The sequence below is a fragment of the Notothenia rossii genome, assembly GCF_949606895.1.
Source record: "Notothenia rossii genome assembly, chromosome: 1".
Taxonomy (NCBI): domain Eukaryota; kingdom Metazoa; phylum Chordata; class Actinopteri; order Perciformes; family Nototheniidae; genus Notothenia; species Notothenia rossii.
In genome coordinates, this window is record NC_136912.1 from 31236886 (window position 1) to 31307899 (window position 71014).

Here is a 71014-nt window from a genome sequence, read left to right on the forward strand (position 1 = left end):
TCACCTCATCAACAGCATTTGACACAGCTAGTTCCAGCCTATGGTTCATACAGTGCAACACAAAGAGCCTTGGGAATCTCGAGGTCAACCTGGTTGCTACTCCTGACTTCTTTCCTAGCATGACACTGGCTCCATCAGACACAAATGTTACCCAGTTTTCAAGAAGCCACTCTTCTGTAAAGCCAGCCTTCATTAAACAGGTGAGTAAAGCCTGTTCTATGCCATCTGCTCTCTGATTGTCTAATTCAACTAGATCAAGGAATATGAACTCAGGGCTTGCTCCTTCAATTGACGCTTTTACAGAAACTGTCATGACAGGTTTGTGACTTAAAGAAGAGGCCTCGTCAATAAGGACAGCTAACTTTGTGGATGATGCTATTATGTTACTCACAATTTTGCTCTGCATCTCACTGGCAACATGTTGTATGATTTGTGTTGCACTGTAACGTGAATGAAGTATTGAGCCCATCTTAACACCATTCAGTTCCTGCAGCTCAATGAGGCTCTCATGGTCAGAAAAGGGTCTGTTCTTTTTGGCCAAATGGTAGGCTGTTCGGAACACAGCATCAGTTTCCTTCTTGTAGGACTCAGTCATAACCTCCACTGCATTCTCAATGGCCGATTATTTTTGTTGTTCTGCCACCTTCACAGCCTGAGAGTGTGCCTTGGACAAAGCATGTTTCCTGATCTTATTTCTCAAGACTGACAGACTTGTTTCTCTACTTCCCTGAGAAGACCCTTGAATTTCAAAGTTCATCCATTCTCTTGAGAGTGATACACCTTGCTCCTTGTTGATCCCAATGGAGTTCACACTGCTACAAACCAGACATCCTGTGAAGCATAAACATACAATGTAACTACTGTATCCACAGCTGTATGTGTGCATGGTCTATTTTTCCCATATACATAAAAGGACACACACACACACACGCACACAATATTAATGTGTGTCCACTGTTTCAGAAGCTACCTAAACTAACAAGATACCTAAACTTACCAAGTTTTTTGTTTTTGGATCCCAACCAGGGGTTCTTGGATTTAAAATCCTCTTTTTGATTGACAGTCCACAGGTCAGGCCAGTCATTATTGATGTCTAAGGGAAGAACAACAAAAGTGATTGAATTATAGGCTATAAAAGGGGAACAATGACCATAACCTATTCAAAAGTGTAAAGTCGTCACCTTCATAATCTGCATTATTAGATTTTTTCATTTTAGCCCCCAAATAGTCAAATAGTCAATTACACAGGGCCTAGCTGTAGCTTTATCCATGGCTGTGTCAATACAAAGTGTGAAAACTCTTCTAAGAAAAGGCGTTATGACGTGACTCAATGTTACACACAAATTAGACCTAAACACAGACAAACCTTGTGCCCTTTTCAACCAGGTCCTTGGTAAACAACAGCACGTTTCCTTTCGTGAGGAAGACGCACTTTTAAACTTTTACCGTCATATAAGTCTTTTACTTCCTACCGCATCCTGCCTTCAAAATAAAAGTACCCGTTTTCATAATGTATCCAAATTCGTGGATTCCACGTAGCGTCGCTATGCCCGAATCTGGCTGTGCGTCGCACAAGGTCAAAATGCCCTTGCTATTTTTAAGCTGTTGGCTGAAACAACAGTCGCCAAAGTAACACAGATATAAGACTTTATTCAATCCTAAAAGAGGTAGATTGGCGGGATAAATGGCTGTCTTTAATTAGAAGAGACCACTGGCAGCCAACATCTACCCTCAGATTGTGCAGTCTCCTATAAATTAGCACTAGCTACATTTGACCTCAAATTATGTAGCTGCTAGTGCTAGCTAGCTAATTTTTTATCTCCATTTGACAGGAAAACGCTGACAATCCAAAACACTAATCTTCAGTTGCCACAGCTAATGTTACAATTAAGCAGATAGCTGTGTCACGTCACCAAACACACGATGATCTTAGCATTATGTTAGCTAACGTTAGCTAAGCGCTAACGTTCTTCAGATTGCGTGGTACCTAGCTATGCTCTTGAAAAGCCTTCAGGCTATCTCTGGTGTATGGGGATGGATTTTGTGTACAAGATAAATGTAAATGTCGGGAAAATAAAGTTGGGGCAGACACTTAGCCTAAGGGACACAATAAAGTTCAGAGTAATAAATATGGATTGCAGCAAATAATGGATGTATTTTCCAAATGTCTTTCTGTCTCACTAAGGTGTGCTGTGCTCATTGCCATGAAGCTATAATAGCTAACTAGCGCCACTAGAATCAGAAATACTAAATTTAAAAGTTGAAACCAACTATTAACGAAAATAATGCTATTACTACTTTTATGTTAGTATATATGACTACCTAGCTACGATTTGTTACAAAAATCTTAAAATATAGAAGTGAGACCCACCGTTATTGTCGTCTTCATCTCCTTCCCTGTCAGCATCCTCTTCAACGGATGAGGGGGACGGAGGGAGCGCAGGTGTTGGGCTGATGTCAGGGCTGATGATAACAGGGCTATCAGCTAACAGCTCCGGTGTTCTAGCCTCACTATCTGTAGCTGAGCTGCTGGCCGATGTAGTTCCACAAGGACGTTTATTGTAAAAGGAAATTTTAGTCTGAATGGCTCGCTTCATTTTAACAGTTCATACAATTTTTGTAATGGCAAATAGTTGAAAGTAAATTAACATTTGTCTATATGCAGTTTTTTTCCCTTATTAAGACCCGCCCTACTCTGCCTCTGATTGGTTTTTCATCAGTTCTCGCGCTGAAAACCTGACCAATCTAACCAGCGAAGGCATAGAGTTAGCCAATATGAGGCAGAGTAGGTTTGTGTCATGAGTCTTCACAGTACTATGAAATGACATTGAGCCACTACTAAATAATGCGCACCAGCGGTGATTGAGAAGTGGGTATACGCCATGGTGTCTGAAAAATAAGTGGGTATACGCCGTATACCTGCGTATACCCTGGACTACACCACTGGTTACGGCCCGTCCACACGACGGCGTCCGTTAAAGCTTCAACACTTCTGCCCATTCTGTGGCCGTTTCTCAATCGCGAGGATACTGGCTTGGTAGTCGCATACTTCCAAGTCACTTCCTTCAGAAACGAAGCAAGTATACTTTCAAGCCACGGCTTCGGAAAACAAAGAAGAATGGAATAGGCTAACAAGTGTGCCACTCTCTCTAACGGTTTCAACATAAACTGTACGGAAAATAAATACCTCACGATGTCTATCTAATTATGAACTTGCTTAACTTTCACGGAACACATTTTTGGTGATAACAAATGTAACAAAGTCACATATTTACCAACCCATGTTCTACGCCACTACATACTTACATTTAAATGTGTGCTGCACTGCGTCGGTTCAGCCATTCTCCGCAAGGATTTTTGAAATTGGTCCGTGCGCAAAGCATTGTGGGGATTTGAAGGACGCGAAGTCTACCCATGTGCAGCCTTGAAATTACCCCCAAACCAAGGACGTGGCCTCGGTGGAATTCCAAGTATGCTGGAGATTGGAACAGTCCTTCGGCGGCACTCAATGACGTAGTATCCTTGAAATATTGGCTTGGAAGCCAGTTTCCTCGCGATTGAGAAACGGCCTGAGTGTGAATTCGTCACACTTTGCCGAACTGCATTGTGGGAGCTTCGCTTTGATTGCTTGGCTCGCTTCAAAAGTTGAGCAAGGTTCAACTTTTGTAGCTTCGACGGAAGCGTCAGCCAATCAAATCATATGCCAGTACAAGCTCTAGCCAATCAAACCACGTGCTTGTGTGTCCGGGGCGGGAGATTCATGTGATTGGCGTTATTGATGCTCAGTTCATACGTGAGAGAACGTCACGTGTCATGTTGCTGCCCCATTAGGAGACTCTTGTTCAGATTGGAAACGACTCTCCTTCAACAAATGTCTTTTTTTTCTCATTTGATCCAACTGTACATAAAGCTTGAGTGGCACGCGAATCAAATCATAAAAGCACTCCCCAGCAGCGACTGTCACTGTAAGCTGATCTCGGAGCACCCAGACAGTATGATTTCAAGGATCAGTGAACGGGAGATTATGAACACTAATCCCTGGGGGCTATCTGTTTAGCGGCAAACTCCACTCTTAGCAGCTTTAAACGGAAGTTGCCGCTCAAACACAAATGAAGTCTGTGTCTATCAAGAGCTTAGGCTGCACTATGTCGCACTCTAAAGCCACATATGCTCCAAAGGTATTCAAGTGGGGAAAAAAAGAAGCAATGGCTTTTGAGGCTTTTAATCTGTTTTGACAGGGATATTGTTGCACAAATCAAAAAGCTCCTTTTAGGTGCATGTTTTTTTTTTTTTTAGATTGGTGCGGCTGCGTGAGATCTGATGCCACACTGTGCTTTGATATAAAATGATCTCGTAAAGTGGAAAATAATCGTGCCATCATGCTAAGGCTGCAGCTGTGCATGTTCAGTGACGTCCAGAGGAACAAGAAAATGTGTCTCCGCACACGATTAGATGCTGTCTTTAGTGATCATTCACGATGCTCACATCCATCTGATTCCCAGGCTTAGGAAAAGCTGGAAGGAAATGTGTTGTCTTATTATCTCCTATCAAATCCTAACGGATGAGTTCTATTCCAGAAGCCACAGAAATCCATTCAGGCTGCTGTCCTTCATAACTTATGTAAGATTGGTGAATGGAATATGCCATAGCTTTTTTTATATAACTATCATTGACACAATATTGTAGTCATATGATGCACAATATAGTTCTCATGAAGCTCAGCGCAAATTCAGGCAGGAAGACCTATCACTTCGTATTGCACGTCATGGCAATACTCGCTCCCTTCACTAATTGATAGGGAGCGCCACTCCTCAAGCTAACCTATCACTTCCCTCCATCCACAAGCCTAATTATCGCACCTGTTAATCCCTCTATATATGCTCTCCCCTTTTCCATCAGCTGTCTTCCAGGTGTCAACGCGCTAAATTGCTAGTTTACACTCCTCTTACGCCTAAAAAACACTGGATACGAAAAAAAAAAAAACATGTCTAATTCAGACTCTTCCGAGATCTTACCTTTTTCGAAGGATCTTGATCCCGATTCCGATGCACTTCCAGAGGAAGCGTCAAACTCCTCAAGTCACCGTCGCCTCAGTTGTCGTCTGAGCGCCCGCAGCGGCTCTCGCACAGCAGAGGCAGAATTCCTCGTCGCCCATCTCCGCAAGCAGGGCATAACCCCAGCCCCAGATCTCCTGCTTTCCCAGCTCCGTGAGCTGTCGGACCAAGCCTCCGGCGCGGTCTCCCAGCCCAGGCCAGCAGCTCCAGCCAGCCCCCCAGGAAGAGGGCGTGGGCGCTCTCGCGGCCGCGGGGGTAAAAGGTCTAAAAAAGCTAGTCCTCCAGGAGCTAGCTCGGCCAAGAAATCCTCCACTCCTCAGGATCGCTCCAGCGGCGCTCAGCAGCCCTGCACCGCCCAGCCCAGCGCCGCTCAGCCCGGGAGCTCCGGCACTCAGCCCCTCTTCGATGGCAGCCTAGTCAACACACTGCAATCTCTGGCAAGTTCTATGCTCCTAATCGACGCTCGCCTCCAGTCCATGGAGAGAGGCCAGGCCAGAGCTTCAACCTCTGCGGCGGCTCCGCCGAGTCAGGATTTTGCATTATGCACGGTAGTTCCTTCTCACTCCCTGGCTTCCGCCCTCCCGGCTCCTCCCTCAGGTAGGCCCTACATTCCCCAAGCCGCTAACATCTCCTCACGGCTCAGAGCTAAGATCCTCAACGGGAAAGACATTAATTTAGTCAGCCTTATTCTGCCGTCCCCGGAGTGCGACAAAGCCATCGCCTCGGGAGGAAGCATTACTGCTACTTTAGATCTGTTATTTAGATCTGCAGACCCCCGGCTCCTCAAAGACCTTTCTATAGGGCAATTTATTGTAGCTTTTAGCATCTTCCGCGATGCCCTCTGCGCAGTTTACCCTGAAAGGAGAGTGGAGTTAGATGCTTATCTGGCCATGATCGGCGATCTTCACATCAAATACGGGAAATCCGTGTTTAACCAATACCATAAAAGCTTCTCTAGCAAAGCAGCGCTGCACTTAGCTCATTGTAACATCCGCCTGGACTGGTCCGTGCTGGATACCGAGCTGCTCGTTATGGCTACCGGCGGGCAACAAGTCGTCTCGTGCATCAGTTGGTAGCGCAGGGCCACACCTCTCCGCTCTGCCCTTCAGTGCCTCTCTCCGGGACTAGCGTTTTCCCCACGCAGTATTCTGGGAACAATAAACCAAACCGTCAGGTGATCAAACAAGGGGATAATAAGATTTGCGTTTCTTTTAATGAGAACGTGTGTTCCTACCCTCCTTGTACTTTTCTTCATATTTGCAGTACCTGCAGGGATGCTCACCCGAGGTCAGTTTGCCCAAGGCGCCGGCCCCCCTTCCCGCGCCAGAATCAACGTGGTGGAAAAACCTCTTAAAATATCAGCCCTCAACTTCCATTAACACCACACATTTAGCAGCTGCGCTTTCGACTCACCCAAATCCCGTGTTCGTTGATTATCTTTTGTCAGGGCTCTCTCAAGGGTTCAGGGTAGGGGTCCTTCCCCCCCCCCCTCAGTGACTTTAGTGGCAAAAAACCTGCAGTCAGCCACCAAAGAACCCACCATAGTCTCTCAGCTCATTCAAAAAGAGCTCAACAAATATTTAATCGGTCCTTTCCATTCCTCTCCGTTCCCAGTGTTCCGGACAAGCCCAATAGGGGTCGCTACACACAAATACTCTGAGAAGAAAAGGCTCATCTTCGATCTGTCCGCTCCTCGCGCTGGCCCGTTTTGCAGCATCAATAGCCTTATTCCCCCAGAGTATTTTTCTCTTCATTACGCTTCAGTTGATAATGCCATCAAGCTCATCAAATTCGCAGGGCAAGGAGCGTGGCTCTCCAAAGCAGACATTACTGACGCGTTCAAAATAATTCCCATTCACCCATCTCAGTGGCACACATACTTGCCAACCTTTAGAACTCAGAAATTGGGAGCATTTCAAAATCCCCCTCGGGACAACTCAGGCACCTCTCTAGCAAAACTCAAACTATGCTTTCAGGAGTTATGTGTTCCCCTCTCAGGAGAGAAAACGCTAGGTCCCACCACACGCCTGGAGTTTTTGGGCATTACACTCGACTCCGTAGACATGGAAGCGTCTCTCCCCACGGAAAAACTGCAGCGCATTCACGACATTACAAAGTCCTTCTGTGAGCAACAAGTTATCACCAAGCAGCAGCAGCAGCAGCTGCTCTCCCTGCTCGGGCACCTCAACTTCGCCACGCGTATTATCCCTCAGGGGCGCTCTTTTATTTCCCGGCTCCTGGATACAGCGTCGGCTGTAGAAAACCTCCATGACCACCTCTACTTAGATGAAGGCTGCCGCTCTGACCTGCGGTTCTGGTCCCTCCTGCTCGCACACTGGAATGGCGTCACCTTCTTCTACGACGACCTTGTGTACTCCTCCGACTCCATGAGATTCTTCACGGACGCTGCCCCATCCGTGGGTTTTGGGGGTTTCTTTCAGGGAGAGTGGTTCGCAGGCTCATGGTCTCCGGCATTCCCCCCGGCATTCCCCAGCCATGCCTCTTCCTCCGCTTTGCATGAGATCTTTCCGATCGCTGTTGCCTGCCACGTGTGGGGTCACCTCTGGCCCCGGCAGCGGATCTCAGTACTCTGTGACAACCAATCAGTGGTCGGAATTATTAATAAAGCGCGCTCCCTGTGCCGTGACATCATGCCGTTCATGAGAAGCATCACGTGGTCTTCCATCGACCACAACTTTCTCATCTCCGCTCGTCACGTTCCCGGCCACCTCAACTCAGTGGCTGATTCCCTCTCTCGTTTCCACTTCCAGAAATTCCGGAACCTCTGCCCAGAAGCCAGCGCTCAACCCGTCAGGATTCCTCCCCTCCATCTTCTCTCTCTCTTCTAAATAGAAGCCCCCTAGCAAGGCACCTCAAATCCGCCAGGTTTTTCATGAGGAAGGGCTTAGCCGCTTCCACCCTTAAAACATATGATTTCGCTTGGAGAACGTTCGCTTTATTTTGCTTTTCCGTAGACATTACACTTAAACCCGTTCTCATCTCCACCGTATGCGCCTTCATGTGCTACTGGGCCACTGATCGCCACCTCAAACCCCAATACATCCGGGGCCTCTTAGCAGGAGTTCAGTTTAACATTCGCTGTTTCGATCTCGGCTTTCCCAGCCTGTTCACAAACCAGTCAGTCAAACTCATTCTCAAAGGTCTTATTAAAACATTTCCCCCTGCCTTAGACCGGAGACGTCCTATTACACTCTCCACTTTACGCCTTATGCTCTCCAAACTTAGAAGTGGGTTATTCTCCCCTTAAATCGATGCACTACTTGATGCTTTATTTCTCCTAGCTTTTTATGCTTTCCTCAGACCAGGTGAATTTACCACAGCTTCTCTAACGTTCGATTCCAATCGAGACGTCTGCTTGTCTGACATATCCTTTCACGCCAGCCATTTTAGCTTACATCTTAAGCACTCCAAATGCGGCGGCGCCTGCTCCGTCATCGCTGCCCGCAACGCAGGGGCGGAGCTTCCTACAGGCAATATAGGCGGTTGCCTAGAGCGCCACCCAGAGGGGGGCGCCAAAAATTGCAACAAAAAAAAAAAATTTTTTTTTTTTTTTTTTTTTTTGCTTGGCGCAGTTTTGGCGCCCCCCCTCTATATCTGCAACCATTATTCTTACATAAAAAAAAAAATTCTAACATAAGGGAAAATGAGCCAAAAATCTAAAACGGTCGGTCGGTCTAAGAGCCTCGGCTTTAGGTGTTCACAGTCAGAACATGCTAGAGCGCTGTGCATTGATGGGTATCGGTCAAGTGTTTATAAAATTGAGCGTTGAGGAAAGAAAGACTAATGTTAGAGAACTATGAAGAGGCAAAAGCCATCTGGGGCGCAGTATAAAAACAGAAGAAAAGAAGAAGAAGAGAAACGTGCCAAGGTGAAAGGTATGCAATTTTGATTGTATTGTCAACATTAGCGAATGGATCATGTAATCTTGCTAGTTAGCCAAGCCAACGTTAGCTAGCCAGCGTTTGTTATTGCCATTCAGTCGAAACTGTCATAAGGCTATTTTCTTTGTGTCATGAAATAGAAATATTAGTAATAATAACAATGTTAGTTTTGGTGTAGCGAGCTAGCCAGTGTGGTGGAATGTTAGTTAGTTGGTAACGTTAGCTAACGTTAAGTTTACCTCAGAAAGCACATTGACTATCCGAGTCAAACATTTGCCAAATTCAACCCTGTCATAATGTGCGCTAACGTTAGCTAACTAGCTCAGTGGTTCTCAACTCCAGTCCTGTTGAATGTTTTCGTTCCAACCCAGAACTAACACACCTGATTCAACTGTTCTAATAAGATAGGCACAGCTCTTGATTAGTTTAATCAGACCTGTCAGGCTGTCCTAATGCTTAATAACTAAATAATAGCTACATTTAACAAATGGAAATTATTCAATGTTGATAATACACATTTTGTTATATCATTTTAGATTCACTTTTAAAATATCTGGGACCATCTGCTGCATCAGTTGACAAGGAACCGCCATGCACCTCAGCTGTGCCGGCTTCCTCAGGTGAGTGCAATGTGTCAATAGATGTTCCTGATGATAAATAATTGAATGTGAAATCCAGTCAATATATTTGCTCTTGTGTGTTCTTTCTATATTTATAGACCTAGAACCACATGAAGGAACGTCAGAACAGCAAGCTGCTCATCCTGATGAGATGACCACTGATTCCACCCTGCCACTGACCACTGTGTCTGTTTGTTCTGGTGAGTACAATATGTCAATAGATGTTCCTGATGTGATGATAAATAATTGAATGTAAAAATGACTGTCGTGCCATTTCTAATCCAGCCAATATATTTGCTCTTGTGTGTTCTCTATATATGTATAGGCCCAGAACCACTGCAAGGAACGTCAGAACAGCCTGCTGCATCTCATCCTGATTGCACCACAGATTCCACCCATACACTCTTCTCAGGTGTGTGCCTGATGAATGTAAAGATGTTTAGCTATAAACCTAATTGTCCTCATGCTTTCAAATAATTGCTTTCTGTTTTTATTTACATTTTACACACTGTCCCAACCTTTTTGGAATTGGGGTTGTGTGTGTGTGTGTGTGTGTGTGTGTGTGTGTGTGTGTGTGTGTGTGTGTGTGTGTGTGTGTGTGTGTGTGTGTGTGTGTGTGTGTGTGTGTGTGTGTGTGTGTGTGTGTGTGTGTGTGTGTGTGTGTGTGTGTGTGTGTGTGTGTGTGTGTGTGTGTGTGTGTGTGTGTGTGTGTGTGTGTGTGTGTGTGTGTGTGTGTGTGTGTGTGTGTGTGTGTGTGTGTGTGTGTGTGTGTGTGTGTGTGTGTGTGTGTGTGTGTGTGTGTGTGTGTGTGTGTGTGTGTGTGTGTGTGTGTGTGTGTGTGTGTGTGTGTGTGTGTGTGTGTGTGTGTGTGTGTGTGTGTGTGTGTGTGTGTGTGTGTGTGTGTGTGTGTGTGTGTGTGTGTGTGGTGAATATGAGGTGAGAAAATGTGCTTCACATGCCCTCCAGATGCAGCAAAGACAGACGATCCACTACCAACCGATCCTGCTGACTGCCCTTCACATCTCACAGACACAATGAGGACAGAGTTTGTTCGGAGAGGACCATATCAGATAACACCTGATTTCATTTTCCCAAGGAGAGATGATGGGAGAAGTTGCCACCACCAGTACTTCAGCAGGACCTTAGTAAATGGAGAAAGGATCAAAAGAAGTTGGGTGACATATTCAAAAAAGAAGAACAGTCTTTTTTGTTTTTGTTGTCAACTTTTATCTCCAAAACAAATTCATTTAACAAATGCAGGACTGTCGGATTGGAAAAATGCAAGTGCTGCTTTGACCAGCCATGAAAATAGTCCGGAACACCTGAACAATTTGGCGTCATGGAAAGAATTGGCAGTTCGATTAAAACAAGGTACAACAATAGACAAACAAGAGCAGGCCATCCTTGAGGCAGAGAAGAGTCGGTGGAGAGCAGTGCTGACACGACTGGTTGCTATTGTACAGTCTCTGGCAGGGCGAAATATGGCATTGAGAGGAAAGACAGAAATACTCCACTCTCCTTCAAATGGAAACTTTTTGAAAGAGGTTGAGCTTTTGGCGCAGTTTGACCCAGTGATGAAAGACCACATCCACAAGATTAAAAGTCAAACATCCCACCACAGCTACTTGGGCAAAACCATTCAGAATGAGTTGATTGAATGCATCAGTGGAAAGATTCTATCAACAATAGTGCAAGAAATAAAGAAATGCAAGTACTTTTCCCTCATTTTAGATTGCACCCCGGATGTTAGCCACACTGAACAGCTGTCAGTAGTCATCAGAATTGTGACACTGGAAGAAGACCCCCAGATTAAAGAGCACTTCATGGGATTCCTAGTAGCAGAGGAGTCCACTGGTGAAAGTTTGTCCGCCCTGATTTTGAAGAGGCTGGAGGAGTTGCAGATTGCCTTTGATGACTGCAGAGGACAGTCATATGACAACGGCGCAAATATGAGAGGGAAGAACAAGGGAGTACAGGCCAGGCTACTGCAGTTGAACCCAAGAGCTTTGTTTGTGCCTTGTGGGGCACATACACTCAATTTGGTCATTGCTGATGCTGCCAAAAGCTCCAAAGATGCCATATCATTTTTTGGCATTGTGCAGAAGCTATACTGCCTGTTTTCTGCCTCTACACAGAGATGGGCCATCCTCAAGAAACACGTCAACCTTTCACTCAAAATGTGGTCAGAAACCAGATGGGAGAGCAGAGTGAAAGCTGTGGAGCCTCTGCGATATGAAGCCGCAGCTGTGAGAGAGGCACTGCTTGAGGTGAGAAACCAGGCCAAAGACCCAATCATCAGGATTGAAGCCCAGTCTCTGGCAGAAGAAGTGGGGTCATTCCGCTTTTCACTGTGCACAGTGGTCTGGTATGACATGTTAAGTCAAATTCAGCAGGTGAGCAAAGTCCTGCAGTCCCAAACAATGCAAGTGGATGTAGCAGTAAGTCTACTGAAAAAGACTGAAAAAGCTCTCAAATCCTACAGAGCCACAGGCTTTGTGGCTGCACAAACATCAGCCAAGGACATGTGTGAAGACATGAATGTGGATGCAGTCCTTGTGCAAAAGCGGCTGAAGTCAACAAAGAGGCACTTCTCATATGAGTCTCCTGATGAGCCATTGAGGAATGCCTTGCAAAATCTGGAGGTAACGTTCTTTAACGTGGTGGTAGATGCTGCAGTGTCAGCACAAAAGGAGAGGTTTACCACTCTTGAACATGTGCAAGACAAGTTTGGCATTCTGTACAACTTCCCAGACCTGCCACACCAAGAGCTGATGAAGCAAGCAGAGGCACTTGCACACACCTTAAGCCATGGAGGGCAATCTGATTTGGATGGGAAGGAGCTGGCTCAGGAGTTGGAAAATGTACCTGACTTGCCATCAAAGAGCATGACAACTCTTGAGTTGTTGAAATTCATACACACAAAGCAGCTCACCGAAATATATCCCAACTTGTGTATTGCTCTGCGGATCAGTGCAACGCTACCAGTAACAGTAGCTTCAGCCGAGAGGAGTTTTTCCAAATTAAAACTCTTGAAAACATACCTGAGGTCCACCATGGCTCAAGAACGCCTCAGTGGTCTGGCTGTAATCAGTATTAACCATGAGGTTGGTGGTCAGATTTCATATGATGATGTGATTGATGACTTTGCAGCGAGGAAGGCCAGAAGGATTGCACTGTAAATGGAAACCAGTAGGAGCTAATATGTAGGCCAACCTTGTGTGATGATAGGGAGTGGAATGTAAATAGTTCTTGAGACAAAGTGAATTTGTAATTTTTATGTATTTGTTTGTTTATTTAGCATATTATATTTTGATTATTTGACATGTGTAACATATTTTACAATACATAATGTTCTTTTAAAGCAAATGTGCACGTTATTTTATTGTTTGTTATTGTTATTATTATTATTGTTTGTTAGCTAAGTTGTTTGTTTTAATTCTTTAGTGTGCACTTTACATTTCTTCTTAATTTTCTTTGAAAGCAAATTTGCACATTCTTTTATTGTTTGTTATTGATATTATTATTGTTTGTTAGCTAAGTTGTTTATTTGTTTTAATTCTTTAGTGTGCACTTTACATTTATTCTTAGCTCTTGTTCTTGCTTGTAATAAATAAAGCTGCAGTACTTTACTGTATAACTGTTAAGATGTTTTGATATTTTTTTTGGGGGGGGCGCAGTGGTGAAGCTCGCCTAGGGCACCAAATGTGCTAGGTCCGCCCCTGCCGCAACGACTCCCAGTTCTGCCCTTATAAATCCATGATCAAATTCCTACAGCTTAGACCTACCTCTAATCCCCTCTCCATTATTTCTTATCTCACGGAATTTTCCCTTAAATCAACGACAGTTCAACCACTATTTAAAGCAAGTTCTCATGAAATCCGGGTTATCCCCCCTCCTATACACTGGGGAAGTCATTTAGAATAGGTGCAGCTACTTCCGCTGCTAATCAAGGCGTCTCATCCTCATCCCTGCAACAACTCGGACGGTGGTCCTCCTCCGCTTTCTCATCCTACATTCGTCCGGACCTCAGTGCCGTGCTGGCTATCCAAAGGTCTCTCCAACCTTAAATTGGTACGTATGCATATAACTGGTGGTGGTTCTTTAGCATGTCAGCACGTATATTCGCCCCGCGGCTCATGCTTATCTTGACATGTCTAACCCTGTACGTCCAGGTTGTAACCTTCGGGTCCGTATTATGTGTCCCTGCTAAGTCAGGTTGCCCCGTATGTCCGGGAAGCCCCGTATGTCCGGGATGCCCCGTACGTCCGGGAAGCCCTGTATGTCCGGGAAGCCCTGTACGTCCAGGATGCCCTGTACGTCCAGGATGCCCTGTATGTCCAGGACGCCCTGTATGTCCGGGAAGCCCTGTACGTCCAGGAAGGATGCCTAGGAGGCATTAGTATGTCTAAAATCCCCACATGCACTAACCTCTCATTTCATCCATAGATCTCCACTGCATACCACAAGGTAAGATTTCATCACGTTCAGTACTCCATACTTTCACTTCTTTTGCGGGTTCATCGGAAACGGTTCTTTCCCTTCCCGAATGATATCCTACAAAACCTGGGCCTAATCGCCAAACACCATTTTATTCACTGTTATAATCTGTCATCATTATGTTTCATTTATATAATGTGACCCAATAATAAACATGTATTCCATACATCACGTCTCTCCTGATTGAAATGAAGCTCAGCGCAAGTTCAGGCAGGAAGACCTATCACTTCGTATTGCACGTCATGACAATACTCGCTCCCTTCACTAATTGATAGGGAGAGCCACTCCTCAAGCTAACCTACCACTTCCCTCCATCCACAAGCCAAATTATCGCACCTGTTAATCCCTCTATATATGCTCTCCCCTTTTCCATCAGCTGTCTTCCAGGTGTCAACGCGCAACCCTCCTCCACCCCTTCGCCTCCTGCTTCCAACTCAGGGCCAAGCTTAACCTTCTCCCTTCTAACCGGACCTTACCACTTATCACCACCACCAGTGTCTAGACCCAGGGGGGTTCATCGGAAACGGTTCTTTCCCTTCCCGAATGATATCCTACAAAACCTGGGCATAATCGCCAAACATCATTTTTATTCACTGTTATAATCTGTCATCATTATGTTTCATTTATATAATGTGACCCGATAATAAACATGTATTCCATACATCACGTCTCTCCTGATTGAATTTCTATCAGCGGTTTGGATTATAGGAGTTTAAACTTAAGTCTGGACGTATATATTATTATTCTGTTTCTGAGTACATCATGTACACTTTTTAATCCCGAGAAAGCTCAAAGCCACAGGCATACGAGTTAATCTTCACCCAAGTATGACATAAAACTCCAATTACAATAGTTTTTTAATATTAATCATTATAGTAACACAATACACGATTTCATAGATTTCAAAGCAGTAAAAAATATACCGTTCCAAACAAAGCCCAGTTATACAAAACCCAGTATAACAGATTTTCCTCAGAAATAGTAAAACACGATGAATAAAGAATTACTTTTTGAGGAAATAGTAGGACGATTACAAGTACAGTCAGCTTGGGGTAAGAGCAAGATAGAGTTTGAAAGTTCACAGAAAATACGCTTTCATTTCCAGGGATGCTTAAATGCAGCATCATAGGGGACTGTATACTAGAGTGAGAAACATGTACTGTAGAACACAGTGATAGAACACAGAAAGAACACTGCTCAAAAACAGTTATTTAAACAGTTATTTAGGCCCAAAGTACATTTCTGACCTCCTGCTAAATGATGAACCATCCAGATCTCTCAGGTATTCAGGGACTGGTCAGCTTTCTGTCCCCAGAGTCAGAACTAAACATGGTAAAGCAGCTATTTGGAGTTATTATGCTCCAAATATCTGGAACAAACTCCCAGAAACCTGCAGGTCCGCTGCAACTCTTACTACTTTTAAATCCAGGCTTAAGACTTTTCTTTTTGTCGCTGCTTTTAATTGAACTATTCATATCTTAGACTGCACTGTAACTTTTATCCATGTATTTTTTCTTTTAATGTTTATTTTATTAACTTTTCTTTTTAATGACTGATTTTAAATGCCATTTTCTTAATGTCTTTCATTTTTTGTAAAGCACTTTGAATTGCCTTGTGTTGAAAAGTGCTATATAAATAAACTTGCCTTGTGAAGGATTATTTGAAGTATTAAAGTAACGTGTTATGGCAGGAAAGTTAAATCTGGTATATTCATTTTATTGTCACCTTATATATATTCATGTGTGTTAAATTTGAAGGGACAAAGTATATTTTCCCTCCCCAATATATTGAGGTGAAGTCTTTGTGTTTAGAGAGGGATGCAAGCAGGGGACATCCTAATTTGGGGATAGCTCGAAAACTCTGGAATGTTTCCCTCATAAAAGAAGAGGGTGCGTTACACATGCTTAGGGCAAATGTGTGTGTTTTCATTGCAGTAAATATATGTGCTGCATGATTACTGTTCAACTATACCTCTGTTTTTATTCTTTCATGAGTGGGTACTAAATGGCTACAAACATTGTGGAGAAATTAGCTTAAACATGTTTTATTACTCTATATGAAATGGAAGCAGCTTTTATGATAGGGACGAGAGAGCATTTTCAGCAAGTCAATTATCAGGGAAATCTACTTGTTTTCAATAGATGTGTGTGGTTAATTACTTTGTATTAATAATAACAGTATGTGTAAAGGAAGCTGGAAATATGCAATGTGAAACCTTTTATTTGAAGTAAAGATGTGAACAATAGCTCAAACAAATGGAAGGGCTGTAGGACAAATGAGTGTGTTCTCTATATTGGGCCTGTGTGAAGTTTGACTATTTGAAAAGCATCTCTAATACTGCTTAAGAGCATAGGTAATGTGTTCCTCGTTATTATTGATATGAAAGTGATTTACATGTATTACGTATATTTAGCCAACTATAACAACTATATCTTAAAACATACTTTTAACTTGTGTGTGGCAGCCTGAGGCGGGAAGATGGACTCAGGGACAAAGGGCCATAAAGGGGATGTGTGTGTGCTGGCTGCAAGATGTGAAATAAGATAAGGAAACTTGTTGTTTAGAGCAGGTTCGTACCAGACACCAAAAGGTGTCTGGTCTTCGTCAAACTGAAAGAGACTTTTTGTTTCCGGGTTTCTTCTGCTGTGTCGCACTGATTGGGTGCGACAGGCCATGTGTTGGTCTCTCCCAATAAGATGACCTCTGGGGGAAAGCACGCACACACCTCCTCCTGTGTTTTAGTATGAAAGCCTGTGTTTTCCTTTGGTTCGCGCTCTTGTTTTTGACCGGCCGTTCCTGAGACCTGTCTCACACGTGGTAGAACCTGAGCCCGGAGTACTCTGCAGAGTGCTTCGTGATTCCTTTGTATTTGTATTGTTACCTTGTATCATTAAAACAAGATTATTGTTTCACTTGCATTCTGGTGTTTCTTAATCCCTTCCTTTTTACGAATTTACCCAGCTTATCAAACGAGACGCGGAGACGAGGTTGGTTTTAAACATCCGCCAAATCTCCAACACTTGCCTTGCCTTAAACTGTCAGTTATGTGACATGTCTCCATGCTTTAATGTTCAAAAAGCTGCACACAATATAGGAAAGTTAAATCCCCAAGAACCCCAATAAAACATGACTACCTACCATATGTATCCTTTTCTAATCATGAGTCACAATGGAACAGCGTGCTGACAACTTGTGCCATAAAGCTAACTCAATCAGTAATGTCCACAACAATATTTATAAAGTGTACGAACGTTATCTAATATTAACCACCAGAAGCTGGTCATACCAGAGGTAAGGCTGTAGCAACAAAAGCCCTGTGTGCCATAATGATCTCTGCCAGGGGATCAGATCATTTCCGTATGTAAGCGTTTGTGTGTATACCGACCTTAGCTTTTATCAAGGGTTAACCTCCATTACCGCCACATCCTCTGCCTAATATTTTGTGTTCTCATTTATGACTGCCTGCTCAAAGTCCTCTCGTGGCCACACGGACACTTTCCACTGACAAGTTTTCATTTGTAGGCGGCAGATTGTGTTACGCCTGCAAAATCAGGTCTTTTTGTCACTTTTGAGGGGGGAAGCAAGGTGATAATATGACACTATAGTGTGAGCTAACAAGTTCCCCGCGCAAACTTAAAGGCCCTGACACACCAAGCAGTCACCAGAGAACTCGTGTTCTCCTGCGCCTTGGCCATGTGTCGCACTGGAACCTATGACTGGAACACACCGCAAAGACTTCAACCGAGCACGTACGAACTGCGCATGCGTGAGTGGCAATAACTCTCCTTACCAGCAGGCGGCGGTAGTGTATGTAACAGTCACATTTTCGTTTAACTAGGGATGCTCCGATCGGCCGCTGAGGACCGAGGAGTCGAGGAGGGGGATTTGATGAATTGAGAAAGGGCCCGTGTGCGTTCCATTTTCACTCTCGTCCATCGAAAACATATTTTGTGCAGTACTGGAGCTATCAGCCATTCCACAAGCAACATTGGGGTGTTGCTTGTGGAAGACATTAGAGGTTTGTCAATACTCAAATTTCCCCTCCTCGACTCCTCGTCTCCTCAACTCCTCGGTCCTCCGGTAGTGACCCGGAAATGAATTTCAGCGCGCCATTTTGAAGGACATCTCATTTCTCTAAATGCACTTCGAGGACCGAGGATCGAGCGTTGAGGAGGCTCTCTGGAGGAGCTCTAACCGAGGAGACACTGATGGGTTCTTCACGGCTCCTCCACTGATGCATTTCCAGGAACGGTGGAGGCTTGACGCACGGCCGGACTTATCTCAGCCAATCACAGCTCTGCATGCATCCCCTGGATATTATTTTATTAACTGCTTTCATCGCGACGTGATGTTTACAGAGAGAACAGCTGTGAGGTCCGTGCAGAAAGCAGAGCAGTGTGTATAATATATATCACTCAGTATAACAGGCCTACTCTCTTTATTTGCTTTAGTTTAGTAGATATCTACAAACAAAGAGTCAATATTTTTCTAAGACCATTTAGTGCTTCACATAATAAAATACACAACGGCTGCAGCCTGATTATGCTTTAGGAGCTGTAGGTGTGTGTGGTAGAGTGTATAGGTGTGTGTTGTGGGGGGGGGGGTGGGGCTATATCCAGTCTCTGATTGTGTTACGTTATTATGAGAGTGCTCTCTCACTTGTTTGATTCTGAAATTGTATACATTTATGTAAATATATGTGTGTGTGTATATATCCGCATCTGTAGCCTGTTATTGTCTCATTATACCGCACTGTGAATGAATTAAAAGTAAATATATAAGTGGTCATGAACACATCTGTCCATCAGAGTGCTGCTGTGCCTCCTCTCATCATTAATGGAAGTCTCTTTAAAATGACCGCTCAGAGGAGAGGAGATTTCATTTCTCTAACCGCCTGCTGCTTCCACTCCTCTCTCCTCGGTTCCCCTCCTCAGTCCTCCGCTAGCATCTCCTGTGGGCGGCACCAAGTCTCGAGGATAGGAGTCGAGGAGGGGAAATTTGAGTATTGAGAAACCTCTATTCTCAAGCGACCGTTTCGCTTCTCATGCACTGATTAGCTAGTTGAACAGCCAATCAGAGTGATTTCTTTGTCCGACTGCCTGTGGCCGACGCACGGCCGATTCAAGACAGAGAAGAAGAACTGACTGCGTGATATAAACAAACAACAAACAGTGTGTGCGTTCCATTTTCACTCTCGTCCATCGAAAACATGTTTCGTGCGGCACTGGAGCTAGATTTGGGTTCTGCCCGCTCTGTATTAATGTCATGTGGATTTTCCTGTCATGTTGACAGGTTATCATCATGTAGGCGTTGATAAAAGCTCATTCTAATGTTGTGTTGTGTGTATGAAGGAAGAAACCATCATGTATGAAAGGCTACATGTGAATAGAGGGGCAGAAAACCGGCTTGCACATTTACATTTCAATCTTGAACAATGAACAGCTGCAGACAGTATCTCATTTACAGCCTGTCCTCCTACAAAAGACGACCAAATAGGTCGATTGTTTAAGCAGTGTTGATCACGATATTACTACCCATAGCCACGTAGCTTTCCCCCTATTCATTTCTAGCAGCAGTTTATTACGACCTTTTGTCACGTTTTGTCACGATCGTAATCCCGTGAACTTTAACCTTGCGCATCAATAAAAGTGCGAAGAGCCAAGAAGATGAAGATGAAGATGAAGAAGAAGATGAAGAAGAAGAAGAATTGTTAAAGAGCGTCAGAGCTTTACAAGTGGAAAATCTGATTTCTGTATTTCATTTGATTTGTTTACGCTTTTAATTAATCCTGTCGTTTTTCTACTAATCATGTTTAACCACGATACTTCAGTTTTACGTTTTAGGGCTGGCCCGTGGCATAGGCAGTATAGGCGAATGCTTGTTGTTAGCATATCTCTCTCTGGATATGGCCGTTTCCAATTTAAAATCTGATTTTATCACGCTGCAGCATGCACTTCTTGATTCCAAACTGCTTTTGAACAGTAAGAAAACCAAAGCAATGCTTTTTGCTCCCAAGTCAGCGTCCTCTTGCCTCTCCATCGACACCCTTGATGGCGTCTCTGTTTTTGTTTGTTGATACCTACAAATATCTTGGCTTTTGGTTGGACAGTAATCTGAACTTCAAACACCATATCGAAGTTTTAACAAAGAAATTGAAATTCACTCTTGGCTTCCTTTACAGACTTAAATGTTGTTTTTCAACTTCATCCCGTAAAAGGTTGGTCTCTGGCTTATTCCTGTCCCAGCTGGACTACGGTGACACCATTTATAGATTTGCCTGTCCCACTGTCTTGGCCAAACTTGATCCACTCTACCATGCTGCACTGCGTTATATATCAAATGCACCCTATAGGACTCATCATTGCACACTGTATAGCCTAACTGGATGGTCCTCACTCACTATGCGTAGGATGCAGCATTGGTTTTTATTAATGTATAAAGCCATTTTAGGAAATCTTCCACTCTACATATGTGCCAGATTTGCTCCAGTTTGTGACTTTTACAACCTCAGATCCAGTGCCTGGATAAGGTTCCAGGTTCCTGCTGTGCGGACTGAGGCTGGAAAAAGGAGTCTCTTTTATTATGGTCCTTGGTCTTGGAATGACCTTCAATCACGCCTCAAACTGACGGCACTTGTCTCTATAGCCTGTTTTAAATTGACGTTGTCAGAAGTCCTTACCACCAGCTGTTCTTGCAGTAATAAGTAGTGCCTTTCTTACTGTCCTAATGTGCACAATGTAGTAACTGCTTTTTTCGTCTTTTGTTTTCTTAGTTATGTTCTCTGTATTTTATATGTTTGTGTTATGTGTTATGTGTAACGTTGCTGCCTTCTTGGCCAGGTCAGCATTGTAAATGAGATTTTATCTCAATGCTTTTTATCTGGTTAAATAAAAATAAATAAATAAATAGCAATAGCATGGCTGTAAAGGTTAGCGCTTAGCTTAGCGCTTAGCTTATATGCGCTAACGGATATGTATTGCAATATAAGAAGGTTCGTCTACAACAGGGCTATTCAACTACACATTCAGATGGGCCATATTTTATAACTACAAAATTCAGCTGGGCCAGACATTCAGCAGCCTGTAAAAAGCGGGTAGTGACAGATTTTAAACCAACACATATTACTGCGATGAAAAACATGCAATTTGTTTTCATTGTTCATCTAACAAAGGTACGTCAAAAAGTGCATAAAAACAACAAATTAGCATTCATTTAACAGAATCTGAAAAAAAAGTGCACAGTTGTAGCATTACATTTTTTTGCTTTAGAAGTCAAATATTCAGGTTATGTTTTTTTAACCAGGCACATCACAAAGTGCATTTACTGAATACAATAATAGCAGTCTTAATAAATGTCCTCACATACAAAAAAAACAGCTAAAGAGCTCCAATGCAACACAAAGAGGTAGTATAGCAATACTATTTTTTCACTTTTCAAGTAATAACAAAAAAATCATACGTTTTGGTCACATTTGACCCAGACACATTCAAAGTGCATTTAAATGAATACAGAAAGAACTGTCAAACCCTTCAGTGCACAAACCCATAACAAGGGATACGGGTAACTATATGAATGAATACTACACTACACGTCTACTATAGTAAACTAGGTGCTTACTATCACCTCATTTGTGATTTGTCATCGCTGACTTTCTCAATGGGAGAAGGGACATTTTTTGTTTGAACAAGAGCAGTGATTTTTGGCTCATAGGATGTCAATGCAATCCTAAAACAATGGTGAAGAGTGCTGTCAGTCAGGGAGCAGCGAGTGCTACTTTTGATTGAGTTCATGTGTGAAAAGCTTGATTCACATGTGTATGTTGATCCAAACATACTGAGCACACAGATCGCTACTTTCTGAACGTTAGGGAACTGCTGTTTTTTGACATCACTCCAAAACTTAGCTGGCCCGTTAGTGCGCTGCATGTCAATAAGTTCCAGTGTATATTTCCCATTGTCGATGCAGGGGACCACTTCCTTTGCTCTGGTTGATACGTCCCCCTCTATTGCAACAGTGAAGGGGTCTCTGGCAAAGCCATCATCACCTCTCTGGGCAGAGCAAGTCCATCCAATCGACCGGCAAAGTTCTCTTTCAACCTCGCAATGAAATCTGTCATTACATCCGTGATTTGTGCCGGAGATGTGATGTGTTTGGGGAGCGTAGGAAAATGCAGTGTCCGACCCGTGCTCAAGTCGGTCGCGAAAAGGTCCAGCTTGACTTGGATCTGCTCCACAAGATCAATGACCGTTTTGTCTCTGTTTACGCTTCAGAGTTGAGAGAGACATGTTTTAGAGTTGCTATCATAGTACCACCGTTACTAGCACCACTAGATGCACTTTCAAAAAACGTGCTGCGTTGTGGTTTGGTGGTTTCTATGCAACGCGGAGTGTTGCATTCCTGGTCTGTACTAGTGTAGGAATTTGGCTACGGGAGGCTGGGCCACTCGGGAGTTGGTTCTGGGCCGCATCTGGCCCGCGGGCCGCCAGTTGAATAGGCCTGGTCTACAACAAGTTGGAGGGAGAGTTTTCTCCTTCGCACAAAAGGAGCTAAAATCTTGCCTAAAAACAAAACCCTTGGTAGCACGTGACATAACACATAACAATGGCAAAATTATGTATATTCAGCTAACCAGACCAGGACATGATATGAACGTAAACAATGCGAAAGGAAATGGCATTTTAATAATAATAATAATAATAGTTGAATGGCGCTTTTCATAATGCACACACTTTTTTGTTCTTCTAAATGTCACCTAACATGTTGCATTAATGATAGTTAGGGTAAGTTCAACACTTGAATATCATCAGGTCATAGTTGTTTTACTACTTTAAACATTCGCTAATTCAACTTAAGTTTTGTGAAAGCATCACATCTAGTTAAAAAGAGAAATATATTTCCCTGTAATTACTGATTTACCTGGGACTTGATTGATTTTGGTCATTATTTTGGCAAATGCTTATTTATGAAGCAACAATTAAATGACATGGTAGCACAGCTCATTTGAGTTCATCTGTTTGGTTTTTTTCAGGTCATATATCAATTCAATTATTTGAAGTAGCCTATTATCATAAAAAAATCAACGGTTCTTTTCAGAGCCATATTCCTCTTCCTACTCTCTTTCACCCCTCTCATTTTCTTGTCTTTTGTTTTGTTTTTCTCCCTCCCTGTATGTCAGTTCATCCTTTGTTTGTTGTTGCCCTTTTTATCCTCACTTAAAAATGGCATCCAAGCTACTGAATGAATGGCTAGAGATAGGGAATGCCCTCGCAGATGAGTTGGCAAATAAGGCAAGTACAACATTATCCAAATATGTATTATAACATTTACTCAAATGATAAAAGACACACACATTACAAAGATGTGTGTGCAACAATTAAGGGAAATATATAATCTCTTTTATATATTTATATATTAAGATACCAAAGAAACCAAAGAAACCGAAGATACCGAAGATACCAAAGAAAATAACGCAAGGATCAAATGTTTCCTGGAGGAAGAGGGACCTGGATGGGAACATTATAGCCCAACATTGGAATAAGAATCGATCTGGTCTGTAAAATATAATCTAGTTCTAGTGTTTCATTAAGTTTTAATGTCGTTGGTCGGTCCTCAATAATGTTTCCCATATCATCATACTTTGTTTTATGCAGTTAAACCTTCCAGCTCTCAGGAGTCCCCAGAGGTCGAGGAGACACATGAGATTCCTCTACAGGTCCCAAGTCTTGGTATGCACAATGAATTCTTAAATTATCCTTCAACTTGAAATGTAGGTAGTTGTTTGTAGTATGTAATAGCTTTGTTCATGATACATTGTAAAGTGAAAAGCCATGTATGGAATATCTTTTTTTAATTAAACTAAATTCCATGATTTGTTTTATATTTTGTTATTTTAGATCAACATCTTCAGACACTGAGAAACCTGTTGGGTTCTCTCACTGTCCCTGCATCATCAGAAGAAACACCCACTGCATCAACATGGACCCAAAGACAGTTGAAACGTGAACAAAAATTCAGAGCTGCAATGCCAGAGCTCCTTCATTTGAAATTGGCTGCAGAGATTGTCACACGTTCCTGTCTCCAATGCAAAACTGCTGATGCTGTGGTCCGGTGCTTGGACTGTATTCCACCAGGAACTCCCTTTCTTTGTCCGGCATGTGACCCTATTATCCATGGTAAACATGTCTTCCATGACAGGGAAGCCATGTTTGATGGGTTTTACAGACCTATTCCTCCCACATCCTTAGTGGTTGTGGATGAAAGTGGCCAATATGGACTCTGTGAACAAGGTGGGTTCAAATAATGTATTACATATTCCCTTACCATGGTTTCCTAATGTGCACTACATATACAGCGGCATAATTTTCACCATGTCGGAAGTTTGCTTTAACTGTTAAAATGTCTCAATTTGTATTGACTACATGTCCTAACATGTCCTAACATGCATATGAATCTCTGAAATTGTCTTTGCTGCAGTGTGTCTGCTTCCAATTCCTCCACCATCCCAAATCTGCTTCCGTGGTCCAAGCCAAGATTTCACCATCATCCCAGGAAAGCAGACCGTGTTGGTGACTATCAATGGTTTGTTGCCACCAGAAGACGATCAACCAGAAATACAGGATTACTATTATACTTTTGTCCTACATTGCATAGATAGCTGTCAAATTGCACATTTATATTTTTTCTCAGGTCCATACAACGTTCGTCTGCCTTCTGTGTGCTGTCCAATTTGTTCCGCCAAATGGTCCCCGAGCATAGGTGACTTGCTGGGATACAAATACTGGCCAGCAACCGACAGCTGCAAAATTATTTTTAAGTTTGGTGTGTTCACATCATTCGAGCAAATGAAATTGGCCATTATCCCAGCAAGTATTTATAAAAATGCTTGAACATCGATCGTTTTCCACAGGAAGGGTAAGAATAAAATGTGGTTTTCAAGATTTTTGTATACCAAACTTTTAATTAACCAAATGAATACCATTCTTGTTTCCAGACAGGCAGAATCTGTAGCGATATCTTCCACAGTCTTTCGGGAGGTTGCCTTCTGTAATTACAGACAAGAAGATCTGTGCCTGGTGGAGCCCTTTAAATGCCCAGCATGCACACCTGACATGCTGGCTATTGCTGTAGATGGCAATAGAAAGCATTGTCGCTTCAAGAAGTCCAGAGGGTCAGTGAAATCATATTCTCATTTTAGTTGTTGTTTTATTGACTAAGCTGAATATCTTTGCTGAAATGTTTAACTTTCCCCAACTCTGCAATTTCTTTTTCCAAAGTTTGTAGACCATCAGAAAACAATAGTTGGTTTGAAATTACACATAATTATATAAATCCAATTCATAAACATTATTGTATATGACGCCTGTAAAGTTAACTCAACTTTAAAATGTTAAATGGTTGACGTTAGTTGGATATGTTGGAGCTAAGAACCAGTTTTGGATATAATCGCTTCATGAAAAATGTATTAAATTGCCCAGGAACCTTTTTCTATGCCTTCCTCTGCCCTATTACATGCCCATCAATATAAAGGATGTACTTTTATTTTTACCTTTTTAACAGGAAATCAGTAAACTTTTCACTAATGTTAAATAATGGTGACAAAAGACTTTACACAGAATTACAGATCAAATTCACAAAGACCTTTTCCACATTTATGAAAATGTTATGGCAAAAGCAAATTGGCCACATTAAATAGAGGACACAATCAAACTTATGTATGTATGATAATGTTGCTTACCATTTCTTTCTCGAATTTCGCAGGACAGATGAACCGTCTCTATTTGATGGACTGTTCATTGCCCAGGACAGTAAAGTGTCTGCCTTTGTCGACAAAATCAGGAGCCAGATGACGATTGTAAGAATCTATTCAATCCCCTAACCCTTTATTTTATTTTTTGCACAGGGTTAAATGTAACAGATTGTGTCTATTTCAGAAAAGTGGTCGTGATGTTTGTGGACCGGCAACATTCACAGCTTCAGAGAAACCTCACACAAGTCCAGGGCCAAGGTGGATGAGGAAGGCCTGCAAATAGCTGTGTGCAGACATGGCCTCTTGCTACAAGGCCTAAATCACTACCGTGGTGAAATATATGCCTACCCAATGTTCCTGCCGAAGGAGCTGGCTGAAGTTGCGAATGCAACATTCTTTTGTATGGATGTTGCCTGCAGGTAGTTATAACTATTGCAAAATTGGAAGTGTTTGTGGGAAACGTGTTATCTATTTAATTTTTGCACATCCAGTAGATGTAAAGCAAAAAAAGCATTCATTTGGATAAATGCTGATGTTGGTTACAAGGATTGTACTGGTAATTTTAAGGACCTGGTTTACCTGGTTTATCACTAGATTCAAATGCACATAAGAATATCATGTAGTATATTCTATTCAAGCCTGTGGAATAATTGTAATAGTTACAAATGTTGATGACAATTGTTACAAAACAGACTGTCACAAGGATAGGCTTCCAAAACCCATTATGTTTATTTTAGTAAATATATCCGCACTGTAGAAATAATGAATGAACAGAGCTTCAAATAACTGCAGTTGTGACATTGTAGTTCAAAGCATAATTCAATCTCAGAACATTTTAACTTTCTGAAATTGCTCCTGACACTGATGTTAACTAAAGATGTACAGTAAAAGAAATTATAATATTGAACTAAATATCTAGATCTCATTGTTTATGATTCTGAGCAGGTGAAGTGGGGTGGCAGAAGCCAGGAAGGTGCTGGAAATACTGTCGGCGAGGAAGTGGAACGGGTTAACAGCTTCCACTCAAGGGCAGCTCTGACAACAAAATACATGACCAAATCAGGTTGGTAGAGGAAAACAAATAGTTTTAAGTAGTGCCACATTGTAAAGCTCATATGAATTTTCATGTTTTTGTGTTTACAGCTAGAGCAGATATGATAACCGTGCTGGCTATGCAATGGAACCAAAGGAAGGTGGAGAATCTCCACAAGACACTCTCAAAGAGATTTGTCAAAGTAAGCCGTCCATGCTGCATTTCAAAATGTATATTAAGAATATCTGAGTTTCTTGTTGTAGTAATTTAACACCATCCTTAGCTACATGTTGTTGAATTGAATGTATTCTGCAATCATTTCATTATGATGGTGCTGCCATGGCACACTGTTCTGCCAAGAGAGTCTCTGTTCTGTTTGTTTTTAATAAAGTACTATAGGTTGATTCATCTGAATTTCTGGATAATAATAATAATAATAATGTTAATCCTGCTTGATCTTGAAAAAAAAGGGACACTAAGGTGATACTTGCCAACCTTGAAGAGAAGGTGTTTAGCATTTCATGTTGTTGTCTGTTCAGTTAATGTGCATAAAGGAATTCAGTAAAAAACAACCTTCTCAACCAATTGGAACGCATATTCACTTTTTCCTTTTAAACATTCTAACCAGACTACACAGAGAGCACAAACTGAAGTGGACAATCTTGAGAGTCTCAAGCAAGAGCTGAACATCTCTCTGGAGGATACGGAGCAGTGGGTGTTGGAGGTCAAGCAATGGGCAGCCACTGGTATGTTATATGATCACTGTGGTATAGATTTGGTTCCATATTTCCAAACATTTGGCTTAATGTTTTATGATTACACCTTGTTGTTTCTGTTTTCAAGAGAAACATGGAGCCCAGAGTAGCCAGGAGGAGCTCCAGAGAGAAATAGATGAAATTATTTATTCCCTCCGAAGAAAGAAACACGACCTCTATCGACAAAATGGTATTTATTATTACGTTATCTAGAAACAATATTTGTTTCTTGTTGTTGTTGTTTGTATTATTAATATTAGTTTATTTGTATTTTGTTTTACTTTACAGACAGCAACCAAACAAGGCAACGCAAACGGAGAAGACTGACAGAGCTCAAGAAGAAACTCAGAGAGAGGATACTGCAGTACAACACCATTGATGCCTGTTCAGAGAAAATTGACACAGAAGCAGCATGCGGTCTGTCTGAGGATGTCATTCTGCCCTGGGAGGCGCAAGGAGATGGTAAGAAACAACTTGTTTTTGTTTGCCCTAGATATTCCATAAATTCGGTTGTAGTACAAGAATACAATCACCAATGTAACACAGAGCTGTCAACATAGGTGTCACAAATCATCATGATCACAACAAATCATTTTTGAAATAATTATATTGAAAGGTCTGTATGATGTTGCCCTATCAAGTCTTAATAGTCTAGTCTCACTGGGACAGGCACATCTATGGAAACAGTAAAACCCTTCCTGACCACCCTGAACTGCATACTAATGTTGAATCTCAAGACATACTGAATGTAATTCTGCCAACATAAACAGAATTGAACAAATTCAGCAAGCGGCGAGGTTGATTTTTTTTTTATACCAGATTTTAAGGTTTTGTTCAATTTAAGTTAAAAAGATTGAATACAAACTGATATTATTTGTTTTATTAGACTTACCATTGTGGTTGTTATATTTTGTGTTTTTTCCATTATAGTGGTGAACCTGCGCACAAAGAGGCGACTTTTTGACCAGGTTATGCTGGTCAGGCGTATGGAAGAGGAGAAAGTCATCATTGTGAAGGAGATGACCCAGCATTGTCAAAATCTGAGGCAGGCACTGGACAAACTGGACCACCTCCTTCATCAGACAAAAGACGACATCAGGAACCAAAGTATGTTCCACAAATACCGATTTATAACATTTGGCACTGCCCCCCTCCCAGTGTCAAATGTCTATCACTGAATAGCATCTGTAAGGATTGCATTTTTTCTGAATCACAAATCTTTTTAGCTAATATACAGCCTCGGAGTTAAACATTAAAATTGCTTATATGGAACCAACATCAATGCTAATTAAAAGTTGCCTTACATAGACTGTCATTTTGTCTTTTTATTTTAGTTTCTCCAAGCGATATAACAGAAGAGGGATACAGGGGACTGCACTGCTGTATTTTACATCATCAATATCTTCTGGAGCAGAAACTGAGCAGTCACCAGCACCTACAGCTGTATTGGCTCGGACTCGTCTTTTCTCATGATGGAGGAAGACATTGAAGATGGTAATGAGGACGACGAACAGGACGGTGATGAGGACGGTGAGGAGGACAACGAACAGGACGGTGATGAGGACGGTGATGAGGACAACTAACAGGACGGTGATGAGGACAACAAACAGGACAACGAACAGGACTTAACAAGTCTATTGTGTTGTATGCATGTCAACGTATTAAAACGAGTATTACGATTGAATGGCTTGTTTATTACCTTTTTTTGTTTATATGATCCTGCTTTGCATTTACTATGTCTGGTATTCAAGTAAATGCCATTAGCAGTTATCAGTCACCTTCAGATCCGAGTTAGCTCGAGGGCCGGAGGTTCCCCACCCCTGGTATAAGGTTTTGGTGATCACCCTTATTATCATCATGTCATTTAATCATGATCTGTTTAATTAGCCAATGCTTACATCCAAAGAATGTGTCTAGACTTTACTCCTACAGACACACACTAACAATAAAAATTGAGCTAAGTAATACACTCACGAGCCACTTAATTAGGTACACCTTGCTAGGATGGGTTGGACCCCCATCTGCTTTCAGAACTGCATTAAGTCTTCATGGCATAGATTAAACAAGGTACTGGAAGCATTCCTCAGAGATTTTGCTCAATATTGACCTGATCGCATCAAGCAGTTGCTGCAGATTTTTCGGCTGCACATCCATGACGCAAATCTCTGGTTCACCACATCCCAATGGTGCACTGTAGGATTTGGATCTGATGACTGTGGACTGTGACATTTGAGTAAAATTCATTGTCATGTTCAAGAAACCAGTTGGAGAATATTTGAGCTTTGTGACACGGTGAGTTATCCTGCTGGAAGTAGCCATCAGAAGATTGGTACACTGTTGTCATAAAGGCATGGACATGGTCAGCACAACCCGGTATCACGGCAAGACGTGAACATGTGACAATTTACCATGATGGGAGACGTGAAGCTGTCACGATTTCGTCCCTTCAAACGTGACAATTACACAGTATTGTTAACGTGGCCCAACCAGTGGAGATATACCCGGAAATGACAAGCAAATGCTACCCCGACGGTCGGTTGTTATTATTATCAATATTAATATAATAATGATTTAATTTGTAATAGTCACACTCGATTTCGCCAATTTTCTTGGTGCCCCAGCTGGTCGGCACCTTTTTTAGCAGATACAAAGGCTACATTCATTTATTAAATCGATGTGTGTGGATGTGGAATTAACGGACGTGACGTTGCACGATTGCGTTACCAGGCAACAGCTTCGGTTCATGTTAATTTATAAACTCTTCAACTCGAACCGTAGTTATATTTTAAAACATTTTAGAAAGCCTCACGAAATACTTTAATGTACATTTTAATTTAAATGTGAAGGAATGTGTGTATAACAAAATACATCCGTCAAAAACAATACCGGAAACAGACGTAGGCAAGATCCTCGGTTATGGCTAGAAAGGATCCGTCTAGTGTAAATATGACGTCACGTTCTCGTTGCAACTCTCGTTGTGATCGGAGCGGCTCGGAAACACATCTACAGCAGTAACATGATGCAACATACACATTAATGCAGCAGCAATATTAATAGAGAAACATCAGACATAATAGTAAAACACTGCAAGGGAACATTTTATTGCACCAGGAGCTATCTTGGGACTTTTACTGCGACAACGTTGACTTGCCTGTGAATAAAAAATAAACCATAGTGTTGGTGATCTACAGTGTTGTCATTCTTCTTTGAACACCAGCAAGACCGCTTTTCAACAATCACACTCCCTGTCATTGACATAATTAATAGATAGTTTAGCTTCTCACCATCATTTGCTGTGGCCAACTGATGTTAACGATCCTAACTGAAAGGCTGCCTGCCAAACGTAAACATTCAGCCACGTGACATTCAGCCGAACTCTCGCGAGAGTTTTACACAAGACAGATCCTTTCTAGCCATAACCAAGATCCTCAGCTCGGTGATTCATGGTTTAGCCGCAATGCACGTTGGGAAATGGTGTTTATGCGATGTGAAATCCGAAAACTTTATATATAAAAAAAAAAAATGTATTCCGAGTTTGCTTGCTTTTCTCTTTGGAGCTAATCATATAACGGCATTGTAATACACGGTTCGGCTGCATTACATATTACATATCTGCCGTAGTTACCTATTTATAGAGCCCTGATGAGAAGACTTCTATACAAACAGGAAGAACTGCCGCCAAAACTGAAAACGTGACGTGGATCACAAATATATCAGCTATTTAACAACATCTTAGATTTATTTTCACACAATATGTCTCCTGCAATATCAACAGTAATTCGGCTGACTTTTATATTTGATCCAATTGGTAGATAGGCAGTATTTACACCATAACGGTGCACAGCTGATAGACGGGCACCTAGTGGTTAAAGCGCGTTATTGAATTTTATTATTATAATTAACTAACAGAATAAGAGACCTGACAGGTGATGGTCAGACGTTGACCTGGCTGCACAGTCACAGAGGCTGGCTGTGTCAACTGTTCACACTTCACACCTGTACAAATACACAAAAAAGTTATATGACAGATTATCCTGTTAAACAGCAGTATAATAAGTGTTGACTCACTTCCAGCTGCCAGCAGCAGCAGCAGAGAGAACATGATGATGATGACTCTCATTTCATTTAATTTCAAACCTTTATTTATACAGGTGTATCCCATTGAGATCATTGATCTCTTTTTCAAGGGAGACCTGCTCAAGTAGGTTCCACGTGAAACATAAAAACATAAACAGAACAACAAAAGGACATCATACAGCATCATTTACATAACTATCCACATAAACAGGTACCAATAGCTTCCGATTGAGTAGCATCCAACCGAGCTTTAAAAACATTTAGTGGCACCAGATTGCTCAGTTTCCATTTAATTTGCAGACTATTCCAAGACAGAGGAGCTGCGCATCTAAAAGATGTCTTCCCTAAGACAGTCCTAGCAGTTGGCACATTTAATAAAACCACAGCATTCGATCTCAGGCAGTAGCCACTTACAATTTTCCGTGAGATCAGGGAGCAGATATAAGATGGAAGTTTCCCTAACATGGCTTTGTATATAAAAATGTACCAGTGACTGAGCCTCCGTACAGTTAGTGAAAGCAAACCAGCCCTTGCATACAGGGTACAGTGATGGGTTAATGCTTTACAGTTTGTCAAAAATCTCAGTGCACTGTGATACGCAGCATCTAACTTGACCAGGCAATTGGCAGGTGCATTCATATAAATCAAATCACCATAGTCCAGCACAGGTCAAAAGGTCACAGTGACTAGCCTTTTCCTGGCCTCAAGCAGAGAAACAGGACTTGTTCATGTAGAAGAAACCTAGCCTAACCCTCAGCTTTTTAAGCAGGTTATTGACATGAAGTTTAGAAATGTGAGACAATCATCAAGCCAGATACCAAGGACTCTGAGAAGACGTGAGCTCCTGATCCCCTTTAATCTCCACTGAGTCTATTGTGAAGGCCTTATAACTGTATCACAATGGATATTACTGAGTTTGCATAGAACCAAACGTGTTCACGTGTGAACGTGAACATTAATAGAATATCACCTCCCATCTTCAGAGCAATCTGACTATTATAACATTAGCGTTAAGAAAGCTTAATTAAATATCTGCCAGAACATAAGTAACTGGATCAAAGTAACAGTACAGTCCGCGGCATCACATCATAATGTATCATATATTTCCTTATCTGAGTCAGCTGAGCCGTATCTGGCCGTGCAACACTTACAGTGTCACATACTGTATGCAGAAGTATTATTTTAAGCAACACATTACGAAACACTCGAGTCAAATGTAATTAAAGTCAGATCGTGTCTTAGACGGGGCATATCATAAACCTGTTAATGTACGCATTCAAACACTTTTTCTTGTACCAGCTGTATTCACCTTGCAGGTGCAGCTATGTGGCTTTTATCCTGGATAAAGTGTTTGAGTCATGGATGTTTAAAGTCTTCATATTTGTCTAATTATATAGTTGACTTTTCATTCAGGAAGTATGATGCGCTGCGCTGTCAGTACGCTTCTCCATGTTTGTGATTGGTTGAATGCTCCAAATACTACCCCTTTTATGTGAACGCGCACCTAACTAGATAGGACACGGCTGGCTTGAGCGATCCACTTGATAACCCGTGTCGTAGTACCGTTTAGCGAGAGGGCGTATGTTTTGGATTAGGCCAACCGGCTAACTCAAACATATCCAGGTTAGGTTGAACCAGTTTCGTGGTGTACCCCCCAGGTCTTGTCCTGACTGAGCACAGGCACCTGTAGCCTTGGCTGCTGTGCTCTCAGTGTTTTGTCTCCCTGTTCCTGCCTATTGGCGTCAGCTGATAGAGGTGTTGGTTTTATCTTGTTATGTACAATGTTGATTCTTCTCTCAGAACTAGCTAAATATGGGTCTGGGGTAGAGATCTTCAGAATTGGTTTGGCATCTTTTGTGTCAATTCGTGGCACACAACATGTCTTGTGAATAAACCACCAGTTTGCCATCAAAGTTCCTGCTCTCCTCGTGTCTCTCTGACTCCTGGTTCCATTGCTTCAGAAGTTTCCATCGCATATGAAAGATTTTTACATGTTTGTAAATTATTTTGGTTTCAGTGTGTGTGTTTCACATGGGTGAACAGTATATTTATATGTTATGGCATGAAATACAATGTCAGATTAGGGGAAAGTTCAGAGGCGCGGGAAGGTATTTTGAGTGGGGATGCTGATGTGCTGGATGGACTCCAGTGAACACTATTACGGGCACTATAGAGCACGCCACGCACACAAAAAATCCCCACACGCAAACACACAGTACACCCGCGACTGTTACAATGAAGGCTCGATAATCAGCTCACGGCATATAGGCAGCAGGGGTAAAGTGCTATTTTTACGAGTGGGGAGCGGACCTCACCTTCTATAGGGGGGTCCGGGGGGATGCTCCCCCGGGAAGATTTTTTTTAAATATTGAAGTTAAAAGCATCAATCTGGTGCACTTTGAGAGCAACATTAAGAGACCTATGGATACATCTCTCAACAACAAGATGAAACACAACTGTAATCAGATGTTCTTTTTCTTTATGGATATTTTACAAATCACTCCCCTTTCAAACTGTATTCTTGTTTTACTGCCATATAGTATTTCATAACTGTTTTTCCTTTATTCTCTTATTTTTTTTATAACTATAATGATCATATGAAGGTGTGCCGCGGAAATAATCTTTTGAATAATTTTTGACCAAACCGTTTGAGACCCACTGAGATAACTTAGACTAAAGTTAACTATCTAAACACTCAGAGAGTCCTTTAGCTCACCTGAGCCTCTCAGTCTGAGAGGAGAGCTCTCCTCCAGCTTGTTGTGGAACAAACAGCTCCGGATGTCCGTTAGTGCAGCTAGCTAACCAGATGCTAACAACACGGTCCCTGCTGCTGGCACCGGTCCCTCTCTCTCTCCCCCTCTCTCACACACACTAAATGCGCTATTTCCGCACACACAGAGTCGCGAGCTTGAATGACACAAGCACACTTTTATTTCCAAGCAACTCTCTGATTGGTCTGGTGTCTTGCCTCTGTTGCATTCACTGAATACGGGAAATTACAGTCCTGCCGTCCTTTCTAGTGTCTTGATGAGGTTCACGTAAAGCACGGTTAATGTATTATATTATTGAGGTAGAATTGTCCGGGGCTACAGAAAAAACATTCGGGGCAGGCCAAAATATTATTTTACCAACAATGTGGAATTTATTGGCTAAATATTACACAGATTATGCACAGCGGGAGCAGCAATAACCGTCAAATAATAATTCAGACAGGGGAGCTCCGCACCCCCTGCCTGCCGCTAGGGGGTGCTGCAGCGCCCTCAGCACCCCCCTTCCCGCGCCCATGGGAAAGTTAGGGGAGTGCATGTTAATGTGTCTGGAGGTGGCGTCTTCCAAAAGTGTTTGGGTTTGTCTGCCGTTTGTGGGCTGCGTTCCATTTCAAATTGCCGCCTGTACAATGTATGCACCAGTCTGTGATATGCCGATGTGCAGGCCCGCCCCTCCATACACGCCGATCACACAGACTGCGTCTGCCTCTCGCCCTCATCTTGTGGAGGGAGCCTCATCTGATGCGCAAATGCGGCGCAATTGAGCGCGCCACAGTTTCTGCTGCGAGGCTCCACTAGCTGTAATCGGCTTGGTGTGTCCAGGGTTTACACACCACCCCCCCGTCGACGCTCGCGAGGACCTCATCACATCACAGCCCTGCCGATGTGATATAATGTATAGGACCTTTTTCCTCATGGGTGTCATTCACAACAGACCAATCATGACAGTTTTAGAGAATGAGTTTGTATGGATACACTTAAAACATATATTTGTATTTGTCTTGGCTTCAGCTCACTGATAACATAAGAACACAAATAGGCACAACACTTACATAGATGTTTTTTTTATATGTATTTTATTACTCCAAAGTAGAAAAAAAAAAAGTCAGCCATATTTAACTGGGAAAGTTTTCCTTTGGCTCCCAGGAATTTTTCCACTTCGCCCCACTGTAAAACAGAAACACAGCAAAAAGTATTACTTTTTTTCAACTGTTTGGAATATGTAGTTCTACAGTATGTTGACAATGCTATTTCAAATGAGAAGATACACTAAGTCACTCAAAAATATCATGATGAAAGTGCAGTATAATGTATATATTTATATATAAGACGTACATCATATATAATACAAGGTACATTTTTTATTTCAAAGTCAATGTTTCATTTGACCAATTCTTTGAATTTGCTGTCTTATCAATGCCCAAACATACAGCACTAAACTTAGACAACTGCCTGCAAGACTGCACACAGAAATAATACTACTTACTACTACTAACTATACTTATAGTATAATTGTTAAGAACAAATGTAACAAGTCAGTAATTACAAAAGAGATCAAATACCATCCAGCCTCACATATCAATCATTTAACCTTTAGTGATATTGATCAAGGATAAACTCTATTGTATATTTTATTTTAATTTCTATTTCAATGTAGGCTACTTCCCTGCTTATGTGTTACAATCAGACAGCGTTTCTAGGGCGCGATGTCTGAATGACGAAGGGCAGAGAACTTGGATGTCTTACTTTATGGCGCAAACGTCTGATAGAGCCATTGATCACATGGCTCCCCACCCCCATGTGATCAACTAAATTCAATTTACTGCTGAGGAACCCAAAATGTTTAAGTTAGTGATCTCAGGGTTGATGAAGTTGGTTGGTAAGACTATTTTGTGGCCCCTGTTCTGCCAGACCCATCAGCTACACTGAAGGAAACTTCAGATTAGATACATACCATCCAGAGCAAGACTGCCACTGCACCAACACCTCGGTATGGCCCTGAGTAAAGAAACACAGATTTTAGGTAAACTTCATTTTTTTCAAATGTCATACATGTAAATACAAAAAGTCCAGTGAAATCAAATGATAATTTGAAATAATAGTAGGTACGATTAACTCAAACATATGAAGGACTGTAACATAGTCAATAGCATTTTCCCCATCAGTTTAATATTTTGGAATACTATTATTATTTTAAAAAATATTTTTACTGCCAAGAATAGGAATTCACCTACAAAGGATTACAAGAAAAAATGTAATATACAAATAAATGGCTGGACATGATGCATTAATGCGACATGAAGCATTACACAAGTACCTCAACCTTAAATTAATAATAAAGTATTGTTACTGTAATTTCAATATTTACATTAGCAGTCATGGTTAAGACTGAAACACTCCTTTTAAACAAAGTATACGAAAATCCAATAAGATAAGACTTAGTTCCACGGAAACATTATTGTCATTGTTTATTTATTTTAAAATATTTTCTAAACAAACCTCCCTGATTCCTTCCCTCAGTAGTTTTTTGTAGGGGAAAGTGTCTGACCCTTGATGAATGGGACATTCTGCAAGGAATTAAAAGATGGTAATAAGTTGAAGTTCAGCAATAACCTCCTAAACATTGCCTAACATCACATTGTGCTCAATTAAACTGTTCAAAATGGCAATGAGACTTTTGATACTGCAAAGTCTTAAACAAAACAAAAGGTGGCGTATTCTAATTGTACCGATGATTGTTTTCTCTCTCTTTAGCTAATTCAATGTGCAAATTCAAACACAGTTTCAGTCGATGTAAATAAGATAATTACTAATTAACCCGCACATACCATTAATTGCCACTTTATTCCTCGTTGGTCTTCTTTTCTGTGAGGAAGACACTGAGGAGAGAGCAGGAGTCAGGCCGGAGGAGAGAGCAGGAGTCAGGCCGGAGGAGAGAGCAGGAGTCAGCCCGGAGGAGAGAGCAGGAGTCAGCCCGGAGGAGAGAGCAGGAGTCAGCCCGGAGGAGAGAGCAGGAGTCAGGCCGGAGGAGAGAGAGCAGGAGTCAGGCCGGATGAGAGAGCAGGAGTCAGGCCGGAGGAGAGAGCAGGAGTCAGCCCGGAGGAGAGAGCAGGAGTCAGCCCGGAGGAGACAGAGCAGGAGTCAGCCCGGAGGAGAGAGCAGGAGTCAGCCCGGAGGAGAGAGAGCAGGAGTCATGCCGGAGGAGAGAGCAGGAGTCATGCCGGAGGAGAGAGCAGGAGTCAGGCCGGAGGAGAGAGAGCAGGAGTCAGGCCGGATGAGAGAGCAGGAGTCAGGCCGGAGGAGAGAGCAGGAGTCAGGCCGGAGGAGAGAGCAGGAGTCAGGCCGGAGGAGAGAGCAGGAGTCAGGCCGGAGGAGAGAGAGCAGGAGTCAGCCCGGAGGAGAGAGAGCAGGAGTCAGCCCGGAGGAGAGAGAGCAGGAGTCAGCCCGGAGGACACAAGAGTGAGGAAGAGAGTGAACTCAGTGTCAGTCTCGGTGGTAAGAGGTACAGACAAGTCTGATCCTGGGTCTGCGGCCATTTCTGCCTGTGTGGTTGAAGGGCCCTCAGGTTCAACTGCCAAAGTCACTATTGAGAAGAAAAAAAAGTAGACGCATGGTGAATAAATGACCAAGTATAATCTGCCATATACATTTATAATCTGAGTAATTACAGCTAAAAATGAAACAGCGGAACATCAGTGATTATGTGTTACAATGGCGTTTGTTAGCAACCAGGAAATGACACCAGTAAGGACAAACAGATGAGAATGCTGCGTGGGGTCTGGGTGCCGTGTTGGCGGGACGTTGGGGGGCTCGCTGCTCCGCCCTTTGAGGCTCGAGGAGCAGACATTGTGAGCTGGATTACTGGTGTTGTTTCCTGGTTGCTGCGTGGGGTCTGCGAGACAGCGAGGAACTCAGCCTGAGCAAACACACACACACACACACACACACAGCCAGGCTGTGAGTGTGAGTGCGTGTGTGTGTGAGGATATCCACGGAGCCTCGGCTGAGAAAAGATAAGGTTGAGTGAGTGTGTGTGTGTGAGCCGGTACGTCACTATGCCCGTTACGTCACTATACTCAGGAAGAAAAAAATTGAAAAAGAGCAGCATAGACAGGTATTTTCTGTGTTAGAGTTTTACTCGCTACAGGGTGTACTTTGAGGGTTTGTGACTCTGCAGACCGTTTACATGCAGGAAAAGCTTCATAACACACAAGGGGACGGGTAATAACCGGAAAAGCATGACATGGGCCCTTTAACTGACAAAACAAGACATAACGACATATTTTTTACTACTTGGTAAACAGTGACTCACATTTTTTTACATTTAAAACCAGATAACTGAGCAAATAATTTACAAAAAATGTTAACAGATAAATTGCTGAAATATAGCATGCAGATTTGTATACTTTACCATTAATAAGGCTTTCGTAAATCCTCTTTATGGTAACAAGTGCATTGTTACCATCTTCTGTCTCGATTTGCCATGGACAGATGCAATCGGCCGCAAAACCATTTGTGCCTCTCTTGGCAAGAAGGAGGATGGAACGCCGATCTAACATTTTCCATTTGTGGAGCTGGAACACAATGGACACAAAAAAACAAGAAATATTATTTACACAAGAGCTCTAAACATTTTCACACACCTAAAGCCATTATAACTCCATTTATTTTGCATAAGTGAAAAATGCACTGATGTGATACGTGTGCACATTGAGGAAGGCACCCCACAATTTACCAGGTGTGATTTTAGGCCCCTAAAAAAGAACTGTAAAAAAATAAAGAAGTTTATCGAGCTCGGGTTCACTTTGAGTTTTTTTTACATGGGCATAGTTATTTTTATATGGGTTAGGGATGCCAGCGATTATTCAATTTTTCGTTACAGTCTCCATAATCGAAAATTATTTTTAAAATTCGATTTTATTTATATATATTTGTATTATTATTTATGTTTTTCTTTTTTTTCCTGGCTTAGTTTAAATTCGGCGGCGAATAATCGATTAATATTTGCCAGGGCTGTCCGATTTTCATCATGGTCAGTTTCTGGCTCCCTAATATGGGTCCATTTAACTCTCATATTCAGATATCTGAATAAGCTACATTTAGCTTTGAAACATGTCAGCAAGCTATAACCTATATCATTTCAGGTTCAAAGTTCTGCATTAACAGCACTTCAGATGTAAAGCTGGTGTTACAGGGGAATTTTTAAATGACTGGTCGAACACGGCTCAAAGTCAGAGACTCTGGTAAGCTTAATGAAAGTGCTTTTAAGGGCCTCTTTATTAATACTAACTCTTTCCAGGTCTTGATCGTCTTTCAAGCACTATATTTAGACCCTCCAGAAAAACGCGATTCTGCGATCGCAGAATTTACCGCATAATCAGCAAAATGGCGCAGATTTTTAAAAGGCCGCATATTTATCAAAAGGCCGCATAATCCCCGCATTTTTCCACACAAAGTTGAGAAGAAAAAAAAGTTAACTCGTCTTGACGGGACATCATCAGCTCGCGCATCACAGAATGTAAACAACACTGTATAGAGCTCATTTACCAACGAACATTTCTACTAAAGACCGGGCAAAAAGTGGGGGGCAACTATTCTGCACCCTGTGCAACTGTGTGTTGCAGCATAAGAGAAAATCGACGATGGCGACCCACTTTGATTCATTCAAACATTCGAAAATGCTTTCTGCTGCTGCGGACAAGAAAGCCATTCAACTCACGTTCACCGAGGGATCAACGTCCAAAACCCTTTCGAGGGCTACAAGAAACGAAGTGAGTAGCCTACAAGATTGAAGCTGGTCAGATAACGAACGAGTAAATGAAAACAGAATGAGGCGGAGAAGTGTTTGTATGTGTGTGTGTGTGAGATTAAAATATCCCAATTGCTTTTAAAATAAATAAACATTGAATGTGTTTCATTGAATAGTAAAGGGGTTTAACGTTAGTGGCAGGTTGTGTGTGAGAGAGAATAAATAAGACAGCCCAATATTTTAAAAAATAGTTATTCTTTCTCCCCTTATATTTAGCATATTTCCGCATATTTCCTAACTTCCCACAATTTCACCGCATAAAATTACATAAAACCCCGCATGTTTAATCGCATAATCAAGGATTTTAGCCCGCATAATCAAGGAATTTAGCCCGCATAATCAAGGAATTTAGCCCGCATAATCAAGGATTTTTGCCCGCGTTTTTCTGGAGGGTCTATTATTAATATGGGATGGTTTTGATTCTGTGACATTCTTGGTTTTACCATTTATTCAAAAATGTATATGATATTTCATTTATTTTACTTTTGGAAACCATAGTCACATAATTATGTGTTTTCCATACCATGAAGTTCCAAAATAAAATATAAAACACCAAAATGCAGGTTTTTTTGTAAGATATAATTAGAAAAACATGTACATTGAAGCTCTGATTCTAGGAATTACCACTGGCCTGAACTATGTTACTTCTGGTTAAGAAATAATGTTTTACTAAAACTGGGTGCCTGCAAGTACAAACACTATCTAACATCAGTTCGAAAACATTTATTATGCCTTTACAGATTTAAATACAACGGTGACAACAATTTTGCTTAACACATTACATGAAGTGCAGTAATCGTGCACTAGTCTGTACTTCTCACATAAACTTAATTAAGAAATTAGGATTATTTTTAAAAAGTAAATGAGGGCGACTGTTGGAAAGTATAAATCAATTAAGTAATTTAACAATTTGTATAAAAAGATTAAGATCAGGGATTATTTACACACTTTTTTATGATAACTGACATCTGCAAGAGAAAAAAGCTTACCAGTAAATGTGTCGAGTCATACACTTTGTTGACACTGTGGTTTTTCTTTTGCGTGGCCTTCCACTCCTGTGCAACCTTTTCTTTTTGCTTGGAAAGTTTCTCTTTGTAGGGTTGGATGGCACCACATTGTTTGCATTTTTTACTTGCTACTCCTATGCTTTGCCTGCATGTCTGACAAACTTTTTGAGTAGGCATCTGTAACAGAAACACAGATAATGTCAGGGAATACAAAAAATAAGAATACTATACTACAAATGTTTACAGGATTCATGTATTTTATTATATCGTGAAAAATCTTGTTAAAACAATGAACTCATGTTTTTTTATCTTTTAGATAGGATGAACAAAAATCACAAGAGTAAGGAAAACAATGTTATACAGAGTCAGTCACATGTTTAAAGTGACTGTTATGGACAAGCCTAATCTGTCAATATCTGGTTGATCCAAAAGTTGATGCTCCATCATCACAGAAAATAATACTAAAATCATCATTACCAGGGGTGTATTGCTAATTCTATAAGTTCTGCATGTGTGCACGCGCAGTTGTGGCTCGTTTTGAAGCTTATGTAACTACTGTCAATTAACACTCCAGCCAGAATCAACAAAGAATGGTCATTTATTAAGTCTGCATTATTGAATAAATGTGTGATTCTTACAGTAAATGCTGCACACAGCTGCGTGATAGTTAAGTGATCAGTGAAGGACCTTTATAAACGAACTCCTTCCAGCTGAGGTACAAAGGTTACTATATAAAAAGTGTGCACATTTATTTAGTATCCTATCCATGTGAATATGTTTTAAGTTGGGGTGGACCTCATGTCCTCTAGGGGGGTCCGGAGGCCCCCGGGAAGTTAAATGCATCAATCTTGTGCACTTTGAGGGCAAAATTAACTAAATCTATAGATACATCTGTCAACACCCATATGAAACTTAACTGTATACATTTCAATAATACATTTTTTTTTTAAGAATAATACTTTTTTTAAATGTATCTTTGTGCATATTTAACTATTTACTGTTTTGTTTTTTTATGCATTTGTTGTATATCCAATAGTATGAATTGTAATGATTTCATCGATGTTTTAGATTCATTCGATTTTTTTTAGGGTGCTGTGTGACGTTGAACCTTCGACCTGCAACCTGTGACCTATGAACCTGTATTTGTATGCTACCAAAGGAGCTATTGAACCTAAGAACTTGAATTTCCGACTCCTATTGTGGAACATTACAATAATATAAAAGTGTGCCTTGGAAATATGTATTTCCATATATGGTGACCAAACAGTTTCAGACCCACTGAGATAACTGAGATGCCACCGGGGGTTGATTCTGCAGCCACCGGACATTCCTTAATTTTTCTTAAATAAATTCACAGTTAGTTGGATTTGATAACATGGCTTCTTAAAACTGTTTACTAAGCATTCATAACAAAACAATACCCTGAAATGTGTGCCATTAGTTTGGGGTGTGGTCAAGTGTGAGAGGTACATTGTAGACACATTGTGATGGCTCTATTCAGATGCTAAAGACTTCTAGAAGATTCAGAACACTACAAAATATAATCAAGACATATTTTATCATGTATTATTATAGGTTAAGATAAAAGCGTTATTGATCCCATGGTGAATTTCATAAGCTACCCAGCAGTATATCATGTAATTTAGATTAGCTCCTCCTTTACCAGCTGCAACATTAAGGTGATTAGCACATCAATAATTATAATACAATAATATATATATTATTCTGTTATTGTTATATTCAACACTGTAACCACCAAATGAATGAAAACATTTTTTTGTAAATGAAAGAAGCAAGAAACACTTATTTGTACTCAACAAATTACCGTGATGGTGAGGTTCGAAGTACTCTCCTTCCTTCTTGTGTAGGGGTCTAAAAACTGCAGCCTGCTCAGGATCCACTTCTGTCTGCCAGTCCTTTGTGCTCCACAACTACCTGAAGGGGCAAGTTTCCTGTACCGGGTGTACTGGGTTCGCAGAGAATCCCACTTGTTCCTCAGTTCTTTCTCTGAAGCACACAAATAAACGATGTAAGCATTGTGGCTAGTTAGCATGTCCAATTCCTATCTATATGCAAAGCCAAACTGCACAGCTAGCAACAGCTAGCAACAAGATAACAACAAAACACAAGGTTGAAATAACAAATTACATTTCACGTTAACGTCACTGTAAAAAAAAAAAAAGCCAATAGTATCTGCCAATAGTATCTGCTAAAGAGCTCAATTGATGAAAAAGATAATATTACCCGAGAAACCATGTTGCGTTTCAATCTCTCGTCAGAGTCCGGTTTTCACTACTCGGTTCGAGTACCTTTTCTCTGTGATGTCGTACAAAGCTGTCCTCTCCTGGATCAAGGTGATGAGCAGGTCTTCGTTTCCGTCATTCCAGATCGCCATGATGAGATGAAAATGAATAGCAGTCTGTGTGTGCCTTCTTAAATAATTTGTTTACGTCCCTCACTTCCGTTTCGCTTCTCATGCACTGATTCGCTAGCTGAACAACCAATCAGAGTGATTGGTTGGTCTGACTGCCTGACCCGATGCATGGCCGATTAATCGGTCATGCATCGGGTCAGGCAGTCCAAATAAGGCGTGTCACGGCCGACGCGGCGGGACACACCAAATTGAGTTTGGGCGACAGGATGCGCTTCGTCTTCCGACTAACGAAAACGGCCAAAATCGGCCTGGTGTGTCAGGGCCTTTAGAACCAGGGAGATGGTTTTAGTGCCAGTGAGGTTGCAAATTGGAATGTATTATTATTACTCACCCTTTCCTTAACGATTGTTGGTAACTGAACCGACAAATCAATCAATCAATCAATCAATCAATCAATCAATCAATCAATCAATCAATGTTTATTTATATAGCCCAATATCACAAATGTTACATTTGTCTCAGTGGACTTCACAGTTTGTACAGAATATCAGTATGACAATACGACACCCTCTGTCCTTAGACCCTCACATCGTACAAGGAAAAACTTCCGGAGAAAACCCCACAGTTTAAAGGGAAAAATGGGAGAAACCTCAGGGAGAGCAACAGAGGAGGGATCCCTCTCCCAGGACGGACAGACGTGCAATAGATGCCATGTGTAAATTGAAAAGATAATACATGCAACATAGGTAGTCCAAATGTTTGGAAATGCATGTGTGTATAATAGGAAGATGAATCCACGAGGATATCCATCCAGGACTTATGATCCAGGACCACAGCCACGACTCAAGATCCAGGACTCGCGATCCATGACACAGGACCGCAGGATCATCCATGACTCCGGATCCCGGCGTATATAGACACCAAGAAGAAAGAAATTTGGGGAAGCTGTGTTAATCGGAACATGAGAGTACACAGGTATAGACAGAGAGAAGGACGAAGTAAGATGTCCCCCGACAAACTAAGCCTATATCAGCAAAACTAGGGGCTGAATCTAATCAGCCCTAACTATAAGCTTTATCAAAAAGGAAGGTCTTAAGCGCACTCTTAAAAACGGATAGGGTGTCTGCCGTCCGAACACAAACTGGAAGCTGATTCCACAAAAGTGGAGCTTGATAAGAACAGGCTCTGGCTCCCATTGTACTTTTAGAGACTCTAGGAACAACCAACAATCCTGCATTCTTGGAACGCAATGCCCTAGTAGGACAGTAGGGTATAATGAGTTCTTTAAGGTAAGATGGCGCCTGCCCATTAAGGGCTTTGTAGGCGAGAAGAAGAATTTTAAATTCTATCCTGTGTTCTATAGGGAGCCAGTGTAAGGCAGCCAGAACAGGAGTAATGTGGTCCCTTTTCCTAACTCTGGTTAGTACACGAGCTGCAGCATTTTGAATCAGCTGAAGCTACTTGACTGACTTATTGGTACACCCTGACAATAAGGAGTTACAATAATCCAGCCTTGAAGTAAAAAAATGCATGGACTAGTTTCTCTTCATCATTTTGAGGCAAGATATGCCTGATTTTTGCAATGTTACGTAGATGGAAGTAGGCGGTCCTTGAAATTGATTTTATGTGGGCGTTAAAGGATAAATCCTGATCAAATATAACACCAAGATTCCTTACAGTCTCACTGGAGGCCAAATTAATGCCATCCATAGTTAGTATATCTTTAGATAATTTGTTTCATAGATTCTTTGGGCCAAGTACAATAACTTCAGTTTTGGTCGTGTTTAACATAAACATTTTTAAGGTCATCCACGTTTTTAAGTCCTTGAGGCAGTCTTGAATTTGATTTAGATGATTAATTTCATCAGGCTTGATTGATAAATATAGTTAAGTATCATCCGCATAACAATGACATTTTACAGAATGATTCCTTATAATATTGCCAAACGGAAGCATATATAATGTGAACAAAATAGGTCCGAGCACTGAGCCCTGTGGCACTGCATGGCTAACTTTGGTTTGCGTGGAAGATTCATCGTTGACACGTACAAATTGAGAGCGTTCAGATAGATAGGAGCTAAACCAGCCTAAAGCATTTCCCTGTATGCCAACTAAGTGCTCTAGTCTTTGCAATAGGATATCATGGTCGATAGTATCAAATGCAGCACTGAGATCGAGCAAAACAAGAATAGAGACAAGTCCCTTGTCTGAGGCTATTAGAATGTCATTTGTGACTTTAAACAGAGCTGTCTCTGTACTATGATGTGTTCTAAAGCCAGACTGAAAACCTTCAAATAAATCATAGTTTTTTAAGTAATCACACAGCTGTTTTGCGACTGCTTTCTAAAGAATTTTTGAGAGGAACGGAAGATTAGAAATAGGTCTATAGTTGGCTAAAACCTCTGGATCGAGGTTGTGCTTTTTAAGAAGCGGTTTTATCACTGCTACTTTGAATTATTGTGGAACATAGCCTGATAATAAAGACATATTCATAATGTTTAATAAAGAAGTGCTAATTAATGGAAAAACTTATTTTCACCGCTTAGTTGGAATCGGGTCTAAGATACACGTTGATGGTTTAGAAGAGAGAATCATTGAATTTAATTGTTCAATGTTTATGGCTGAAAAGCATTCTAGTTTACTATCTAGTGTAATATTAGAACTTACGTTTCCGGGAGCTGTTGATAATACCATACTGGTCAAAGGCAAGAGGTCATTAATTTTGTTTCTAAGAGTAACAATTTTATCGTTAAAAAAGCACATAAAATCATTACTACTGAGTGCTATGGGAATAGAAGGCTCAGTCGAGCTGTGGCTCTCTGTCAGCCTGGCTACAGTGCTGAAAATAAATCTTGCATTATTCTTATTCTCATCTATTAATGAAGAGTAGTAGTCTGCTCTCGCTTAACACAGTGCTTTCTTATATTCATTGAGAGTAATATGCCAAATTAAACGAGATTCTTCATGTTTAGTGGAACGTCATATCCTTTCAAGTTGTCTCGACTTTTGCTTTATTTTTTGGGTTTCGGCATTATGCCATGGAGCTAATCTATGTTGTTTTATTTTCTTCTTATTCAAAGGAGCAACAGAGTCTAATTTTATTCGCAGCGCATCTGTAGCACTATCAACAACATGATCAATTTGGGGTGGTGTACATTTTGTATAAGTTTCCTCCCTTACATGCATACATGCTATCGAGTTAAGTATTGGTGGAATCTCTTCCTTAAATGTGGCTATAGCACTAACAGATAGGTTTCTGCTGCAGGAGCTTTTGGCTAATGCTTTGTAGTCTAGTAACAGTACTTCAAAAGTTACTAAGAAATGGTCGGATAAAGCAGGATTATGCGGTTTGACTAATAGTTGCTCAATTTCAATACCATAAGTCAGAACAAGGTCGAGAGTGTGATTATAGCAGTGGGTTGGTTTATTTACACTCTGACCGAAACCAACAGAATCTAATATAGAGTTAAATGCAACAGTAAGGCTATTTTTTATCATCGTAAACATGAATATTAAAGTCGCCTACGATAATTACTTTATCTGTTTTAAGTACCAAAGCTGATAAAAACTCAGAGAATTCTGATAAGAATTCTGAATAAGGACCTGGTGCACGGTACACTGTAACAAATAAGATTGGCTCCAAAGTTTTCCAGTAAGACTAAAAACGAGGCTTTCAAAGGAGGTATAATTTAATTTTGGTTTAGTATTGATAAGTAAACTTGAGTCAAAGATTGCAGCAACTCCACCTCCTCGGCCCGTGCCTCGGGCAATATGAGTATTGATATGGCTGGGTGGAGTGGCCTCATTTATGCTGACATATTCTTCATGTCTCAACCAAGTTTCAGTGAGACAGCATATCAATATTATAATCTGATATTAAATCATTTACCAATATTGCTTTAGATGCTAGAGATCTTATGTTTAAGAGACCACATTTAATCTTCCTGTTTTGTTGCACTGTAGTAGTTGTTACATTTACTTTTAGTAAGTTATTATGTATGACACCTCTATTAGGTTTTACCTTAAATTGTCCTTGGGCAGACACACACACCGTTAATATTGGGTATTTTATTGGGTTCTGGATTCCTATGGATGACTGCCTAGGAGAGAGCGCAGAGAAGCGTTTAAGACTGCGACTCCGCCTCCTGGTCTCAACTCCAGTTTGTCATGGATTAAGTCCACAAAGCCCTGAAATGTTTGCCAAAATGAGATTTGCACCTTCCAAAGTAGGATGAATGCCGTCTCTCTTAATCAGACCAGGTTTTCCCCAGAAGGCTGTCCAAAGACCTTCAGGTAATGTAAAACACAGAGGCCCTTTTAAGAGCCTGAGTTTAGTTCGTCCCTTCTGAGCTATTGCGGAAACAGCCCAACATGGCGGACTTTGTGAAGAGGACCTGCTTCCCATGTATATTTTCTAAGAATAAATAATCTCAGCGGATTTTAAACTCATGAATATTATACTCTATTTCTGCCAATAAATCCTTAACCATACATGCTGGACTTTCAAGTTGACTGCATACAATTGACACAGCAAGCAAGATAGGGAAGAGCAAAATTATGCTAAGCTAAATTGGAAAACATATGTGCCTAAACCAGGACTTTGCAATAATATGAAAAAAACATGAAGTCCACAAATACCATAAATTAGTAATTGTTTTGCATTTGAGTCTATATTGAATCTCTTTGTGTTTCTTAGGATGTTACCTACAGTAGTATTCAAAGATTTCAAGAAATCAGATGTATCCTTGATTCTTCAAATTCAGATCTAGACATTCATATTCAATCTATCCTCATGTGGTGGGTACATAGGGAATTATTCTCCTAGGATTTAGTGGATGTGTGAACGAAGCAAAGGACTTTAAAACGTGTTAATTTGAGAGCGGGGATTAGCTTCCTGTTATTGCCACACATTATCACCACCCTCATGGACGTCATAAACAGTGTACCGTCTGCATGGCCAAGTATTCTGACTCTCACTATGCTGCTGATACTCAATAAGACTCTTTGGCAGCTGTTGGCAGGAACCACTGGGTGATTCCAGGACACGTTTCCAAGCTTTTGAATGTGGGAAGCGGGAAGTGATTACTTACCCCAACAGTGGGTCTTTTCCTGGAACTTTTTCAACTCTCACCAAAACAGTTCATCAAATGAAATGGGTTTTCCTATGAGCATTCGTAATAAAAGCAAGTGGTATTTGAAGTGAGAGGTTTAAATCCTGTATAATCAAAGCAGCTAATGTCCCTGTCATCCTTTGATCACTTTTACTTGAAACCCCTTGCAAGTTCTTAATTACCCACATTTATAGGAGCAGCTTGTTCAGCAGTATTTGGGGCATTGTGGTGTCCTGATTTGCCATAGTCGTAATCTGTATAACAGAGATGTCAAGCATATCTGGCCTCCTTTACTCTTGGGTTGCAAACAGTGTTTGCACGGAGGCTCAAACGACTTTTTAGTTCATTCTCAAACAGCAAAATCATATCATTCATGGGAAACATCTTGGAAATGCCAACATCAGTTGCCCTTCAGAAGACTTTGGCTGAAGTCTTGTGGAGTCATCAGTACTTATTTTCCGAGTGTGAAGAGTTCATCAGAACCCCATCAGCGTCATCAGCAGCAGCTCATCATCCTCTAATAGCGCTTTTCCACTGCTGGGCCTCGCTCGGCTTAGTATGGTATGGCTAGGCCTCGTTAGGCCTTGTTAGGCCAGGCTCACTTTATGCTGCGTTTCCATTACAGTTTAGGAACTGGGGTAGTAACTATAGTAACGCAGTGTAGGCGGAGCCGTGACGTCATCTTCAATACGAAACACGAAACCAACATCAGCCGTTAGCTGTAAGCACTCAGAGCTCACAGCTCCTCATATCTGTTCAGAAACTAGACAAAAGTTAAACAAGTACAAACCACAGACTGTCTGTGTCATGGTGAATACAGTCACTGGCTTATTCATGTCTGTATAGGCATAATTTTAATTGTTGGCGGCTCATTTAATAACTATTAATTTGACTAGTTTGCATGCTCTTGTGCTTAGTGAATACTAAAGAAGACCATTGTCTCTGTGTTAACTGATTAGTTTGTAGACTTATGTTGAGTATTAAACAATTGCGTGAGTGTGAGGGTATTAAAATAAATTGGTCAGTAAGTCAGAGATATGCAACTATATTTAACTTTTTGTTTTAAAACATTTTTTTATAAATGATTATGCAAGTGCCCTTTTTCTCACTTGAGCTCTCGTCCCCCCAAATGTCTGTGTGTCCCTGTATGGGAACATATACAGTAGTATTTGATTAGTCATCAGGATAAGAAAAACACTAACATTTAGAAGATTGTGGTGAATATTCCAATATCGGGATTATGGTTAATATCTTCATGAGGATCTCAAGAGTTATTGGAAAGAGAGGTCGAGCTCATTTTCATGGAAGAAAATGGTGGCATTGGGATATTTTTTTTTTTAATCCTCTGGAGCAGAGAGAGGAGCTGCGGATTATTGTTATTGATTAATGCATCAGTGTTTCTTAGGGTCAAAAACACTAAACTCACAACTTCAAATGAAAGTGTTTACTTTATTTAATAAAAGAGCACATGTTCAATGTGAAAAGTGACAGTAGATATAGATTAGTTGCAATTTGGTGCTATATATATATATAAAAAAATTAATAAAAAGGAAAATTATAAATTAAAAAAAGGCAGCGCCCCTCCAAGACAATGGTAGGGGAAACACTGAATTGTATTTCCTTACACTGTAGTTGATACTTTTAACTTAAATAATAATTGCAGTACTTCCTCCAGCTCTGGTAATATAATAAGTAAATACATATAGTAATATGTAATAAGTAAATAAATGTATAGCAATATAACGTAGTAGCTTTTGTCGTGAATAGGATAATAGCAGTCTGAAGTTGTGAGAATAGACTGTCACCCACAAGGGAGGAAATGCATCATATTGACAGAGAGACAGAGAGGGGAGAGAAAGTGCATCTGCATCATTAGAAAATCCCACTTGATGCAATGCAGCGTTAAATCCTTTGACAACGTGGATTCCTATCGCCGGACGCGCGCGGACCACCCAAAGGAAAACACTTCCTCGAGTGTGACACTTTGACACACAGCTGATTCAGTGTGTGCATGCCTTCGGTCTCCTCAGCATCCATGGAGTTGTTTGCTCACTATAGAGTGCCAATTGGGACCTGTACTTCTCCACCAGGTGTGTTTGGAAACAATTAGCCGTGGCTCGTGCACCTGCTCCACCCAGCACCCATGAACTTTTCGGACCTCCGCGTGCCGCCCCATCCCTCTCACGGACAATGAAGACGACTCGCAGGTGCAGGAGTCTCCTGTCGGTCAGCTTGAACTTCTTCGCCCTTTTCTTCTCCATTACCGCGTTTATAACGACGTACTGGTGCGTGGGGACCCAGAGAGTCCCCAAGCCAAAGTGCAGCAAACTGCGGACTCACCAGTGCATAGACTACGGAGTGAACGAGACGGACCCGAATAAGGTGGTGTACAGCTGGGAGACCGGGGACGACCGCTTCCTCTTCAGACAGTTTCACACCGGCATCTGGTACTCCTGCGAGGAGAACATCCACGATGAAAGTAAGAAGAGTAGAAGGTGTGTGTGTGTGTGTGTGTGTGTGTGTGTGTGTGTGTGTGTGTGTGTGTGTGTGTGTGTGTGTGTGTGTGTGTGTGTGTATAATAATTGGGAGGGATGAATTAGTTAGATAAACAAAAAATAAGTTTAAGAGACTTATATCCATGTCCTAAGTGCAATAATGTATGCGTTTCAATGACTGTTAATGCAGGGATAATTGTGTCTACTTCACGGGTCTGGAAAAGGCTCGTTTTTAGGAAGAAAGTGGGGAATAAGAAACATTTAACCATAAACCATTTTTTTCCCTTTGAAAGTCCTTAAATACCCTATAGAGGTTATATTAACCTACAAAAAAGTATTAAAACATTGCACCCCACCCTCACATTTCACTTGCTCCTTTCCCCTATGTTTTATTTTGATTCTGACAGAGTAGATTATTTTTGTCATCATCAGATTATTGTCTGAGCCTACTTAACCTCATTCACATTTTAAAACACAAACCAAAATAAATACATGTTCACATTTTTTGTTGTTGTTGGAAATCATCATTTAATTTGTCATTTTAACTCCCTTATTTGTCATAATGCAGCTCTAAATTCAGCTCTCTTTTGCGTATTCCCTTTCATAACAATTTAGGGATAATCGCTTCTTCCATTTATATCAGACTACTTATCTAATTGCAGGGATCTGGCATAGCCTGGTTATCTGTTTATTTTGTAATGCAGAGTAAGAGAGGTACAGAGGAGTTTCAGAATGAAGTTTCTTTTTTTTAAAAGAGAAAAGGATGATTCTCACTCTTCAGTATTGTACTCAGATCTAGGATTTAAGTGAAACACTTGATCGTGGCTGCATGTGATTGCTTAGCAGCTTAATCCAATGGGGAGAAAACCAGTAAATGATGTGTTCACAAGCCTTCTCTCTACTGTTGAAGGAATATGGTGACGTTGGTGTAAAGTAATTTAACAAAGGGCTCAAGGACGTGTCACTGAAGGTAACAAACATAACAGGGTGAAAGTTCAGGTCAAAGATGAGATGAGGCCAGATTACTTCATGTGGTTAGTTCACTGCAACTTGTGTAAAATATCTCCCAGCATTCATCTTCAATTCAATAAAAAAATGTGCTAACAATTCATATGTTGATATTGTTCAAGACTAGAAATAAAGCACCTATTGAGAAAATTTAAGAATTCCTAGCACATGTCTATCTCATCAAGTGGCTTTACGTTGGTGGGGAGGGGGAGCACCGGCTTGAGTTGATAAGGTTTATGTAACAGCAGCCTTGATGAGTTTTTCCTCAAAACAGCTGTTGCCACCATCTTTTTACCTAATTAAAGTGTTCCACTTAGAACAAATCCAGCTACGCGCCTCGCTCGACAGAAGACGAGGGAAAACACATCTGGAGGAATGGGTATTTTTTTACATTGTATTTGTTAATTTGAAAAAGGCTTTCATTACATCTAGGTGTTTAATTTTTTTAATGGTGTCCAAATAGTAATCATAATCGATGCTATTTTGTCATTGTAACTCAATGCAAAATGGGCCTAATTCAACAGGATAGATCCAGATATTGGGTAAAGGTTGCCAATGCCAACACACCAGCTGGTGACACAGAATCAGGTGCCCGAAAGCAGCTGCATTTCTGACATATGTCTCTTATTCAACATCCTGTTCATTCATTTTTTAACTTATGAACTCTGACCTTGCTGTATCGGTGTGATCATCAGGCGCCATGTTTCATGCTTTGTCTAAACCGGTCCAGAGATACACACCTGGACAGATTAAGAGGACTGAGGCCTGTATCAGTTCAGTACTAAGAGCCTTTATTTTTGTTTAATCCAGAACATGCCCCCTCTGAACTTCCAGAAACAGGTTAATCACAAATATCTGAACTGCCACATAGTGAATTCAATATGAGATGCTACTGCTATCATGCTGTGCGAAGTCACGACAATATATATTTGTTCTGCTTCAGGTGAGATGTGCAGAAGCTTCATCGACTTGGCCCCTGCATCAGAGAAAGGTGAGTCCACTGCTCATCATCATAAACCATGATCAGAAGTTCTCCAACAATCCCAAGTGTTGTTAAAATGTTGAAACGCAGCCTGAAAGGTTTATTGTATTCTCAAGTCATCCTCACAGCGGAGTGCGTTGAAGCTTGCCGGCGGGCGTGTCTGAAGCTCGACCAACAACCAATCACATGAATCTCCCGCCCCTGACACACAAGCAGTGGTTTGATAGAGCTTGTACTGGCATATGATTCGATTGGCTGACGCTTCTGCCGAGGCTTCAAAAAAAAATTACACATGAAAAACAAACCTTGCGAAAAAATATCCAAATTGCATTATTGCATTTTTATTCAATTAGCATTTTACTCAAACAAAACATGCTGTACATGTGTGAAAATAATATGTTTACATTTTCACACCAATGAAATCCTTTATAGGCTTCTATATGTTTGTGAAAAAGAACTTACAGATAATTATATATAGATGATTACAGTACACTCCCTTAGGCAAATCTGGAACTGTAGAAGTAACCTGTATATTTGTTTATCAATTCGACCAATTTGTAAAGGTGTATTATCAAACATTAATGACAATTAAGTTTAGTAAGGATAAGGATTTTCAACTTTGCCATCTGAGAAAATGTCATCCTGTATTGCAAGTGATTGAATCAGAAGATACTAAAATAATTCAGTTCAATGTGTGTAAATAATAATGTCAACCAGATGAACGTGGCCGTCAAGAAAATGTTGAGTAAATATGTCTCCAAATTTCTACTAAAGGTCTCCACTATGTCTGGTCTCTTCCTGATCTGTTCATGAATGGAGAGTAAGCTGAACCCAACATGCTGTTCCTTGCTGTTTAAAGCAGATATTTAAAAGGAAAAGAGCAAAAGAAATGTCTGCAAAAAAGTTGATTTTTCAAGCATTCACACTGTGAATAAAGGCATCAACCAATGCTGTGTGCGAAATTAGCTGCGCCCCGCCAACGGAGCCCCGCGCCCCCCCCCCCCCCCCCTGAAATTCAAGGCGTTTAAAAAAAAAAAAAAATTATGATTAAAAAAAAAGAATATATATAAGATATACTGTCATTTTTCCCATTGAACATGTGCTCTTTTATTAAATAAACTAAACACTTTCATTTTAAGTTGTGAGTTTAGTGTTTTTGACCCTAAGAAACACTCATGCATTAATCAATAACAATAATCCACAGCTCCTCTCTCTGCTCCAGAGGATATAAAAATATACATCCCAATGCCCCCGCCCCCCCCTCAGGCAGCACCCCCCCAAAGCAGTAAACCTAGGGGAAACACTGACATTGAAATGTAAACTTAAGTAGTGTTACAGAGGCTTATGAGTCGAGGATGCTGAGTGATGCAGTTCTTTAACATTTTAGAGTATTCTGTGTTTTAATGTCTTCCTTTGATCCTCAGCAATACACCTGTTGATTGATTCTTGAGAAAGTCAAAGGACATTCAGACATGTGGTTCCATCACATGAAACACTTTGGACTTACTGTGACTTTGTGTTATGTAAACTGTACATTACATAACACAATGATTAAAATGTTATCATAATCAAATGTGTCCCCCCTTTGCAGGGATGCTGTGGCTGTCGCTGGTTTCTGAGATGTTGTACATCATCCTGCTGCTGGTGGGCTTCAGCCTCATGTGTTTAGACCTGGTCCACTCCAGCAACGTCATCGATGGACTCAAGCTCAACGCCTTCGCTGCCATCTTCACTGTGCTCTCAGGTAGTCAGGTTTTATTTTTAATGAACAAAGAGACTTTCAGTACTTGTTTTTATTGCTTTTTGGAGCTATAGTCAAGAGTTTGACATTCCATTAGCCAAAACTTGATAAAAGATAAGCATTGTGTAGAAAGTAGGGCATGAATTCAAGAATTGAAGGCTATCAATGGACATTACATTATCTTGTTTACATATTTGCATATTTCATGAGATGGTTTTACTCTAGTTCAAAACTTGTTGAAGCTTACCATGCTGTTTCTGAAGAGTTATTTTTGTATACTTATATTTCTAGCTAACCACATTTTGTCTTTATTGTTTCAGGTCTTCTGGGCATGGTGGCTCATGTGATGTACACACAGGTGTTCCAGGTCACTGTCAGCCTCGGCCCCCCCGACTGGAGACCCTACAACTGGGTATACGGCTGGTCCTTTTGGTATGACACACTCAAACTTAAAGATTGTACTCACACCATCATCATCCATCATATCATATAAAGCTCTGTTTTATAAATAAAGTTGATTTGAATTAGCCGGTAAGAGGCCAGATGAGCGATTCCCTTCTGCACGTAGCAGCCTCAAATAGTTGGTTGTATCTCTGCTGTCACCTCTCCTTAGCATCACTGTTTCTAATGAAAAAAATCCCAAAGCTCTCATGTTATGGTAGGCTTAGGCTTTGGTGTGCAAAGCTCCAATGCAAGCCTGATTGGAATTGCATAAGGAGATGATATTTCACAATATGCACAGTATGCTGAAAAATCGTTTGCAGAAGCGAAACAATTCTAGACCTTTTGTTGGCATTAACCAACGCGCGTGAAGTACATGAGGCAATGATTTGATTGTCTGATCTCTCATGTAGCCCAGCATGCTTGAGGAGAATGAAAAATACTTCAATGTGCTTAACACTAATCTCCACAAACAAAAAATATTGAGAAAAAATGTATCCAAATGCAATTTTGAATTGATTCTCTACATGGGTGTTCCCCTTTTTTAATCATAAAATCCAACACCAGTCACTACTTGTGCTGAATTACTTAGCGATATATATTTATTTTTCAGCATGGCCTGGGCGTCCTTTACCTGCTGCATGGGCGCATCAGTCACCACCCTCAACTCCTACACCAAGACAGTCATCGAGTTCAGGCACAAGCGCAAGACCTTTGAGCAAAGCATCCGCGAAGAGAACGCACGGGAAGCAATTGGATATTACCGCGAACGCTCCCTGCAATCTATCTCAAAATCCGTGGAGGTTTATCCCAGCCAGTCTCTGAAAAGCAGCAGGAAAACTCCCATACCTGTGGACTCTCTGGACCTGAGTGACATTGCAGGATCTTTGGGGGAGGAGCAGTGCTGAGCGGGACAGGAAAGATCAGTGGTGACAACTTGATGGATGGAAGAGTTTTTATCGTTCAGGTGGAAAACACTTTGGAGGATTTCAGGCTGTATCATTAGCTCAACTCTTTTTAACACTGCCTTAATTGTGGGTGTGTTGTTGACATTGGAAGTCACCCCTTTTACACTGAGGCAGTTCCAGGAATGGTTCGGAGCCGATGTCCGTTTGCGAACCATTTTGTTGTGTTTCCACTGCAGAGGTGCTGGCTCTCAGCTGCGTAAATTGGTTGAACTAGGGTACCAACTATTTGCCTGGACAGCACCAAGAGCATAAAGCAGTATACATCGGATCGGCAAAATGTACGTGAGCAACAGCAGTTCATGGCAAGTACCACGAAGAGTAGAAAGTTGTTGGAAAACTTGTGCTTGCTAGTGAATCTAGCCTTGTAAGTATAAGAACAAAATGAGCTGTCCTCAGCGAGGTCCAGCATTTTGTCATTTTCCCTGGTGTTGCTGGGAAGAGCAGCAAAGTAAGCGAGGATGTCATGACGAGGGGCTAATCTCTGGAAAAGCAAAAGGGTTAATTGGAGCTAGCCCCACTAGCCCTGCCACGGAAATTGTCGCGGTGGAAAAGGGGTAATGGGAGATTCTAACCAGCTTATACACTGGAAAAAACGGACATGAGCTAATCGCAATAAAGATGATGCTTCCTCTTTCCTGTCAAATGAAAATGTGAAGTATACTTTTATAGAGTGAGGTGCCAAAAAACTGCAGTGATGGCCACTTTAGGCTGGCTCCAACAGCACGCCTCTCCCCTAAGCCCCAATGTCAAAATGCACAACTTTACAGCAAAAATAAAAATGTTTACAGCCTGGCACCAAACTGTTTTGTTCCCAGTAGGTTTCCCTGTTCATAATAACTGTAAGGGGGGAGGGATTTTTTTGTTTGCATCATTAAAGAAACCCTATTATACTTGTATTGGTTTACCCTTTCCTGTTGTGTGCTATATGGTCTGCATGTAAATGATAACAGCAAAGGCTAAAATCCCTAAGTTCGTTACAGAAGGAGTTTCTCTCCCCCACACTCCCCCCCTGCCTGAAACGCCTCCATTGGACTTCTTTGTTTACTTCCTAAAAATAGGACCATCACTATGTAACACTTGCACTTCTATTGGCTAACGCTCCAACACATTGTATGTGATAGGTGTTTGCAACCCGCGGCTCCGGGGCCGCATGCGGCTCTTTAAACCCTCTGCTCTGGCTCCCTTGAGTTTAGACAAAAATAAGAAAGAAATTAAATACAAATATTTGTAGGACTATTATATTTTGTTGCATGGTTGAAAATGTTTCGTATCTTGTATTTTGAGGTGATACTGTGACACATTAATAAAAAAATAACGGTTTTAATTAGGTCAACTAAAATAAGCGTCATATCCTGCTACGGTCCCGCGCCAGCGCCTTCTCTTGCAAATGAATAACCTGACCCCGGTTCGATGAGCGAAATATGGATAAATCAAAGAAAATAAAAGTATCCGAGGAACACAGACAGTGGTGGCTGGCCAATAGAGGGCGCTAGTGCGCCGCCCTCCCTAAACCACACACAAAAACATTATTATTAATACTAATACTAATAACTCACCCTTTCTTATCCCTCCCACCTGACATTAGCAAGAACACACAAACACACACACACACACACACACACACACACACACACACACACACACACACACACACACACACACACACACACACACACACACACACACACACACACACACACACACACACACACACACACACACACACACACACACCCGAGGCCTGTAATACGAAACAGGATTTTCGCTTAGCCGGCTAACTTCAGGGAAAACTCTGGGTTTCCGGTCCTACGACGCTGGTTCTCTTTTTAGCGGGCTAGATCTCCATGGTAACTTATGCTGTGCGGCTAACCTGCCCCGAAGCAGGTTAGGTTGCAGGCTAAGAGATCAACTCAGTGAAAGCACTGCCTGCTGACCAATCAGAGCTCAGTGTGCGGAGTTTAAAGCGATCAAGTCATATTACAGGAGAAAGGAAATACAGAAAAACTGCCGTTGCAGGAAAGACTGAAGAGTTTATCGCCGGCCACTAGAGGGCAGTGTCACTGCTGTCGCTGCCCGGTTATGCCGTGCTCTGACCCGGAAGTGCCGAGCGGCCATTTTAGTTCAAACATTGTTCATGCACTCCGCCTCGAGTTGAGACGTTCGTCCACTCATTCATGTAAGACTGTTTCCACTATTATATTATACCATATATTATACTATATATATATTATAATATTATACTACTATACTCTGTTTCGTGGTATATATTTGTGTTGATTGAATTGCATGGATGTAATACTTTGTCAGCTTATCTTGCTGCATTATTCTGTTTTAGGGTGTCGTCATCGTTGTCAATAAATCACCGAAACTGACATTGAGGAGTGTGTTTCTTCATGACGACACCATGGTCGTTGTTGGATGCCCTGTCCCCGGCTGCGAGTTCAAATCCGATGACTTGTCTGAAGCACTCGTCATTGCTATATTGACGATTCATGGATGTAGCCACCAGCACGCAGCGCCTGTCATGGCCGCGCCAGCCCAGGCCCCAGCCCCTCACGGCCCGAGACTCGATCGGCCCAAAGTTGATGTGGGCGTGTCAATAGAGGAATGGAACGTGTTCATACGCCGTTGGAATGTATTCTGCGCCGGCTCAGGCATAGGGGACGCACAGGCCCCCTTCCAGCTGTTTCAGTGCGCTGGGCCTGTACTTGGAGACAGCCTGTTGAAAGCCGTCCCCGACGCCGCTTCCGGACCCTTGCCAGACCTGATCACCGTCATGCGTTCCCTAGCTGTCATCCCAGTTGCTACATGCGTCCTGCGCACCGAACTACTTCAGTTACGCCAGGAACGCGACGAGACATTCCGCGCATTCGCTGCCAGAGTGCGGGGTAAAGCAGAGACATGCGCATATAATGCGGTATGCGAGTGTGGTAAGGACGTGGACTATACCGACCACATTATCCGCGATGTGCTGCTCAATGGCATCTATGACTCGGACATACGCCGCGAGACGCTAGGGACAACTGACGTCCTGGTCAAGCCAGTTAATGACGTGATTGCACTCGTCGAGAACAAAGAGATGGCCCGTAACGCTCTCCCGTCGTCCTCCCTATCAGCCATGTCGTCATTCCGGCGCTTGAAGACGACTCCACAGGCGAGCCCCGCCCCGAGCCCCGCGGACGGGGCTAAACGTGCCTCGTGTCCGGAATGTAAGAACGTCTTTAACGTCTTCACGGAGGGGCCTCGCGGGTGGAATCCTAAGCCTCACCAGGTGTGCATCGGCTGCTACAGGGCCCACCGACAACAGAGGCGTCAACAGCCGTCATCCGACAGTCAACAGGCCGCCATGGGGTCGGAGCTGGTATCCCAGGTCTCGTCGGTGCAAGCTGGAGCCCGCCCTGGCCGACGTCGCGGGAGCCCTCGCCGACGCCGCGCCCCTACGTCGCACGGCTGTGTCGACAGGCCTTCACCTATCATACTCGAGCACCACATCTTCTCCAAGGGCGAATGGAGGCGAGCCAGGCTGAGAGACCACCCCCGGGCGTTAATCACCATCTCGATGGACATGCCAGTCGGGCCGAGGGATGGCACCAGCAACCGGGGCTCGGCCGACGGAGCTCGAATATCCGCCGTCGCAGACACTGGCGCGCAGTCGGACCTTTGGTCTCTGGAGGAGTTCCTGGCCTGCGGTTTCGCACGGGACGACCTGCGACCCGTCAGCCTCAGCCTGTTGGCCGCCAACCGCTCCCCTATAGCCATCGAGGGAGCGTTCTTCGCTAGGCTCTCGACGACCTGCAGCGGGGGCCGTACTACATCCTGCCGTTCCATGGTATATGTGAGCAGCTCAGTCCGGGCCATGTACCTCTCCTACGAGTCATTGCTCAACCTCGGCCTCTTGCCCATTAACTTCCCGTCGGACGACGTTGCAAGGGGGCCCAAGGACAGGCGTAGCCCTGACACGGCTGACACGCCAGTCCAGCCCCTGTCCATCAATGCGACGAGGTCAACCAACGGCGGCTGCGTGGGGCCAAGTGACCCCGGGGACGCCCAATGCTCATGTCCTCAGCGCACGGTCCCCCCGGCGCGCCCCGCAGCACTGCCGTTCCCTTGTACGCCAGAGAACAATAACCGGATGAAAGGTTGGCTACTCGGGAGATATGCCTCGTCGACATTCAATACTTGCTCCCATCGGGCACTACCATGCATGGAGGGGCCGCCTATCGAGATGCACGTGGACCCCGCAGCTACGCCTAAGGCATGCCACACCGCGGCTACGGTGCCTCTACACTGGCAGCGGAGGGTTCACGATGACCTCCTGCGGGACGAAGCCCTTGGGGTCATTGAACGCGTGCCGTACGGCGAGCCGGTGACGTGGTGCCATCGTATGGTAGTCACTCGGAAGCACGACGGTTCCCCCCGCAGGACCGTGGACCTCTCCCCCCTCAACAAGTTCTGCCAACGTGAGACCTTCGCCACTGAGTCCCCGTTCCACCTCGCACGCCGCGTCCCGAAGGGCACCTGGAAGACCGTCACGGACGCCTGGAACGGCTACCACAGTGTTCCCCTGCGTGAGTCGGATCGCCACCTCACTACCTTCATCACGCCCTTCGGCCGTTGGCGCTACACCAGGGCACCACAGGGTTTCCTGTCGTCAGGGGATGGCTACAACCGTCGGTTTGACGCCGTCCTCTCGGACTATGAACGCAAGGAACGTTGTGTGGATGACACCATCCACTATGACACCGACCTGGAGCAACACTGGTGGAGGACCATCGACTTCCTGACAAGTGTCGGCCGATCGGGGATCGTGCTGAATCCGGACAAGCTTCAGTTCGCGGAGAGGTGCGTCGACTTCGCTGGCTTCAGGGTGTCGGAATCTACCATCGAACCGCTCCCAAAATACTTGGACGCCATCCGGGACTTCCCCACCCCAGGCTCCACGACGGACATCAGGAGTTGGTTCGGCCTTGTCAACCAGGTGGCTAACTACGCCCAGTTGCGTGACACGATGGCTCCATTTAAGCCGTTCCTCAGCCCACGCTGTGCGTTCCTATGGTCCCCCGTTCTGGAGGAGGCCTTCCAGACGTCCAAGCAAGCCATAATGGAGGCCATCCGCGAGGGCGTGGAGATCTACGACATGCAGAAGCGTACCTGCCTCCGCCCTGACTGGTCCATGCGTGGCATTGGCTACTTCCTGCTCCAGCAACATTGTCACTGTGCCTCGGGCATACCGGACTGCTGTCCAGGAGGGTGGAGGGTCACCCTCGCGGGCTCGCGTTTCCTGTCCCCTGCGGAGCAGCGCTATGCAGCCGTCGAGGGAGAGGCCCTAGCTGTGGCATGGGGCCTGGAACAGACGCGGTACTTCACGCAGGGGTCCGACAACCTCGTCGTGGTCACCGACCATAAGCCGTTGGTGAAAATCTTTGGCGACCGTACGCTGGATGAGATCACAAACTCGCGTCTGTTTAGACTGAAGCAGCGCACCCTCCCATGGCGCTTCGACATTGTGCATCTGCCTGGCAAGAGCAACTATGCCGCTGATGCCACGTCGAGGCATCCTTCCCCCTCGGGTTCAGCGAACGGCCTCTCATTGGGGCTGCCGAGCGGGCCTGACGCCATGGAGTCAGCACTCATGGCCTCCATCCGCGACGACGCACGGGAGCTCGGAGCCGTCTCTTGGCCCCTCCTCGCACGGGAAACAGCGGCTGATGGATGCCTCGGCCACCTCCTCCAACTCATCGAGCAAGAGGGTGGGATTGACGTTAACGACCCTGCCCTGGCGAGTCTGTCATCGGTCTGTGAGTCCGTCTACGCCCAGGACGGCGTCCTGCTCTATCGGGACCGCGTCGTGGTTCCCCCATCCCTCCGTGGGAGGGTCCTTCGGCATCTCCATGCCGCTCACCAGGGGACCTCAGCCATGGGGCAGCATGCCCGAGCCATAGTTTACTGGCCCGGGATGTCCGGGGACATTCAGGCCACCAGGGACGGGTGTGCAGACTGCAACCGCAATGCTCCGTCACAGGCGGCTACACCCCCCCGGCCGTCCCCACCCCCGTCCACGCCATTCGAGGCGGTGTTTGCTGACTTCTTCGACTATGGGGGCCGTCACTACCTAGTTGTCGGGGATCGGCTCTCGGGCTGGGTAGAGGTCCTGAGCTCTACGGCGGGTACTGCCCTGGCGGGCTCAGCTGGCCTGGTCCAACACCTCCGGTCGTTCTTCGCCACCTTCGGCGTACCGGAGGAGCTCTCGAGCGACGGTGGTCCGGAATTCAAGGCGAGCCACACCGAGGACTTCCTCCGCTTATGGCACGTCGAACACCGTGTGTCTTCCGTTAGCTTTCCGCAGTCGAATGGGAGGGCGGAGGTTGCGGTTAAGACTGCTAAGCGCCTCTTGATGTCCAACACCGGCCCGTCGGGCAGCCTTGATCAGGACCGCTTCCTGCGCGCTATGCTGCAGTTGCGTAACACGCCTGACCCCGACTGCGACCTCTCGCCAGCACAGATCATCTTCGGCCGCCCACTTCGTGGCTCGCTCTCCTTCGTGAACCGCCTCGAGAAGTTCTCGAACCCGCATATCCGCCTGCTATGGCGCGAGGCATGGGCGGCGAAGGAGGACGCCCTTCGGACCCGTATGTCCCGTACCACCGAGTCTCTGGGGACTCACTCGAGACCGCTCCGCCCATTGGCACTCGGCGAAAGGGTATTCCTCCAGAACCAGCAAGGCCCGAGCCCCCACAAATGGGACAGGTCGGGGATCGTGGTGGAGTCGCCGGGCCACGACCAGTATCGGGTCAGGGTTGACGGTTCGGGACGTCTGACACTGCGCAACCGGCGGTTCCTCCGTGCCTACACGCCGGCCACACCCTGCGCCCGCGAGCAGTCGGCTGCGCCGTCGCCGCCGCCCGCTGCCCTGGGTCATCAGCCCCCACCTATCCACCCGGGCTGGGCGACGCCCCAGGGGATTGCTCAGCGGCCGGCTGTCGGGCCCCGCGACTCGGCTATTGGCGCTTCCCCACCGACGCCTGCTGATGGGGCGTCCTCTGACCTCGCTGTTCCTACGGGTGCCTTCCTGGGTGCACCGCTCCCGGTGCCGCAGTCGCCGCCGACGCTGCCCCAGCCGACTCGGCCGGGCCGCTTGAGGAGGCCGCCTGCACGTTACGAGCCCGAGTCTGGCAGCTGGATACGGGATGTAGACCGTTAACCTATTCCGGCCCATAGCTTTCCGGTCTGGGGGGGATGAAGAGTTTATCGCCGGCCACTAGAGGGCAGTGTCACTGCTGTCGCTGCCCGGTTATGCCGTGCTCTGACCCGGAAGTGCCGAGCGGCCATTTTAGTTCAAACATTGTTCATGCACTCCGCCTCGAGTTGAGACGTTCGTCCACTCATTCATGTATGACTGTTTCCACTATTATATTATACCATATATTATACTATATATATATTATACTATTATACTACTATACTCTGTTTTGTGGTATATATTTGTGTTGATTGAATTGCATGGATGTAATACTTTGTCAGCTTATCTTGCTGCATTATTCTGTTTTAGGGTGTCGTCATCCTTGTCAATAAATCACCGAAACTGACATTGAGGAGTGTGTTTCTTCAAAGACGGCCGGCAAAAATCACCGGCTGTGAACGTGAACATCAATAGAATATCACCTCCCATCTTCAGAGCAATCTGACTATTATAACATTAGCGTTAAGAAAGCTTAATTAAATATCTGCCACAACATAAGTAAGCGGATCAAAGTAACAGTACAGTCCGCGGCATATCACATCATAATGTATCATATATTTCCTTATCTGAGTCAGCTGAGCCGTATCTGGCCGTGCAACACTGACAGTGTCACATACTGTATGCAGAAGTATTATTTTAAACAACACATTAAGTTGACGAAACACTCGAGTCAAATGTAATTAAAGTCAGATCGTGTCTTAGACGGGGCAGTGATATCATAAACCTGTTAATGTACGCATTCAAACACTTTTTCTTTTACCATCTGTATTCACCTTGCAGGTGCAGATATGTGGCTTTTATCCTGGATAAAGTGTTTAAGTCATGGATGTTTAAAGTTTAACTTCTTCATATGTCTAATATTATAGTTGACTTTTCATTTAGGAAGTATGACGCTGCGCTGTCAGTACGATTGTCCATGTTTGTGATTGGTCGAATGCTCCAAATACCCCCCCTTTCATGTGAACGCGCACCTAACTAGATAGGACACGGCTGGCTTGAGCGATCCACTTGATAACCAGCGTCGTAGTACAGTTTAGCGAGAGCGCGTATGTTTTGGATTAGGCCAACCGGCTAACTCAAACATATCCAGGTTAGGTTGAACCAGCTTCGTAGTACAGGCCTCTGCTGTCTTTCTGCTGACACAATCTCAAACTCATACCTGGGTTCTGTTGTGTTATCTCATCGACACATACACCTCGCTTTATACTCTTACATTAGACTCAAAACAAACCCACAGAAGAACAGAGGCTCGATAGAGAAGTCCTGCCCTTCTACTTCCGACCCATGGGAGCTTATAAAGAGCCTAAGTCCCGCACTTCTACTTCCGACCCATGGGAGCTTATAGAATGGCGAAGTCCCTGCCCTTCTGGTGGAGCTCCATGGGACCTTATTTCGAAAAAATTATGTATTGAAGTCAATGGAGAGAGAAATATTATCTTTCAATCCCGTTTGAATTGTGCCAAGAATTACACATATGATGTTTGTCAATTTAAAAGATAATTTTGCAAGTCAAAACATTTTTTTTTGTAAAACTGAAGTAACACATTTGTTTGTGTGAAACGCTCAATAAACACACGTCACCAAGATGGCCGTCACTACTGTCTTGTCAACAAAACGATTGACTACCCTCACTATCACCACAATGAAACACGTCCAGAAGAATGTCATGCAAAGCTGCCTGCCTGCCTTCGATTCTCTCTGAACTGCCTGGTCTTTTTAATGTTTAATGTCAACCATTTGTGCAGATAGTATGAAGTAGAAAAGATCGGCGATGCTAGCGTTAGCATTTCTCCCCCGGGCTTAAATTGTGTATTATAGAATTATCACACCGGTGACAGTACTCTTCAAAGGGTTCACGAAATATGACTACTACTGTACTCTTACTGTTTAACATTTTGGGTTACTTAATGTTACTAAGGCTAATAAGAATGACACGGCTGTAATGCTAACTAACGTGCTAGCTACTAGCTAGGTAGCTAACTTGATCCAGCCACTCTTGGTCCTTTCATCAGACGGGAAGCGAAAGAACGAGCAAGATCCATTGCTGGTATGATAACAACCTGGTAATAAGCACACAGGCATCTTGTTAAAGTTATCTTATCTTAGCCAGCGCCATATAGATAGATTATATCTATATGGCGCTGATCTTAGCTATCTATTAGTGGAGGAAAACAATTGTGACATCACTTACTCTGGGATTTGTAGTCTTTCTAGTTGCGTATAGTTCATAGTCTTATTTCAATAGTTTTACGACAAACCGTGACTTTTTTTACATGGAATTTTTTTTTTTAAAGATTGACAAACATCATATGTGTTATTCATGGCACAATTCAAATGGGATCGAAAGATACGTTTTTTGTCTCTCCATTGACTTCAATACATTTTTTTTCCGAAATAAGGTCCCATGAATAGATGGGCGTGACTTCGCCACTCTATAGAGAGCCTAAGTCCGCCCTTCTACTTCCAACCCATGGGACCTTATAGAGAGCCTAAGTCCCACCCAGAGACAAAGTCTTGAATGTAACAAAAATGTATCTTTTATTTAAAAGATCAGGCAATTCCTTTTAACAGAGTACCCAGCTAGAAATGTTTGGTTCTAAAAACATTCTGAGAATGTTACCATTCACTGTTCTAGGAATGTTTTCAGTTTGTTCCCTGAATGTTAATAACGTTCTCTAAAAACATTCTTAAAATGTTTGGTGATAACTTTCTTAAGATGTTTTTGATAACCTTAAGATGTTTTTGATAACATTGTTCGAACATTATGCCCTACTGTTCTTAAAACGTTTTCAGCGGGACATTTTGTTTTGGTTCCCAGAATGTTCTTCTGAAAGGTATGATAACTTTCTCTAAAAACATTCTTAAAATGCTTGGTAATAACCTTTTTTAAATGTTTTTGATAACATTGTTAGAACATTATGCCCTACTATTCTTAAAACGTTTTCAGCTGCAAGTTAGATTTTTTTATGTTGCCAGAATGTTATTATTTTAGAGTAGGATAACGTGCTTTATCGTTCCGATTTATCAGAAGTTTTTTTTTTTTTGTATTGCGACCAGAAGCTAGTACAAGTCACTGTCGGTGTCACATGTACTGGAGGGGACTCAGAATCAGACTCGGAATCAGCTGGTGAAAGTGACATTTGTTTATTAGAAAAGGGGAGGAGTGGAGGTTGGTTATGGCGGCAGTGGGAAACAGTTGTTCCAGGGTAGGGCAGGCCCCAGCAGGCCTCTGTTCAGTGCTGACGCCGGTCCGTTGCTCACTGGTGCTAGCATTACTGCTTGTGCTAGCTGTCGGCAGCGGGTGTTTCATCTTCAGATGGTTGCGCATAGCAGATGCATTTGTATTGTACTTCAGTACAGCTGTACACAACTGACACTTCACTGTGGAGTTGGTTACATCTTCGTTGAAGTACTGCCATACATAATAATGTCGGAAGTATTTTGTAGCACCTTGCAGCACCTCGTTTACCTCCATTTTTTTCACGACTAGTTGACTAGGGCCTACAGCGCCGACTAGTGGTAAAGGTAGTCGACTAGTCGATTAGTTGGTGAAACCCCTAGTGTGTGTGTGTGTGTGTGTGTGTGTGTGTGTGTGTGTGTGTGTGTGTGTGTGTGTGTGTGTGTGTGTGTGTGTGTGTGTGTCTGTGGCCTAGCATTACTATACTTGAGGGGACCTACATCTGTTTACACAGTCATGTGTGGGGACTGGCTTCCCTTATGGGGACAAATTGGAGGTCCCCATGAGGGGAATCATTAATTTTAGGGTGAAGACTTGGTTAGGATTAGGGTTAGGTTAAGGGTAGGGTTAAGGTTAATGGTTAGGGTTAGGCATGTGTTGGTTATAGTTAAGGTTAGGATAAGTCTCCAGGAAATGCATGTAAGTCAATGTAATGTCCCCTGAAGTAATGTATACATGGGGTGTGTGTGTGTGTGTGTGTGTGTGTGTGTGTGTGTGTGTGTGTGTGTGTGTGTGTGTGTGTGTGTGTGTGTGTGTGTGTGTGTGTGTGTGTGTGTGTGTGTGTGTGTGTGTGTGTGTGAAAAGCAGCGCTGTCTGCTTGTTTGCAATGTAGGCTAGGCCTAATCAGAATAATGTCAAGTCCAGATTCAATGTTGTTTGCATAAGTAGGCTATATTTTTCGTTTCGTTTATTTAATAAGTTAATTTCAGGACAACTTTGGGAATTTTGTTTGTTTGTTATGAGTTTTAAATAGATTGAGAGGTCTGCTTAGTTGCAATACTGTAGTTTATGCAATTTAGGCCTATAAATTGTTTATGTAACTTATGTGCCAGTGTGTCCATAGTTTTGAGTCTGTGTGTGTGTTGAGCGCAGCGCCGTCTGCTTTTTGCAGTACAGTAACTACAGTAGTACTAAGCATACCGGTAGTTTCTGTGGACCTGTCTGCCCGTTTTGTGAGTGCACTGCGAGCGTGCGCACTTGTGTGGCATTGTTCGGGATTACCTAATTAAAATAGCGTCCCCCCAGTAAAAAAAATCCCCACTACACCACTGGTGCCGTCTGTTCGTGTGTGTGTTTGTGGGTGATTGCAGGTTCCAGTGCCTGATGAGCTGCACCTGCCGGGTGAGCTACACCTGTCTGATGAGCTGCACCTGCTGGAAGAATACAAGAGGAGCCAAGCTGGATACGTCTCGCTCTACCCATCAGTAGAGCAGAAGTCAAATCTTTTACTAAAGTGGTTATCAAGCAACAATGGCAAAAACTATGGGACAGTAACACCAAAGGAAGACATTTATATCAGATACAAAGAGAAGTAGGAACAGGAAGCACTTGGGGGAGTAGTAGAAGAGAGCAGAGCATCAACAGCAGGATAAAATTGGGACACTCTGGACTAAACTCATCACTGCATCTGATTGGAAAACATCCAAATGGCAATTGTGATGGTTGCCAAGAACCAGAGACAATACATCATGTATTTTTTAGCTGCCCGGACTATAACAGACAAAGATTCATTCTGAAAACTGCACTGGAACAACTCAACATCAAGGACATGGATTTCAAGGCAATATTTGAAAGTAAATCAAGAAATGAAGCAAACAAGCTGATCTTCAAATTCCTCAAAAGCACTGGTCTGAGGACAAGGATTTAGTATGAAGATTTAATAACTAAACAGTAGGTGGCGATATATGCTCCAAGTGGAAGTGATTCGCCATTAAAGAGAAGAAGAAGACGTCTCGCTCTCATGCAGTTCTGATAGAAGCAGGAGAGACACCTCTGGAGATCAGAAGAGAGAAACTTGCTCTGTCATACTGGGTCAGATTACAAGGTAGTGGAGAAGAAAATATTCCAAACAGAATATTACACGATTGCTGGGAATATGCAAAATTCCAGGGACGTGGGTTTGGCTGGACGAGTAAGGAAAGAACGAGGGCATATGGAGTGGAGAATATCCCGTTTGCCAAAGCAACTCCATTTAGCAATGTTCCCACATGGCTGTTCCCAGAAGCTAACATAGATATGAATATCATAGAAAGGAAAAAAGAGTGGCAAATAAATGAAGTGGGAATTAAAACAAGTATGTATCTGAACGAAAAGTACTACAATTACCTACAAATTTATACAGATGGCTCTAAGAACAAGGAAGAGCGTGTTGGAGTTGGCATATACATCCCAGACTTTAAAATATCTATTTTAAAAAGAACATCGGATCAATTATCAGTGTATACAGCAGAAATGCTTGCTGTAATAATAGGATTGCAGTGGGTTGAAGAGGTCAGACCAGATAGGGTGGTTATATGTACAGATTCATTGTCCATATTACAAAGCATACAATCAACAACAACTACTAGAGAAGACATTCTCATAGAACTGAATCATAGCCTGTTAAGACTGCACAGAAGCGGCATAGATCTGCAGTTCTGCTGGGTGCCTGCACATGAGGGGGTGAAAGGGAACGAGTGTGCTGATAGATTAGCAAAAACTGCACTACAAAAGCAAATAACACTACCAGTTCAACTTGGTAAAGGAGAAGGAAAAGCAGTCATTAAGAAGAAAGGGATGGAGATCTGGCAGAAAAGGTGGGAGAAAGACCAGAAAGGCAAGGACTATCACAAAGTACAAAATACAATTACAATTAATATTCATAAAGAAAGAAACAGAAGGGAGGAAATCATGATGGCTAGACTCCGAATAAATCACACGGCTTTGAATAGTACGCTGTATATCATGGGGAAAAGTGACAGTAACAAGTGTGGGAACTGTGCAGTAAAAGAAGATGTAGAACATATATTGTTAAATTGTGACATCTATAAAGCGGAAAGAGAACAATTAAAGGCTAAAGTCTTAGAGGCAGAGAGGGAGTGGAGTGTGGTTGGTGTTTTGGGAACAAAAGGAGAGGGAGTAAAAGCTACCAGAAAGGCACTGTTTAAATTTTTGAGTGAAACTGGGGTAGGAAAAAGAATTTAACACTAGGTCAGGAAAGAACATAGATTTGTTTTGTTTTGTTTTATTTATTTAATGGTTTTATTAATTAATTTTTATTTTATTTTGATTAGAACATAGGTTAATGAGTTGGAATGATGTGATGATGCATACTCATGTACAGTAGGTGGCGGTATGCACCTTTTAAGTTGTTTGCAATCCGCCAAAAGCAAGAGAAGAAGAAGAAGAACGTCTCGCTCTCTCACTCCTCTGGGCACTCTCTCCGTGCCAGCCTCGGGGACCTGTGGCTGGTTCTTTTCACTATATTGTTTATTAAGAATAAACAAATGTTATATTCTTACCCCTCTTCTCGCCTTCATGCTTTTTGTTGCAGCCCAGGAGCCGGGTTGTAACATAGTGCATAATGTTCGAACAATGTTATCAAAAACATCTCAACCTCTTAAGCACGAGGGTCCCCCCAGTGGACCCCCCCCCCCCCCCACCGTTTTTTTACGAGACTATGTCTCAGGGCTTCTTAACATTTATGAAACTATTAATGTTCCATACCCTTTTAACGATAAGAAACTCAGCTAACTAACAATATGAACAATTTTTAGCTAAAAGAAACACAAGAGTAATACCAAGCCTTTGAATTAGCATGGAGCGAAAAAATGCTAACTAATGCTAACGGACTTTTGCACAGCACTCACGGTAGCAATGCGCTTATTACTTATCGTCTCTGCACAAACAAGATATCTGATTAAAGCTGAGACTCCACAGATTCCATACATGTAATGTCATCACTGTAGGACCCCGAATTGCGGAGCTATCAGCCAGAAAAGAGAAAGTAAACAACATCCGGTTTCAAAAATATTACAATAATTACGTCTGACCTTTTCTGATTTGTGATCAAAAGTTGTGTTCGCCGGAATAAAAACGCCGCTCAAGATTAATCCAATGTCTTTGTGTCACGTATAATTTTTTACTGATAATCCACAATCATATTTATG

The 71014-nt window shown here is 42.7% G+C and overlaps 4 protein-coding genes and 3 long non-coding RNA genes across 10 annotated transcripts; 6 read left to right on the forward strand and 1 right to left on the reverse strand.

Moving 5' to 3' along the window:
• Positions 1-8623: 8623 nt before the first annotated feature.
• On the forward strand, positions 8624-12881 carry LOC307018566 (zinc finger MYM-type protein 1-like). Of its 3 annotated transcripts, XM_079648870.1 has the most exons (4): positions 8624-9576; positions 9675-9776; positions 9902-9988; positions 10543-12881. In XM_079648870.1, exons 2-4 carry the CDS (start codon positions 9728-9730, stop codon positions 12753-12755), a joined length of 2349 nt encoding a protein of 782 aa, XP_079504996.1. In that variant the 5' UTR covers positions 8624-9576; positions 9675-9727; the 3' UTR covers positions 12756-12881. The 3 variants fall into 3 exon arrangements, with proteins under 3 accessions (XP_079504996.1, XP_079504994.1, XP_079504995.1); XM_079648868.1 differs by having other exon boundaries at positions 9675-9988; XM_079648869.1 differs by having other exon boundaries at positions 8624-9988.
• A 110-nt stretch (positions 12882-12991) lies between these two features.
• Positions 12992-14736, forward strand: LOC307028256. The gene is made up of 3 exons (XR_013804912.1): positions 12992-13647; positions 14023-14043; positions 14450-14736. It is a non-coding gene; the product is annotated as an uncharacterized lncRNA (long non-coding RNA).
• An 8589-nt stretch (positions 14737-23325) lies between these two features.
• Positions 23326-24124, forward strand: LOC307024860. Its single transcript, XR_013804010.1, has 3 exons — positions 23326-23622; positions 23724-23798; positions 23967-24124. It is a non-coding gene; the product is annotated as an uncharacterized lncRNA (long non-coding RNA).
• A 1005-nt stretch (positions 24125-25129) lies between these two features.
• LOC307032304 lies at positions 25130-26140 on the forward strand. The gene is made up of 3 exons (XR_013806220.1): positions 25130-25240; positions 25831-25924; positions 26004-26140. It is a non-coding gene; the product is annotated as an uncharacterized lncRNA (long non-coding RNA).
• A 622-nt stretch (positions 26141-26762) lies between these two features.
• Positions 26763-29166, forward strand: LOC307025419 (uncharacterized protein). The gene is made up of 6 exons (XM_079660066.1): positions 26763-26882; positions 26963-27054; positions 27481-27797; positions 27896-28069; positions 28538-28714; positions 28942-29166. The coding sequence occupies exons 3-6, from the start codon at positions 27665-27667 to the stop codon at positions 29094-29096; spliced, it is 639 nt and encodes a 212-aa protein (XP_079516192.1). The 5' UTR covers positions 26763-26882; positions 26963-27054; positions 27481-27664; the 3' UTR covers positions 29097-29166.
• A 6182-nt stretch (positions 29167-35348) lies between these two features.
• LOC307038809 (uncharacterized protein) lies at positions 35349-43371 on the reverse strand. 2 transcript variants are annotated; one of them, XM_079680485.1, is made up of 7 exons: positions 43094-43371; positions 41251-41445; positions 38864-39026; positions 37281-38035; positions 36952-37019; positions 36407-36450; positions 35349-35619 (listed from the first exon to the last, which is right to left on the reverse strand). In XM_079680485.1, exons 1-4 carry the CDS (start codon positions 43319-43321, stop codon positions 37866-37868), a joined length of 756 nt encoding a protein of 251 aa, XP_079536611.1. In that variant the 5' UTR covers positions 43322-43371; the 3' UTR covers positions 35349-35619; positions 36407-36450; positions 36952-37019; positions 37281-37865. The 2 variants fall into 2 exon arrangements, with proteins under 2 accessions (XP_079536611.1, XP_079536612.1); XM_079680486.1 differs by lacking the exon at positions 36952-37019.
• A 7454-nt stretch (positions 43372-50825) lies between these two features.
• On the forward strand, positions 50826-57209 carry LOC307022361 (germ cell-specific gene 1-like protein). The gene is made up of 5 exons (XM_079655143.1): positions 50826-51232; positions 53200-53247; positions 54830-54982; positions 55300-55411; positions 56034-57209. The coding sequence occupies exons 1-5, from the start codon at positions 50944-50946 to the stop codon at positions 56326-56328; spliced, it is 897 nt and encodes a 298-aa protein (XP_079511269.1). The 5' UTR covers positions 50826-50943; the 3' UTR covers positions 56329-57209.
• Positions 57210-71014: the final 13805 nt, after the last annotated feature.

Excerpts from the sequence above, each read along its gene's own strand:
- LOC307018566 (XM_079648869.1), top strand. The coding sequence starts at position 9,835 with ATGACTGTCGTGCCATTTCTAATCCAGCCAATATATTTGCTCTTGTGT. Across the intron at positions 9,989-10,542 it reads CACCCATACACTCTTCTCAG|ATGCAGCAAAGACAGACGAT; the intron begins GTGTGTGCCTGA and ends CATGCCCTCCAG.
- LOC307025419 (XM_079660066.1), top strand. The coding sequence starts at position 27,665 with ATGATTACACCTTGTTGTTTCTGTTTTCAAGAGAAACATGGAGCCCAG. Across the intron at positions 27,798-27,895 it reads CGACCTCTATCGACAAAATG|ACAGCAACCAAACAAGGCAA; the intron begins GTATTTATTATT and ends TTTACTTTACAG. Across the intron at positions 28,070-28,537 it reads CTGGGAGGCGCAAGGAGATG|TGGTGAACCTGCGCACAAAG; the intron begins GTAAGAAACAAC and ends TTTCCATTATAG.
- LOC307038809 (XM_079680486.1), bottom strand. The coding sequence starts at position 43,321 with ATGCTAACTAGCCACAATGCTTACATCGTTTATTTGTGTGCTTCAGAG. Across the intron at positions 41,446-43,093 it reads CTTCGAACCTCACCATCACG|ATGCCTACTCAAAAAGTTTG; the intron begins GTAATTTGTTGA and ends TTTCTGTTACAG. Across the intron at positions 39,027-41,250 it reads ATGACTCGACACATTTACTG|CTCCACAAATGGAAAATGTT; the intron begins GTAAGCTTTTTT and ends ATTGTGTTCCAG.
- LOC307022361 (XM_079655143.1), top strand. The coding sequence starts at position 50,944 with ATGAAGACGACTCGCAGGTGCAGGAGTCTCCTGTCGGTCAGCTTGAAC. Across the intron at positions 51,233-53,199 it reads GGAGAACATCCACGATGAAA|GTGAGATGTGCAGAAGCTTC; the intron begins GTAAGAAGAGTA and ends GTTCTGCTTCAG. Across the intron at positions 54,983-55,299 it reads CATCTTCACTGTGCTCTCAG|GTCTTCTGGGCATGGTGGCT; the intron begins GTAGTCAGGTTT and ends TTATTGTTTCAG.